Raw genomic sequence first — 72,089 nt, 5'->3', positions numbered from 1 at the left:
AAAATGTTAGTGAATTTACATTTTTCTAAAAAGTATTTTAATTTGGTACCTACAGATTGTTCCTAAAAATTGCCTTTTGTTCACTCTATTTCTTAGGTCTTCATGTTAGTTGGATTCCTAATTCCTGGAAGAAATAACTTTAAAAGGAGAATGAGCAATTCCACCCAGTTCTGCTAGACTGATACTTAATAGTAAACAGGATGAAACTTGATTCTTCTGATTGCATTAGTGTGAAGGTGGTGAGATTCACCTTTAGATTCTTTCCATCTCTGATTTCCCTTTTTTGATACAATAATCCAGATATACATTCCCTCTTTCCTCCAGGCTAGCTCAAAGTTGCCATTGTTGTCTCATCATTTAAAGTTTCTCCTTGGCATGGAAATACTAGGGTAACTAGTGTGATACTAGGGTCACAGAATTGAATTAGAAACCATCCCTAATCTGAAGCAGGGAAAACTAAAGCCATTCTGGGACAACAGAAAATAAGTGCTATAAGCAACGACAGGGTCTTATGCAAACTATCAGGAGAGAGTAGGAAAGGGCTGACTAATGGGCATGGGAACTAGGTTGGGGAAAGCGAATTGTGACTAAAGTGATGTACCCTCATTTACATTATAGATAAATGATTTTAAGATTCTCCTCTCCTTGAATTGTGAAAGTAAAAGTCACTCTGTCATGTCCAACTCTTTGCGAGCCCATGGAATGTATAGTCCACGGAATTCTCCAGGCCAGAATACTGGAGTGGGTGGCCATTCTCTTCTTCAAGGTATCTTTCCAGCCCAGGGATTGAACCCAGGTCTCCCACATTGCAGGTGGATTCTTTACCAGCTGAGCCACAAGGGAAGCCCAAGAATACTGGAATGGATAGCCTATCCCTTCTCCAGCAGATTTTCCTAACCCAGGAATCGGACCAGAGAGTCAAAAGAAGTCTGTAACTTGGAACAATGTGTACAAGTCAGGATTTTCTGGAGACCTTCAGAGCATTGCATTTAAATCTGTCTATACAGTCTCATATAGAGTGTTATCATGTGGGTTTAGAAAGTTTTTATCAGGAGTTTATGAAATTCCCTCTTTTTTCTCACCAGGCTCACTAACATAATATAACATTACATATTGTTTAGCTGTTGAACTCTTACCACTTTTTGGGAAATGTGCTCAAATATTTAGGGATTCATCTCATTTAATTCTTCACCCTTCTGTGAGATATGTTTTATTATCATCACATTACAAAGGAGGGGACTGATTTTCAAAATCATAACCATCTTCACAGTATTAGGCTAGTCCTATTCCTGTCTAATCCTAACCTAATGCTTTAGATTCAAATACTTTCTAGATTCCCTCTGGCCTTAATAAGGAATTCTATGATAATGTACAGACCTCATCAACATTTTATAAATATAAGCAAATTTCACTCGTGATACAATTAATAGTTCTGAAAACAGAACTGATACAGGGGAAGGACATTTGGAGTGGGGGCAGGGTGGCAAGGGAAAGGGTGCTTTAATCAAACTGTGAAGCTAGAAGTGAAAAGTGTTTTCATACTATTAGAAACCTACCTTTGTTTCTGTAGTGGTTCAAGTAGTGTTTTTGTTTCCAGTTATGAATTCTAGTCTCCAAATGCAGTTCCAATCCTCCTCAGCTGGCTCCTCCCAGAGTCCCTGTTAGTGAGCGGGGCTGGTTTCCAGAGGAGGGCGGAGGGGTGTCCCTTCCCAGGACTCCTCTCTTCGCTCTTCCTGGTTCTCTGCTTCCCCTTAAAAATGGTCCTGTCCAGTTGGAGTTTGCCAGGCATGACCTTCCCACCAGATACATAGAAAAAATTAAAAGATCTTCCAATTAGTTTTCTCTCGCTATTAACAGAATACATTAGGAGTGACACTAACAATTTGGGGATGAAGTGTATACATATCATGTCATATAATAGTAACCATACTCTGAAGAAAGAGGGTCAAGTTGGCTATCTTAGGAATTTACCTTTTCAAATGGACAAAGGTTTCAGCGGTATTATGTGTCTTTTCTGCAGCTTAATTGCTAGGGTTTAGATATAGATGAAACAAGTCAGATCCAAAGCTGTCAAATATATGCACAGCTGGGTCCTGTGTCACTACAGTGAGGTAGAAATGCATATCTTATTGGCTATATTATTTTCATATTTTCAGTCTCTCTCCCTAATCGTAAGGACAGTTTTGTAGCTGTCTGGCATCTTCTTTTTCCTTTCCATTGCAACTCTGACTCCTGCTTCCCACTGCTCATGGACTCCCATTTCGTTCTTAATTAGTATCATACTGCGACTCTTGTTATTGGTTTCCTGAGTTTGTCCTCTAAGTGCCAAATGCCTAAGGATTTAATAAAGATTCTAAAACAATTTCTATAGCCATATTCTCTTTTTTGAAAAAAAAAAAGTCATAACCACACACTCTTCACTTCTACTCAGTTCATCTTGTCTGGTACTTCAAGGCTTTGCCTGATGGAGTTGCTCACAGGATCAGAGAGATACTGGAAGTATAGGATGTCCTTAAGAGGAACGTCCTTATAAATATAACTTCCAGTGTTGTTGTTGTTTAATAGCTCAGTCGTGTCCGACTCTTTGTGATGCCATGGACTGTAACATGCTAGGCTTCTGTGTCCTTCACTATCTCTCAGAGTTTGCTCAAACTCATGTTCATTGAGTCAATGATGCCATCAAACCATGTCATCCTTTGTTGCCCCCTCCTCCTCCTGCCCTCAATCTTTCCCAGGATCAGAGTCTTTTCCAATGAATTGGCTCTTTGCATCAGGTGGCAGAGTATTGGAGCTTCAATTTCAGCATCAGTTTTCTCAATGAATATTCAGGGTTGATTTCCTGTAGTATTGACTGTTTTGATCACCTTATTGTTTAAGGGACTCTCAAGAGTCTTCTCCAGCAACACAGTTCAAAAGCATCAATTCTTTGGCACTTAGCCTTCTTTGTGGTCCAACTCTCATATCTGTACATGTTGAGTTGTAAGGACCTTCTACATGTTCTGGGCACTACATTCAATCAACTCTGCCTCTCTCTGCCTCTTTCTCTTAGAATACACTCATTCACTTATAAGTTTGAGGCAAAAAGAAAAATCTAACAAGCATATGATTGTGACAACGACTGAGCTCCTGTTAACTCTGCTTGTACCACACAATGTAGAACTCCAGGCTGTTCAGTTCCAAATGTCCCCTCTAAATACCACCTCCATTCTTCAGATTTTGTCATCTGATTCTTTCTCCTTTCTTCCTCTGAAACAGTTTTACATTTGAGTTTTACAAGTCACAGCCCCAAATCTCACTATCTTCAGGAAGTATTTTTTAGGTAGAGATTTCAAAGTGCTCCCTTAAAGAATTAAGAAATCCATGCATGGAAACAGAAAAATTGTTGAAATAGCCTTAAGGGGGTACAGCTAACTGGAACAACTGGTGATTCAGACATGAGTGTCCATGGGGAACCTGAGGAAAGATACATGGTTTATTTTTTTTCCTCAATAGATTTGGAATGATTATTTCTAGAAGTAGGATGAAATTTCTAAGAAAGAAGCAAGATTAATTTGTCTCTTTTTTCCACTCTCTGACCTTTATTTTCTCTGGAATATTTGTTCCTATGCATTCTTCAATGCATATGTCATTCAAGAAACATTGAAAAACCCACTAAGCCTTAAATATAAAGAAGCATTAATTTCTACTCTTGTTCTCTTTCAGACTTTGCCATCAGAAATTGCCAGTAAGAGCACTAGGGCTGAGAACCTGGAGCTAATGGTTACTGGTCCCAGCCAGGGGTAGGAAGAAGCAGGGAAAGTAGAATGTCCAAGTCTAAAGTGGATATGAAGCCACCCAAACTTTTCCCAAGCAGCAGGAGAGGCCACAGATAACACTATGGGAGCCCAGTTTCATGAAGTGTTAAGGTTGTTAGCATTCATGTAACTCCACAGGACTCAGACAAACCTGTAAGATATGTCTCTGAAATGTAGTTACAGACATTGTCAACAATATCCAGTGGCAGATACCTCTTTGATCTTTGGACATCATTTTCTTGTTTTGGCAGCTGTAGTTTTAGATATTATATAGATTGAACTGACATCTGATGGGCTACTTTCTGATACCCCCCTAACTCCCAATTGTGATCTCTGTTCTCACCTTCTGAAGTTATATAGAATAAATTTAACTCCTACCCCATGATTCCAGTACTTTTGCATGACTACTTTGTGCCCAGTGTCCATACTCCCAATTTTCACAAGTGGGGTCCAGATGATGTACGCAAGCTCCCCACCACCTGTTAATGTCCCATGGACAAACTTTACCTCCTCTGCATCTCTATCAACACCAAGGGAAAAAAAAATCATAGAAGAGAAGGGCGAAAGAGAGAACAAGGTCCCAGAGCAGAACTTTCACCTGCACCTACTCTCCTGACACAGGAAGCAGTGTCTACTACCTGTTTTCAGGTTACTTCAGCAGTACCACCCCAGGAATGGAAAGGAGCACAGACCTCCAATGAAGAGATAGGTCTTTACTATCTTCTGGTTAATGCTGGTATATCTTTCTTCACGCAGACTCACTGAAGATGTAAGCATGGGGTCGGACTCCATTGATATTGGAGCCTTGTATACTTCCCAAATACCTGGGGTAGGTATACCTCTTGGGCCCTCAGAGATTCTGCCCTCTGGGAACTCCTCCATAGCTGCTCTCTTTGGGTGTTGAGGTCATTCTGAGACAGGAAAGTCGGGAGATGGTAGAAGAAATTATTTGCTTTCTCTGTTGAAGAAAAGACCTCTGGGAATCTAGCCCCACATTGGCATGTGCTCTGTTGGCAGTTAGTCTGTCTCCTGCATATGGGTCTTACGTACATCCTTACCTGTTTATATGTGTTTGCATATTCACATTTGACATATTCCATTTGATCTTATAAACTCACTCAGAAATTCTCCTGGGAATCCTACACAGGCTTAATAGATAGGGAAATCCAAAATTATGCTTCTAAATGGATAGGTGTTACCTTATGGTGATGTTTATCATGTTATTTATACAATTGCAAGACAAATTTGAAGAACATATTACTGAGAAAATACCGTGTGTTTTTCAGAGGGTTAATATGACAGTAACATTTCCTCCTCAGTTCTGTAATAATCTAAATAGGAAGGAATTTGAAAAAGAATAGATTCATGTATATGTATCACTGAACCACTTTGCTGTACACATGAAACTAACAGAACATTGCCAATCAACTATGCGCCAATATAAAATTTAAAAAAGCTGCAGCTCTGTGTGAATTGACTTCATTATTTTTCACTGTGGTTCAATTTCCATTGTACTCATTATCCTTTTTGATGTAAATAAACAACACTCACATGACATGAAATTAATTTGCCAAATATCCTGCTACTATCGACATCCTGGACACCACTCTTTATGGACCTAGAAAGAATGTATAGGTAGGAATGTTTTTCACTTATGACATATAGACATATTTATTTTTAAATTTTTGTTCTTTCCAAGTATAGTTGATTTATAATTCTATGTAAGTTTCAGTTATACAATTAATGATTCACAAATTTTAGAAGTTATAGTCCACTTATAATAAAATATTGGCTATATTACCTGTGCTATAAAATATGTCCTTATAGCTTATTTATTTTGTACACAGAAGTTTGTATCTCTTAATTTGCTCCCATATTTCCCCTCCTCCTCCTTTCCCTCTCCTCACTGGTAACCACTAGTTTGTTCTCTATGTTGGTTGGTCTGTTTTCTTTTCGTTATAGTCAGCAGTTCCTTTTATTTCTTAGTTTTCATATATAAATGATATTATCCAGTGTTTTTCTTCTTTCTCTGACTTATTTCACCAAGCATAATACCCTCTAAGTCCATGTATGTTGTTGCAAATGATAAAATTTCATTCTTTTTTAATAGTGAGTAATATACATTGAAAGTGAAAGTGAAGTTGCTCAGTTGTGTCTGACTCTTTGCGACCCCATAGACTGTAGCCTACCAGGCTCCTCTGTCCATGAGATTTTCCAGGCAATAGCACATGAGAAATGGTACATTACATCATGAGAAACGCTGGGCTGGAAGAAGCACAAGCTGGAGTCAAGATTGCCAGGAGAAATATCAATAACCTCAGATATGCAGATGACACCACCCTTATGGCAGAAAGTAAAGAGGAACTAAAAAGCCTCTAGATGAAAGTGAAAGAGGAGAGTGAAAAAGTTGGCTTAAAGCTCAACATTCAGAAAACCAGATGGTATCTGGTCCCATCACTTCATGGGAAATAGATGGGGAAACAGTGTAAACAGTGTTAGACTTTATTTTTGGGGGGTCCAAAATCACTGCAGATAGAGACTGCAGCCATGAAATTAAAAGACGCTTACTCCTTGGAAGAAAAGTTATGACCAACCTAGATAGCATATTGAAAAGCAGAGACATTACTTTGCCGACTAAGGTCCGTCTAGTCAAGACTATGGTTTTTCCAGTGGTCACGTATGGATGTGAGAGTTGGACTGTGAAGAAGGCAGAGCACCAAAGAATTGATGCTTTTGAACTGTGGTGTTGTAGAAGACTCTTGAGAGTCCCTTGGACTGCAAGGAGATCCAACCAGTCCATTCTGAAGGAGATCAGCCCTGGGATTTCTTTGGAAGGAATGATGCTAAAGCTGAAACTCCAGTACTTTGGCCACCTTTTGCGAAGAGTTGGCTCATTGGAAAAGACTCTGATGCTGGGAGGGATTGGGGGCAGGAGGAGAAGGGGACGACAGAGGGTGAGATGGCTGGATGGCATCACGGACTCGATGGACGTGAGCCTGAGTGAACTCTAGGAGTTGGTGATGGACAGGGAGGCCTGGCGTGCTGCAGTCTGTAGGGTCACAAAGAGTGGGACACGACTGAGTGACTGAACTGAACTGAATATTACATTTGTATATACATCTTTATTTAATTAAGGTATCAATGATGTACAGTGCATTTCCCATAGGTATACAATATAGTGACTCTGACTATATTTTATGTGTTGTACAGTACATCCTCGTAGCTTATTTGTTTTCTATATAGTAGATTGTACCTTTTAATCCCCTACTCCTATCTTGTTCCTCCCCACTGGCAACCAGTAGTTAGTTCTCTATATCAGCGAGTTTGTTTCTTTGTGATATTCAATAGTTTGCTGTACTTTTTACATTCCATATAGAAGTGATATCATACACCATTTTTCTTTCTCTGACTTATCTCACTAAACATAATATCCTCCAAATGCACTCATGTTGCTTCAGATTAGACATTTTCATTCTTTTTTTTATAGCTGAGTAGTATACCAAGGTACATATAGATATAGATAGTGATATAGTGAAGGGCAGGGAGGCCTGGTGTGCTGCAGTCCATGGGGTCACAAAGAGTCAGACATGACTTAGTGAGTGAACAACTATATATATGTGTGTGTGTGTGTGTGTGTGTGTGTGTGTGTAGATAGATAGATAGATATAGGGCTTCCTTGGTAGCTCAGCTGGTAAAGTATCTGCAATGCAGGAGACCACTGTTTGATTCCTGGGTTGGGAAGGTCCCCCAGAGAAGGCATAGGCTACCCACTCGACACTCCAGTGTTCTTGGGCAACAGCTATATATATATTTATCACACACACACACACACACACACACACACGTGTATATCTTTCCAGGTCGCTCTAGCAGTAAAGATTCTGCCTGCAATGCAGGAGCTGCAAAAGACCTTGGCTTGATCCCTGGGTCAGGAAGATCCCGTGGAGGAAGACATGGCAGTGTACTCCAGTATTCTGGAGAATCCCATGGACAAAGGTGGGCTACTGTCCATGGGGTTGCAAAAAGTTGGACATGACTAAAGTGACTTAGCACAGCACAGCTCACACACACACACACACACACACACATACACACACACATTTTCTTTATGCATTTATCTGCTGAAGGACACTTGAGTGTCCATCATCTTCTTTATTCATTTTCTGTTGATGGACCCTTAGATTGTTTCCATATCTTAGCTATTGTGAATAATGCTGCTGTAAGTGTTGGGGTGCATGTATCTTTTTGAATTAGTGTTTTCCTTTTTTTTTTTTTTCCCCAGACATATACCTGGGGGTGGAATTGCTGGATCATATAGTAGTTCTGTTTTTTTAGTGTTTCAGACACCTCCATACTGTTTCCCACTGTGACCTCACACATTTACATTCCCTCCGACAGGGTACATGGATTCCTTTTCTCCACATCTTTGCCAACAATTGTAATTTGTGTTCTTTTTGGTGATAGTCATTTTCGGAGGTGTAAAGTGTTATTTCATCACTGTGGTTTATGATTTGCATTTCCCCTGTGATAGCCGTATGAAGCATATTTTCATGTTCTTGTTGACTATTTGCATTGACCATTTGCATTTCCTCTTTGGAAAATTGTCTACTCAGTTCTTCTGTCCATTTTTATTTTTTAATATAAACTTATTTATTTTAATTGGAGGTTAATTACTTTGCAATATTGTATTGGTTTTGCCATACATCAACATTAATCTGCCACAGGTATACACGTGTTCCCCTTCCTGAACCCCCCTCCCACCTCCCTCCCTGTATCATCCCTTTGGGTCATCTCTGTGCACAAGCCTCACGCATCCAGTATCATGCATTGAACCTGGACTGGCAATTCGTTTCATATATGATATTATACATGTTTCAATGCCATTCTCCCAAATCATCCCACCCTCTCCCTCTCCCAGAGTCCAAAAGACTGTTCTATGCATCTGTGTCTCTTTTGCTGTCTTGCATACAGGGTTATCGTTACCATCTTTCTAAATTCCATATATATGCATTAGTATATTGCATTGGTATTTTTCTTTCTGGCTTACTTCACTCTATATAAACGGCTTCAGTTTTATCCACCTCATTAGAACTGATTCAAATATATTCTTTTTAATGGCTGAGGAATACTCCATTGTGTATATTAAAATTAAGTGTTTTTTGATGTTGAGTTGTATGAGTTGTTTATATACATTAGATATTAATTACTTTTTTATCATATCATTTCAAATATTTTCTCCCATTCAGGGAGTTGTCTTTTAATTCCATTGATGATCTCTTTTGCTGTGCAAAAGCATATTTGTTTATCTTTGCTTTTACTTCTTTTACTTTAGGAGACAAATCTGAAAAACTATTGTGGTGATTTATGTGAGAGTGTTCTGACTATGTTTTCCCCTGGGAGTTCTATAGTACCCAGTCTTACATTTAGAAACTTTGTATTTCTAAGGTACACATTTAGTGCTGTGTATAGTGTGATGTATATCTCTCCAAGTATGATTTTAATGGCATTTCAAAGACTTTGATATGTTGTATTTTAATTTTTTTGGTTAAAAATCATCTCTTTTTTCCACTTTGATTTCTGCTTCTCATGAATTAAGAGTGTATTGTTTAGTTTTCATATATTTTGTTTTTTTTCAGATATTGTTTTGTTATTGGTATTAATTTAGTTTCATTGTGATCAGAGAACACACATTGTACAGCCTGAATTCTTTTAATTGTATCGGACTCATTTTATGGCCTAGAATAAGGTAACTGTCATAAATGTTCAGTGTACACTTGAAATGATGTGTATTCTATTGCTGTTTTTGGCTTTGATACTATATTTTCTGGGTATTAATATAACCATTCAATTTTTCTTTTGATTAGGGTTGATATAGAATATATTTCCATTTATTTACTTTTAGCCAATTTTTGTTTACATTTGAAGTGTATTTCATGTAAGCAGCATTTAATTGGGTGTTCCTTTTTGTAATCCAATCTGATAAACTCTGAATTTTAATTGGGTGTTTGATCTACTTATTTATGATTAATGTGACTATGGCTATGGTTGGGCTTTTTTGTTTGGTTGGGCTTAAATCTATCATTTTGAATTTGTTCTCTGCTCCTTCTTCCCGATTGAATATTCAAAGAATGTTTATTCTATCTTTTTTTGTGTCCAAGTGAGTTAAAACAATTTCATTTTGGAGGTTAGTTTAGAGATTATTCTACCCATTTCTAACTAATGGCAGTATACCTTCAGGTGATAGTATATCATTTTGAATATAACAGAAGACCCTTACAATAATATACTTTCATTTCTCCCTTTCTAATTTGCACTATTACTTGTATATATTTTACAAAACTCCATTGTTATTGTTTTTATTTAAAATCACAAATATTTAAAAATACATTTATATAATAAAAAATCTAATCTATTTACACATGTAGTAACAAATTTTGATGCTCTTTGTTCATTTGTGTAGATTCATGTTTACATTTGACATAATTTTCTTCTGACTAAAGAAACTTAAAAAAAAATTATTTATTTTAATTGGAGGCTAATTTCACAATTTGTATGGAAATACAAAAATACCTCAAATAGCCAAAGCAATCTTGAGAAAGAAGAATGGAACTGGAGAAATCAACCTGCCTGACTTCAGGCTCTACTACAAAGCCACAGTCATCAAGACAGTATGGTACTGGCACAAAGACAGAAATATAGATTAATAGAACAAAATAGAAAGCCCAGAGATAAATCCACGCACCTGTGGACACCTTATCTTTGACAAAGGAGGCAAGAATATACAATGGATTATGGGCAATCTCTTTAAAAAGTGGTGCTGGGAAAACTGGTCAACCACTTGTAAAAGAATGAAACTAGAGCACTTTTTAACACCATACACAAAAGTAAACTCAAAATGGATTAAAGATCTAAATGTAAGACCAGAAACTATAAAACTCCTAGAGGAGAACATAGGCAAAATGCTCTCCAACATAAATCACAGCAGGATCCTCTCTGACCCACCTCCCAGAATATTGGAAATAAAAGGAAAAATAAACAAATGGGACCTAATTAAACTTAAAAGCTCCTGCACAACAAAGGAAACTGTAAGCAAGGTGAAAAGACAGCCTTCAGAATGGGAGAAAATAATAGGAAATGAAGCAATTGACAAAGGACTAATCTCAAAAATATACAAGCAACTCCTGCAGCTCAATTCCAGAAAAATAAACCACCCAATAAAAAAATGGGCCAAAGAACTAAACAGACATTCCTCCAAAGAAGACATACAGATGGCTAACAAACACATGAAAAGATGTTCAACATCACTCATTATCAGAGAAATGCAAATCAAAACCACAATGAGGTACCATTTCATGCCAGGCAGAATGGCTGTGATTCAAAAGTCTACAAGCAATAAATGCTGGGGAGGGTGTGGAGAAAAGGGAACCCTCTTACACTGTTGGTGGGAATGCAAACTAGTACAGCCACTATGGAGAACAGTGTGGAGATTCCTTAAAAAACTGTTAACAGAACTGCCTTATGACCCAGCAATCCCACTGCTGGGCATACACACCAAGGAAACCAGAACTGAAAGAGACACGTGTACCCCAAATGTTCATCGCAGCACTGTTTATAATAGCCAGGACATGGAAGCAACCTAGATGTCCATCAGCAGACAAATGGATAAGAAAGCTGTGGTACATATACACAATGGAGTATTACTCAGCCATTAAAAAGAATATATTTGAATCAGTTCTAATGAGGTGGATGAAACTGGACCTGATTATACAGAGTGAAGTAAGTCAGAAAGAAAAACACCAATATGGTATACTAACACATATATATGGAATTTAGAATGATGGTAACGATAACCCTGTATGCGAGACAGCAAAAGAGACACAGATGTATAAAACAGTCTTTTGGATTCTGTGGGAGAGGGAGAGGGTGGGATGATTTGGGAGAATGGCATTGAAATATGTATAATATCATATATGAAATGAATCGCTAGTCCAGGTTTGATGCATGATACAGGATGCTTGGGGCTAGTGCACAGAGATGACCCAGAGGGATGGTGTAGGGAGGGAGGTGGGAGGGGGGTTCAGGATGGGGAACACGTGTATACCCGTGGTGGATTCATGTTTATGTATGGCAAAAGCAATACAATATTGTAAAGTAAAAAAAAAAAAAAATACAATAGCCACTGCGGCCAGATCAGAGTGACTTAAGGTGAATCAAGAACAAACATTAAGGGTTAGATAACACCAGACTTGGTACAATTTGTTTTTTTTTCTTAGTGGATACTATTTTAAACATTGTGGTCAAGGAAACTGAATGGACCTGAGGGAAAGACCTATGTGGACAGAGCAACAAAATGTAAGAAGTCCCAAAGGCAGGATGCAGTTTATGTTTTTGAGAAAGTGCCTGGGAGGCAATTTAGATGGTGTGGATTAAAAGAGGACATCACGGAGGTAAATGAATTCCACCTAGAGAAATAAATGTCTTTCTCTTCTGGGCTACCAAAGTGCCTTATTCATGTGTTTCAATAAAACTCTTGTGACATTGCAGTACAATTAATTTTACATATTTTTGTCTTTCTCAGTAGGTCATGTTCTTTCAAATAACAGGCCGAGATTTATTTAGTTAGTTTTCTATTTTCTAATACTACGTTGAATATAAAATAATTTGTACAAATATTTTTGAATGCCTAAAGAAAAATGTTAAAATGTAACAGCTATTTTAAACACTTTTAAGCAGTTGCTTTTTAATTTTATATTTACTCTTCCAAAGTCAAAGCACAGTCTTTAAGAGCTATTTTGCTTTGGCCACACATTTTTAAGTGAGCATAGATTTTTTTTCATCTCCACTAGTTCTACTTGGGAGATAATTAGAAGCAGACAATTAGGTCAAATTAGAGGTTAAATTCATGACCCCAGGTCTTGCTAGCATGATGAGAGATTATACATCTTTATCCTTTGTCTCTGCCAGGATACTATGGAATGATAAGAACTAGGATGTGACTGAGTAAGAGGAAACTGCACAGTTTATATCATTAGGCAAGAACAGGAAGAAGATTAGAACTTTATTTCTACATTCCAGTCCTTGCTTTTCAATTGTGATTTTCGGTATTCTTCATGGAGAGCAGCAAGAACATAATTACTTTCTGCTGTCGTTACCCTTCCTCAATAATTTCCAAATCCCCTGCTTAATTTCCTGAGTTCTAACACCATAGACAATGGGGTTGAGAGCTGCAGGAATGACATGGTGGAGGACATTAAGTAAGACAGGAACGTCAGGTGAAACCTTTTCCTTGGCCAAATGGGTAAAAACCAAAACCAGCAGGATGGTGCTGAAGAAGAGGATAAGGATAAAGTGAGAGCCACAGGTGCTCAGAGCTTTAGCGGCTGCCCCTTTTGTATTGAGTCTAAGGACAGCTCGGAGGATGAAGATATAGGAGAGGAAGATGAGGATGAGGTCAGAGCCCAGCAGAGTCCAGGCTAAAATTAACTGGTAGATTTTGTTAAGCATGATGTTACCACAAGAGAGCTTGGACACGGAGAGGTTGGCACAGATACAGTTCTCAATTATATTTCTTCCACAATAATGGAGCCGCGCAGAGAGGATGGGAATAGGTGCAGTAAGAAATGTGTTTCGGGCCAAGATGAAGACAAGAGCTCTTGCCACAAATTGGTCTGTGATGATGGATGGATAGTGCAGAGGCTTGCAGATGGCCACATAGCGATCATAGGCCATGACTAAGAAGGTGCATGATTCCATGGGCAGGAAGTTATTCATGATGAACATTTGGAGGAAGCAGGCAGAAAAGCTGATGGGCTTGAGATCAAACCAGAAGATGGCCAGGACCTTGGGGATGACAGTGAGGCAGAGAGCCATGTCCAGCAGGGAGAGCAGGCTGAGCAGGTAGTACATGGGCTCATGCAGAGAGGCCTCCAGCCAGATGGTGATCAGGAGGGTGGCGTTGGCTCCCATGGCCAGGAGGAAGAGGAGGCTAAGGGGCAGGGACAGCCAGAGCTGCCAGCTGGGGGACCTGACAAAACAGTTTAGGAGGAACTCAGAGACTTCAGTAGAGAGGGAGCTGTTACTATAAGGCAGCATTGGCAGTGACTTCAGGGAGGAAGATGCCTTTAGGCAGCTGAAGAAGAGAGAAGGTGTTAATTCTACCACAGACTCTCACGAGTGTGGATTTAGCTTATAAGATCCTGGAAGATATGGACACAAGCTACCTCTGCCTCTCTCATTCCTTGTGTCTAGAACATTTTTGACACACAGAAGTGGCTAACACATTTTCATTGAATATATAAATAAATGCTTCCATGTGTATAAATGCATTCTAAAGTGTAGATGGCATCCACAATCAAGTTTTTAAGGGAGCAAAAATTGAGAGTATGCAGAGGTATGATAGACTGTGTACATAGAGCAACTCCCTGATGAAAATTAATAGAAACATTTTTAATATTATGTCTAAGTCAAATCAATGCCCATCATCCATACCCACACCCATATCCTTACTTATACCTATACCCATAAATACTTGTGTTTATATGTGTCTTCAAATGCCTTGAATGGATCCTTGAACAGACAGAAAAGAAAGATTTATCAGATTAAGGACCGAGTGAAATTCAGACATTGAAATGAAATATCAATGTTGGCTTTCAACCTGAGGACACTGGTGGCATTTCATGAACATCAGCACCAGTTTTCTTACTTAATGGAGCTCAGGGACAGAAGATAAAATCCAGGATTCAAGCAGGGTGGGAATCTATTATCGTGATCTCCCATATGGTAGGACTTTACAACACTACATCCTGAATGGTGTTAGTACGCTAGGAATAAATCCCCACCTCATCTGCACTGGGAACTTCTAAGGAAATAAACTACCTCAAATCTCATTGCTTGGGAAAAATCTTCCCTGTAAATTCTGATGTACAAGCTGGTCCTATGTGACTTTGTATGCTGAGTTCACACCAGCTCTTTGGCTCAAAAGATATTTAAAGTTATTCTGGATTATGGGCAGTGGTATCAGAAAACAACAGGATCAAATCAAAATACTTTTTTGAGGAACAAATTTTTTCCTCAAAGAATTTCAATATAGACTTCTGAAGAAATTGCAGTAAAAAATTATTGAAAAGAAAAAAGATTAGGAGTAAAACCCTAGAAAACAATAGGTCATAGAATTCAACCTACAAAATCTTGAGATATTTGATATTAATATTGAACCATTTTTTCCAATGGCTTTTAAAAAAAGAAATGAGAGATAGTCTTGAAAATATAAGCAAAGATAATGTTTAAAATAAGAATCAGTTATATCTCCTAGAAATAAAAATATAATAATTAAAATAAAAAATTTAAGAGATAAGCTTAATAGCATATAAGCCACAATTTGAAACATAATTAGTGAACTAGAAGATCCCCTGCAGCAGAATGGCAATGGGACGCTTCCTGGTTCCCTTAGGTGCAGCCCACTCCAGGATTCTTACCTAGAAAATCCAGACAGAGGAACCTGGTGGCTACAGTCCATGGGTGGAAAATGCTGAAGAAAGGTAAGAGGAATTGAGGATAGAGTAAGAAGGTCTAACAAATAAAATCCAAGTTCCAGATTGAAGAAAAGAGAAAAAGGGATAGAGGCTTTGAGCCTTTCAGAAATGATGAAATATATCAATAAGCAGAACCAAGAGGTCCACTAAATCAAATGGGATTTAAAAAATACACCTAGATATATCAAGATGCAAATAAATGTAGACACCTAGATAACATGGTCTAACTTCCAACACCAGAGATGAAAAGATGATCATAATGGTGAGTGTGACTATTTTAACAAGAAGAATCCATGAGTGTCATACCGCTAGGACTGGAAGTCCATCTTCCGAGTTGCACATTAACTCGAAGCTTCTTAGCCTCTATTTTGAAGAGTATCTCTTCTCTACAGTGCCCTCATGCCTCTCCTCCTTAACTCTCTGTGTTCATATCATTCATCCCTGTTTTCCCCCTATTGTTAGGTTACATTGCATAGGTTAATAAGACTTCATTGTTCATTTTGTTGTTTCAACAAGCCTGTAGACAGCTTCCTTGGAGCAGCAACTAGTGATCTCTTAGGCCATTACACCAGGGACCCTTCTTAATGATTTGTCCTGTAAGATTATTGCTCTTGGTCTGCAGAGCCACACCTGTGCAGAGACTTTTATCAATATCATTTTGGGGTACTAAATTAAAGTATATAGAAGGTATAGGAATTTTCATTAATATTAAAAAAGTATTGAGTCTGTTGTCACATTTTTTCAAAGGGACCTGAGTGAAGCAAAGAAGAGGGATAAGGAGTAATAAATAATAATTATGAGAGTGAGAAGAGCATTGAGTGGAAATGGTACCCTAAGCTTGCTTCCCCTGGGGATCTATGTGGGTCTGGAGAAAGCTGCTGCATGGTGAAGTGACTCTAGTCCAAATGATTGGAAGAGAGAGAGAGTAGAAGTGGGGGAGAACAGAAACATATGTGCCCAAAAATATAGATGGTGGAGAGAAGATGCAAAAAGAGAATTCTGAAATTACAACAAAATAGATTGGATTGAGAAGAAAGAAGACAAAGGGAGTCAGAGAAATGAAGGAGAGACAGAAAGTGGGTCAGGTATTTTATGAAATGAGAAAGGCAGTAAAAGGCAAACTAGTGAAGATTCCTAAGTAATGATAGTCAAGGGAGTGTGATAGGAAATGCTTTTTCCCTTTCAAATCTGCATTCTCCCTCGTGTTCTCAGAAGAATTCAACCAAGGATTGTCAAGCTCTCGCCAACATGACACTCTGGTGCAAATTCATGAACTCCCACAAGGACCAAACCTCTCCCCAGCACACACAGACTCTGGGCTCAGCTTCGGCATGATCATCTTCATCTGGCTCCGTGCCACTTCTCTTTCTCATGTCCCTTCAAGGCCTGTCCTCAAATGCCTTTCCTAAAACCTACAGGTCTTCCAACTGCAAACCCAGTTTTATTACCAGTGCAGTCCCTGCTCTAGTGATCTCTGCCAGGGAGGGAGACTTTGTCTCTGTCTGGCTCTTCTACACTCTGGCTTTCAGAAAGAAGAGTTTGTACTTGAGTTTTTACTTCCCCAGGGAAAGACTGCCTTGCTGGCCCTTCAGAGAATCAAGAGCCCAGCATCTTCTTATCCCATTGGGAGAAAGATTTACTCTCAGTTCTTCAAGATCTGTTTTCCCTAAGCAGAGTCAATAATGCCCCCAAAGCATAGCAAGAGTCTCAGAGTTAATTTTACGGGACCAGTTAAATGTATAAAATGGGATACTTAGGAAATAAAGGCATGATTAATTTTAAACACAGAACTCTAGGGCTAGAAGGGTCAAGGCAAATAGCTTTGATATCAATGAGTATCAAGTTCTGATTTTTCAGAAATGTATTGATAAAAATATATTTTTCATCAAAAAAGTCTTTTTCTTTTTCAGAAATGTATATTCCAATCATACAAGAGAAGACTCACACATGGACATAACCAGATGGTCAGTACCAAGTCAGATTGATTATATTATTTGCAGCCAAAGATGGAGATATATTCTGTCTATAGAGTCAGCAAAAACAAGATGGGGAGCTGTCTGTAGTGCAGATCATGAACTCCTTATTGAAAAATTCAGACTTATATTGAAGAAAGTAGGGAAAAACAAAGAACATTCAAGTGTGACCTAAATCAAATCCCTTATGATTATGCAGTAGAAGTGACAAATAGATTCAAGGGATTAGATCTGATAGACAGAGTGCCTGAAGAACTATGGGTGAAGGTTCGTGACATTGTACAGGAGTCAGTGATCAAGACCATCTCCAAGAAAAAGAAATGCAAAAAGGCAAAATGGTTGTCTGAAGAGACCTCACAAATACCTGAGAAAAGAAGAGAAGTGAAAGGCAAAGGAGAAAAGGAAAGATATACCCATTTGAATGCAGAGTTCCAAAGAATAGCAAGGAGAGAAAAGAAAGCCTTCCTCAGTGATCAATGAAAAGAAATTGGAAAACGATAGAATGGGAAAGACTAGAGATCTCTTCAAGAAAGTTAGAGATACCAAGGGAACATTCCATGCAAAGATGGGCACAATTAAGGACAGAAATTGTATGGACCTAACAGAAGTAGAAGATATTAAGAAGAGGTGGCAAGAATACACGGAAAAACTATACAAAAAAGATCTTCACGACACAGATAACCATGATGGTGTGATCACTCACCTAGGGCCAGACATCCTGGAATGTGAAGTCAAGTGGGCCTTAGGAAGCATCGCTACAAACAAAGCTAGTGGAGGCAATAGAATTCCAATTTATGTATTTCAAATCCTAAAAGATGATGCTGTGAAAGTGCTGCACTCAATATGCCAGCAAATTAGGAAAACTCAGCAGTGGCCACAGGACTGGAAAAGGTCAGTTTTCATTCCAATCCCAAAGAAGGGCAATTCCAAAGAATGTTCAAACTACCACACAATTGTACTCATCTCACATGCTAGCAAAGTAATGTCTCAATTCTCCAAGCCAGGCTTCAACAGTAAGTGAATTGTAACTTCCAGATGTTTAAGTTGGCTTTAGAAAAAACAGAGGAACCAGAGATCAAGTTGCCAACACTTGTTGGATCATCAAAAATGCAAGAGAATTCCAGAAAAACATGTACTTCTGCTTTATTGACTATGCCAAAGCCTTTGACTGTGTGGATCACAACAAATTGTGGAAAATTCTTAAAGAGATGAGAATTCCAGACCACCTTACTTACCTCCTGGGAAATCTGTATGCAGGTGAGGAAGCAACAGTTAGAACCAAAAATGAAAAATGAACTGGTTCCGAATCGGGAAAGGAGTACATCAAGGCTGTATATTGTCACTCTGCTTTTTTAACTTATATGCAGAATACATCATGCGAAATGCCAGGCTGGATGAAGCACAAGTTGGAATAAAGATTGCCAAGAGAAATATCAATAACCTCATATATGTAGATGGCACTACCCTTATGGCCGAAAGCGAGGAAGAACTAAAGAGCCTCTTGATGAAAATGAAAGAGGAGAGTGAGAAGTTGGCTTAAAGCTCAACATTCAGAAAACTAAGATCATGGCATCCGGCCCCATCACTTAATGGCAAATAGATGGGGAAACTGTGGAAACAGTGGCCGATTTTATTTTGGGGGGCTCCAAAATCACTGCAGATGGTGATTGCAGCCATGAAATTAAAAGATGCTTGCTCCTTGGAAGAAAAACTATGACCAACCTAGATAGCATATTAAAAAGAAGAGACATTACTTTGCTGACAAAGGTCCATCTAGTCAAAGCTATGATTTTTCCAGTAGTCATGTATGGATGTGAGAGTTGGACTATAAAGAAAGCTGAGCACTGAAGAATTGATGCTTTTGAACTGTGGTGTTGGAGAAGACTCTTGAGGGTCCCTTGGACTGCAAGAAGATCCAACCAGTCAATCCTAAAGGAAATCAGTCCTGAATATTCGTTGGAAGGACTGATGCTGAAGCTGACACTCCAATACTTCAGCCACCTGATGTGAAGAACTGACTCATTTGAAAAGATCCTGATGCTGGGCAAGATTGAAGGCAAGAAGAGAAGGGGATGACAGAGGATGAGATGGTTGGATGGCATCACCGACTCTATGGACATGAGTTTGAGCAAGTTCCAGGAGTTGGTGAAGGACAGCAAAGCCTTGAATGCTGCCTTCCATGGGGTTGAAAAGAGTCAGACACAACTTAGCAACTGAACTGAGTTTTGATAAAAATATGCCTTGTGCTTAAATTTATTCCTGTGCGTTTCTATGTTGACAGTTTCTAGTGACTGTAAAACACTCAGATCCACTCCCTAATCTTTTCATGTGTGTGACCAATAGTTCTACTTGAGTGAAGTTTTCAAGAAGCCCTATGCTTGCGACACTTTTAACGTAAAAAAGATAATTTCTTTATCTGATTTTTTACTTAGCAATATACTGCAATTAGTGTGTGGCTGTTCAAAAGGATGGTTCATCTTCTGTTACTGAATTTTTCTAACTGGCTCCTGTTCCTGTGACCAAGTGTTCTGGGCTGAAGTTTAGATAGAAGAAAATTCATTTTCCAGCTCTTTCATGTGACAAGTTCCTTAAATTATCTGTCTCATATTCCTAATTTGCATACTTGTTGTGAGGAATAAATGTGAGCATGTTAGGAGCACTTGACTGTTATTACACTGTCATTGTTATTACTACTACTATAAAATTTGGCTCCCTAGTATCTTTCCTATTGGAAAGCCATTAGTCAACATAAAACTTGAAATAATCACTGCTTCTTACCTTGGAGCCTCTTCCACAGAATTGTCTATATCAGAATCAGTTTGATCTTAGATTTGTGCCTACCATTTGGAGCACTTTTACTTACACTTGTTGCTTTGTGCTTATTTTCTTTTCTGTAGTTTTATTTGCTCATAGCATCTTAGTAAACAGTGGTATCACCAGAAGTTACATGTGCTTCTGACTGTAAGGCAGGGTCATTGCTTCTGAATTACCACCTATCTCTTGGAGCTTACCTTCTCATGCACCACCTCTTCCAGTCAATTTTTACAAGTTATACAGGTAGCTTTTAAAGTTGGACATTCCCAAATCTGTTCACATCTTTTCATTTGATTGATAACCAAGATATACTTAATTTAATAATATTTAAGTGACATACGGCTCCTTTTTATCCAGTTAGATTGTTAGGAGTGAGAGCACTTTTCATGCCAATAACTCTCTATCAAAGTCAGTTCCAGGAAAACAAATGACCACTTGCATTTCCAAAACTATTTTGTAATCATCATGTCCTTCACTTAAGATTCTTTCTTACATTAATTGCAGTTTATGTGATTTTAAAACATTTATTATTGGCACTCATAAAAGTAAGGTTAATTCAGTAGTTTTTGAGAGTTTTTGGATATCATTTCTTGACATCTGGAAATTGCAAGATGTGAAACCAATCTTGCTAAGGACCAGTGAGTTAAAAAGCTAGCAGAGTGATTTCCCTTTAAAGAAATGCCTTGCATAATTGGCAAGCTGTTCCTTTTTAGACACTTTCCACTGGAGATTCTTACTTGCTATATAACATCAGAAAGACACTAAGAGGCTCAGTTTTATTATTTGTTAAGAAGGGGCAAAGAAGAGGTGGCATAAATAATGGCTCCTTCTACCATCATCGTTGTTCAGTTGCTAAGTCGTGTCCAACTGTGGGACAGCATGAACTGCAGCAGACCAGGCTTCTCTGTCCTTCACTGTCTCCTGGAGTTTGCTACCGACATTACTTGAACACTTTTTAAACTTAACTAGCATTTTTTTTCTCTTTTTTATCTTCATAAGAACACTATGAAACAGGTTATATGACCTGACCCATTAAATACTAATAGTCAAAGGGGCTAAGTAAATTGCTCAACATTGAAAAACCATAGCTGGAAAAGACAAGGTTAGAAAGCAGATCAATGAATTCAGACCAGAGCTCTCTCCAGATTAGATTCCAAACCAGAAGCAAGTCATCATGGAAAAAAATCCAAGAAAAGGCAGAGCTCCATTATCTGTAGGAACTTATACATAAACCACACAGGATAAATAGTAGTGGTTTTTGAATCTATTTTATTTAAAAATGTATACACGTTTGTATGCACACTTGTGTGCTAAGTCGCTTCAGCACTGTCCAACTTTTTGCGACCCTACTGACAGTAGCCCACCAGGTTCATGGGATTCTCCAGGCAAGAATACTGGAGTGGGTTGCCATGCCCTCCTCCAGAGGATCTTCCTGACCCAGGGATCAAACCTCTTTCTCTTATGTCTTCTGCTTTGGCAGGTGGATTCTTTACTATTAGTGCCACCTGGGAAGCCATATACATGTGTACATCCCCTTAAACATTTAGGAGATAATTGTTATAAAACTAAACACATAATATTAGAGTTATAGAGCTGGTACAATTTGAGAGTCACTCACCTAAGACTCAAATAACAGAATTTAGTAACAGTAAAATTTAGGTGGGCTTCCCAGGTGGTTCAGTGGGGATACCCAGGAGACGTGGGTTCCATCCCTGGGTTGGGAAAATACTCTGGAGGAGGAAATGGCAACCCACTCCAGTATTCTTGCCTGAAAAATCCCATGGACAGAGAAGCCTGGTGGGCTACTATTCATGGAATCACAAAGAGTCAGACATGATTGAGCATGCACCCAAGATTTAGCCTTCCTTGAGGTATATGTGAAAGTCATGCAGTCGTGTCTGACTCTTTGTGACCCCATGGACTACATAGTCCATGGAATTCGCCAGGCCAGAATACTGGAGTAGGTCGTCTTTCTCTTCTCTAGGGGATCTTCCCAACCCAGGGATCAAACCCAGGTCTCCCGCATTGCAGGTGGATTCTTTACCAGCTGAGCCACAGGGAAGCCCAAGAAGACTGGAGTGAGTAGCCTATCTCTTCTCCAGGGGATCTTCCAGACCCAGGAATCAAACCAGGGTCTTCTGCACTGTAGGTGAATTCTTTACCAACTGAGCTATCAGGGAAGCCCAAATAATACAAGTCACATGTGTGTTAGTCTTTCAGTCGTGTCTGACTCTTTGTGACCCCATGGACTGCAGCCCGCCAGGCTCCTCTGTCCATGGGATTTCCCAGGCAAGAATACTGGAGTGGGTTGCCATTCCCTTCTCAAGGGATCTTCCCAACCCAGGAATCAAACCTGGATCTCCTGCACTGCAGGCAGATTCTTTACCATTTGAGCCACCAAGGAAGCCCCCTTGAGGTATATGGAGGGCACAAATTACACTAGCTAAACCTTCTGCTGTGTGGCACTCCAAAGAGTTTTAATGTATGTTCTGATTTTCAAACAATTAACTTGACTATATTTTATTAGTTTTTGTTATACATTTATTATTTAATTAAAACTATTTGAATATAATATATGTATTAGGCAAAGTGCTGAGTATTGGTGATAAAGGAATAAATGCAAATTGGTGGTGAATCAATTTCTTGGATCAAGAAACAGAGGTACAGCTCCAAACTGATGCGATGAGTTTAATGATACAAGGGAACTGTAGAAACTGGTATCTATGCATGCACGTTTTAAGTAAGACATTATTCTTAGATTGAAATCTTTGAGTCAATGAGTTTTTTTGGAAGATATTCTTTAAGCAATAAAGAAAAAGATTAGCTATGATGTGAACATATTTGGATCTTAAAATTGATTTTACTTTTGAGAAATGTATTATTCTTGATTAAAATATTGAACATGCTTTTTGCTTTTACTTATTGCTTTTTATGTGAGTACATGCTTACTTTTCAAGTAGTCATTCATAGAAGGAATTAAGAATGCAAATACCAATTTATTGTTTCTCACTGTGTGGCGAAGAAGAAAAGGAAATGAATATAGCTTTGCAGAAAGCGTGCTTAAATAGGTCAAGGGATGTATTCCTGGTGCTTTCAGTGAAGACTGAAAGAACTAGACTTTGGGGATAGTTTTGAACTCTTTGGGGAGATTTTCTGTTCGTGGTCAGAACAATACATGTTGAAGTTTTCATTGAGCACACAAGTTTATATCTAGAAAGGGTCTTCTAAAACTGTTCACTGTTATGAGATAATAAAATACTGTTAAGCACAGTGACATCACCTCATTTGTTCCCCTGAAACTACTTTTTTTTTGTGGTTGTGCAAGGCTTACAACTCAGACCTTCTAACACCATCAGTGCTTTCCTTGGTTGCCCAGCATCTTAATACCCATAGAGGCACATTATTTCATTTCTCAGCCTCTTCATTTGAGAAGAATACATTCCTGGAATTAATATTTATATTCCTCCAAATCAAACTTTAAGCTCCTGAAAGCAATAATAAAATCCCATTTACTTTTGTAGCTTAATAGTTAACAGAATTCCCAGACACAGGAGATGTGTGCTCAGAAGATATCCAAATCATAGGAAACAATAATCATATAATCTGTTTTATATTTCAGTATTATTACTGAATCATACATTATAATGCTTACAAATCTTTAACTTATTAGCAAAGGTATATTTGCATACCTTACCCTGTAATACTCTGAATCACAAAGATAAGTGGTCAAGTGTAGATTCATAGGGATAAAAATGAGGCATCTCTTAATATAAGAAAGTGGTTTAGGCACTCAGTTGTGTCTGACTCTTTGCAATACCATGGACTGTAGTCTGCCAGGCTCCTCTGTCCATGGGATTCTCCAGGCAAGAATACTGGGGTGTATTGACGTTCCCGTCTCCAGAGGATCTTACTGACTCAGGAAATGAACCCTGGTCTCCTGCATTGCAGGCAGATTCTTTACCATTTGAACTACAGGGAAGTCCTAAAAGAAGTATAAGAAAACTCTGATCATTGTTACAAACATGAACAATAGAGGCATAAATCTTGTCCTTTCGTAATGTGGTTTGGTTTAGTCTCTTTGCAATCCCATGGACTGTGGTCTGCCAGGTGTCTCTGTCCATGGGATTCTCCAGGCAAGAATACCAGAGTAGATTGCCATTCCCTTCTCCAGAGAATCTTCCTGACTCAGGGAACGAACCCTGGTCTCCTGCATTGCAGGCAGATTCTTTATCATTTGAGCTACAGGGAAGTCCTTTTTGCAAGACACATTGCAAAGAAAATCTTGTCTGCTAGAAAGAAGAGACAGAATGACAAAGGAAGTCAGCAGTGGGCTTGCAGGTTGAGAGAGAACACTCAGTTACAGAAAAGCCAGTAATGAGATTGAAGATTCAGAGAAAATACCCAATTACAGACTAGCAATAACCTTCTAACATAAGGCCTGAAATTCATGTCTTTGTCTTCAATATGCTCACTTCTGTGGATATAAGAATAAGAAGGCAGTACACATTATATGTCACAGCCCACAAAGCATCCACAGTTTTATTCTCAAGAATATAAAATTTATGTCAAGTTAACAGTTATATATTTATGAACATAAATTTCTCATTAGAACCTGCCTAAGAAAACTCAACATTTTGGGCAAAATAAGATAAGTGTGGGACAAAAGGAGAAGGGCCAAGGAGATTTCTGATGAGGAGTGAGAGAAAGAGAAACTCTAAATGCAACTGCAGCTTTATTAAAGGGGACACAGTCAGTTCATCCAGTTTGAGAGTAAAACTTACAGATATGAACTTCAGTCCATTCATTTATTATTGACTTAAAAACCATCCTACCTGGTTGTCTTAATTACCATCTTTTCTTCAGTAATCTCTGGATTCCTTTCTTGATTTCCTGGGTTCATACCCCATAAACAATGGGGTTGAGTGCTGCAGGAATGACCTTCTTCTTTGCCACATGAGTGAGGACAAAGACCAGGAGGATGTGCTGAAGAAGAGGATAAGGATGAAGTAGGAGCTACATATGCTTACGGCCTTGGCCACAGCTCCTTGACTTGAGTCCCAGCACAGCCCGCAGTATGAGGGTATAGGAGAGGAAGATGAGGATGAGGTCAGATCCCAGCAGTGCCCAGCCAAATGCAAACTGATAGAGATGATTGATGGTAATATCATCACAAGAGAGCCTGGACACAGACATTTTGGCACAGATGCAGTTCTCAATGACATTTCTCCCACAATAATGGAATTGTCCTGAGAGAATAGCGATGGGCAGAATAGTAAGGGAATTTCTTGCCAAAATAAAAATGGCTGCCTTGATAACAGATTGGTCAGTGATGATGGGTGGGTACCTCAGTGGATGGCAGATGGCCACATAGCGGTCATAGGTCATGATCATGAATGTGCAGGACTCCATGGCAAGGAAGGAATTCATGTTTAACATCTGAAAGAAGCAGGCAAAGAAGCTGATAGACCAGGGGTCAAGCCAGAAAATGGCCAGGACCCTGGGTATGACAGTGAGGCAGAGTACCATGTCCAGCAGGGAGAGGAGGCTAAGCAGGTGGTACATGGGCTCATGTAGTGAGGCCTCCAGCCGGATAGTGTTCAAGAAGGTGGTGTAGACCCCTATGGCTAGTAAAAAGAGGAGGCTGAGGGATAGGGACAACCAGAGTTTCCAGCTTGGGGACCTAGCAAAACTACTGAGGAGGAAATATGAAGCCTCAGTGGAGATATTGCCATTTTGGTGTGCTGTCGTATTTTGTCATTTATTTCTATAGCTTTCTTTTAGTGAGTTGTAAAACTAAGATTAAAAATTAGCTATTGATTTGAGGTATATGAAAATAGAACTTGCTTTACCTAGTGATATGTGGGTCTTAGCAGGCTCTCTTGGAATCAGGAGAATTTATCTGTTATCCTTTTTGATGTTCTATTCGATTATTCCTATTACTTTGGAGAATGTAAGGGGATGAAGTTATATGACTTGTTTATACATGTTTCATTTGTTCAAGGTTATTTTTTAATTAATTAAGTCTTTACAGAAACTAAAAGACATAGAAAATTACTTAGAAAACTATTAAATTTTGTGACAAATTATTCTTCAAGTTTGTATCTGCAAGTTTCTTCCTGTTTTTAAAAAGACCATACAGAATGCGTTGCATCCACAGTTTAACTATAACAATGCATGCAAAAAAAGAAAAAAGAAAAAAGAAATAGCAGAGACTGTCACAAACTAAGGACTCACATAAAAAGCTGTAAACTTCCATCCACCCCCATCTGACCTTTCAGCCACATTTATTTTGAGCTATATATTTAAAAATATTATACTGCAAAAATAGAGTTGGTTAACTGGATTCTACCTTAAAAATAATTTTAACTTGTTTCCTATGGATTCTTCCTAAAATTGCTTTTTTTTTTTCTATTTCTTAACCTTTATATCAGTAGAATTCCTAACTTATTGAAGAAACAACCTTAACATGAAATTGAGTAATTCCTCCAAGCTATGCTGGACTGATTTTTGCTGTTGTTGTTTAATCTTCAAGCCATGTCCAAGTCTTTGCAAACCCAATGTCTGTAGCCTGCAAGGACCCTCTGTCCATGGGATTTACCAGGCAAGAATACTGGAGTGGTTTGCCATTCCTTTTTCTAGGAGATCTTCCAGATCCAGATATTCAACCTGAGTCCCTTCTATTGGCAGGTGGATTCTCTACTGCTGAGTCACCAGGGAAGCCCCAATGCTGGGCTGATGAAAAATGATTCTTCTGACTGCAAAAATGTGAGAGTGATGACATCCACCTTTAAAGCCTTCCATCTCCTTTGGATTTCCTCTTTCCATCTTCAATATAGTAATCCACATACAAGTCCCCATCCTCCCCGCCCCACCACCATACACTTCTAGGCACTTGTTCAATGTTGATATTGCTTTCTTGTCATTTAAACATTCCCTTATCATGCTATTAAGGACTAGTGTCACAAAACTTAATTAAGAAATGTCCTCAAGTTTGAAAGAGGGAAAACGTAAGCCATTCTAAGGACAATGGATAATACAAGAAAAAGTGCTATAAGCAATGGCAGAGTCTTGCATAAACTATTATGATTATATAGGGAAAGATTGACTAACATACACGGGAAATAGGCTGGAGAAAACAATTATGAAAAAAGTAATCTGGTATCCTCTTTTACATTAGTGATAAAGATTCTAAGATTCTCCTTCTCCTGAATTGTGACTGAGAGTGCAGAGAAGACTGTAGCTGGGCTAAATGTACAGGTCTGTTCTTTCAGATCATGTAGTCCATTGCACTTATTTTTTTTTAATTTTTAAAAATTTAATTTGCTTTATTCCAGGCTTTTTGAACACCAAAATGAGTTCAGCATGTAGAAAAGCAATATGTATGAATATGTTTCTTGAAGCATTGTTTATACCAGGAAACATTGGGAAATAATTTAAATGTCTCATAGGTGAATAGTTAAAAAAATTATGAGACTCAACTCAATGACCATTTGAAATAGTTTAGCTCATTGCCTTTAAATCTGTCAACATAGACAGATGTCTCTGTTAAAGTGTTATCTTGTGGGTTTGAAACTTTATATCAGTAATTTAAGAACATCCCTCTTCATTTCTCACTAGGCTCACTAACATAAAATCACATATTGTTTAGTTTTTGAACTCATACCACTACTGGGAACTGTGATCAAATATCTAGGGTTTCATCTCACTGAATCATTCACCCTCCTGTGAGATATACTTTATTATCACCACATTACAAACAGGAAACTGATTCTCAAAATCTTAACCATTCTCGCGGTATTAGGCTAATCCTTCTCCTGTCTAATCCTAGTCCAATGTGTTAGACTTTAATAATTTCTAAGTTACCTTTGATCCTAATGAATAATTCTGTGATAATGTATTTACCTCATCAATACTGTTGAAAAATTCACCCATGATAAAATTAATAGTTTTGAAACTAGAAATGATAGAGCAGAAACAGCTTTGGAGTAGGGGCAGGGTGGCAAGCAAACGGAACATTTAACCAAACTGTGAGCCTTATTTTCATACTGTGAACAATATTTTCATAAAGATAGAAACATACTTTGTGTTTTAGTGGTTCACATAGTGGTTTTGCTTCCAGCTTTGAATTCTAGTCTTCAAATGCAGTTCCAGTCCTCCTCAGCTGTCTCCTCCCAGATTCTTCTCATCAGAGAGTCCCTGTTAGTGACCAGAGCTGGCTCTCAGAGGGGGAAGGAGGAGCACCTTCTCCCAGGGTTCCTGTCTTCACTCCTCCTGGTCCTTTGCTTCCCCGGACAAAAGGTCCTGCCCAGCTAGTGTCTGCTAGGCATGGCCTTCCCACTTGATATGTAGATGAGATTAAATGATCTTCCAATTCTTCTCTTGCTGATAACAGAATACACTAGTAGTGACTCAGACAATTTTGGAATTAATTTAAAGCATATTATATCATTTACTAAATTAAAGTATATAAATGATGAATAGGAATTAGTATTAATCTTGGAAAAGTATTGGTCTATTGTCAATATTGTTCAACAAGATCTGGAGACAAGAAAGGGGGATAGGGAGAGATAAGTAATAATGATAGGAGTGAGAAAAGCATTGAGTGGACATGGTGCTCTAAGCTTGCTTTCCCTGGGGGTCTCTGTTGGTCTGGAGGAAGTTGCACATGGTGGAGTGACTTTTGGCCAAATGAATGGAAGACAAAGAGCAGAAGTGGGGAGAACACAAGCATATGTGCCCAGAAAATAGATGATGGAGAGAAGATGCAAAAAGAGAATTCTGAAATTACAACATAATAGATTGGATTGAGAAGAGAGAAGACAAAGGGAGTCAGAGAAATAAAGGAGAGAGCAGAAAGTGGATCAGATATTTTTATGAAATTGGAATGGCAATAAAGGGCAAACTAGTGAAGATTTCTAAGTAATGATAACCAAGGGAGTGTGATAAGGAATCTTCTTTCTTTTCTAAATCTGTGTTTTTCCTCATGTTCCCAGAAGAGTTCAATGAAAGGTGTTCAAGATCTCTTCAACATGATACTCTGGTGCAGATTCGTGAACTCCCACATGGACCAAACCTTTCCCCAGCACGCACAGAATCTGGACTCAACTTTGGCATGCTCATCTTCATCTGGCCTTATGCCACTTTTTGCTCTCACATCCCTTCAACTCCTATCCTCAAACTTCAACCCTGCAGCTCTTCCATCTGCAAGCACAGTTTTATTCCCAGTGCAGTCCCTGCTCTAGTGAGGGGTCCGCTATCGCAGTGGTGACTTGGTTTCTTCATTTTCTGCTGGAGACAGACTTACTTGATGCAGACAGTGATCTCTGCCAGGGAGGGAGAGTTCTGCCTCTGTCTGGCTCTTCTACACTCTGGCTTTCAGAACAGGGAGTTTAAGCTTGAGTTTCTACTTCCTCAGGGAAAGACTGCCTTGCTGGCCCTTCAGGGACCAGAGACTCAAGAGCCCAATATCTTCTTATCCCACTGGGAGAAAGACCTCCTATCAGTTCTTCAAAATCTGTTTTCCCTAAGCAGAGTCAATATTTCCCCAAAGGAGTCTCACAGTCAATTGTTGGACCAGTTAAATGGGTAAAATGCAATGTGTACTGTGCTTAGTCGTGTCTGACTGTTTGTGACCCTATGGACTGCAGTCTGCTGGGCTCCTCAGTCCATGGGGTTTCTCCAGAATACTGGAGTGGGTTGCCATGCCCTCCTTCAGGGTATCTTCCCAAACCTGTGATTGAACCCAAGTCTCCTGCATTGCAGGCAGATTCTTTACCAGCTGAGCTACCAGGGAAAATGCAATACTTAAGAAATAAAAACATGATTAAATCTAGGCTTCACTTTCACTTTTCACTTTCATGCATTGGAGAAGGAAATGGCAGCCCACTCCAGTGTTCCTGCCTGGAGAATCCCAGAGACAGGGGAGCCTGGTGGGCTGTCGTCTATGGGGTCGCACAGAGTCAGACATGACTGAAGTGACTTAGAAGCGACATCAGAGCAAGAAGGTTGAAGGCTAAAAGCTTTGATACCAGTGAGTATCAAGTTCTGATTTTCCTTGATAAAACATAGGCCTTTTGCATAAATCCAATCTTGTTTACTTTTATGCTGACTGCTTATAGTAACTGTAAAACACACAGATCCACTCCCTAATCTTTTCACATAGAGCCAGTAGTTCTACTTGAGTGAAGTTTTCAAGAAGCCCTACTCTTGTGATACTTTTGATGTAAAATTTCAAAATAACAGCTTATATCTAATTACTTACTTTGTAATATACTGCATTACTGGCTGGAAGGTCAAAATATGGTTGATCCTCTGTTATTCAATTTTTCTAATTATTTCCCATTCCTGTGACCAACTGTCCTAGGCTAAAGTTTAGATACTAACAGAACAAAATTCACCTCTTGGCTCTGCCACTTGACAAGATGCTTAAATTATGTCTTTTATTCCTAATTTGTATATTTGCTATGAGGAGTAAGTGTGAGCATGTTAGGAACATTTGATTGTTATTGCATGGTTGTTATTATTGCTATTATTAGTATTATAAAGTTTGGGTTCTTGGTAATTTTTTTTTTGAAAACCATTCACTAACACAAACATTGAAATAAGTGCTGGTTCTCACCCAGCATCTTAATAAACATGGTTGTCTCACTGGAAGTCATGTGCACCTGGACTGTTACTCAGGGCCCTCTCTGGTAGATTACTACCTATCTCCTGGAAATTACCCTCTCATGCACCACTTTCCCCAGTCAATTTTTACATGCCATATACTTAGCTTTTTAAGCCAGACATTCCAAAATTTGTTCAGATCTTTTCATTTGGCTCATAGTCATAACTTAATTTAACAACATTTAAGCCACATAGGCCTCCTTTTATCCTGTTGTATTGATTAATGTTGGTTGTTATGAGATAGAGTGCTTTTAGGCCAATAACACCCAGTAAAGGCCAAACTCAGATAAACAGTGACTACAGGCTTCCCTGGTGACTCAGAGGTTAAAGCGTCTGCCCGCAATGCTGGAGACCCAGGTTCCTGGGTTCAATCCGTCAATCCCTGGGTCGGGAAGATCCCCTGGAGAAGGAAATGGCAACCCACTCCAGTATTCTTGCCTGGAGAATCCCATGGACGGAGGAGCTTGGTAAACTACAGTCCACAGGGTTGCAAATAGTTGGACACGACTGAGCGACTTCACTTCACTTGCACTTAAATCGTTTTATAATCAGCATGTTCTTCATTTAATACTCTTTCTACATATTCAGTTGCATAGTTTATGTGATTTTAAAATATTTATCATTGATGCTCACTTTAAAGCAAGGTCAACTGAGTATTTTTTGAGAGTTTTTGAATGGAAAGAAAAGCACTACCTGGCATCTGGAAATTGCAAGATGTCAAGCCAATCTTGTTACAAACCAGTGAGTTAGAAAGATAGCAGAGGAATTCTCCTTATGAAATAACTCTTATAATCTGTAAACTCTTCCTTTTAGACCCTTTCCACTGTAGATTCTCATTTGCTTATAACATCAGAAAAACATTCAGAGGCTCAGTTTTATTATTTGTTAAGGAGGGGTAGAAGAGAGTTAACAAAAAGAATGATTCTTTCTACCAACATTTATTGAATAATTTTAATGTGACTTACATTTTTTTCTTTTAATTTTCATAAAACACTATGAAATAGGTTATATTACATGACCCATTTTACAGATTTGGATACTAATGCTCAAAGGAATTAAGCAAATTTTTAACGTCAAAAGGCTACAGTTGGAAAAGACAGGGTTAGAAAGCAGATTAATGAGATTCCAGAGCAGAGCTCTCTGCAGTAACATTATATCATCTTAGTATGAGTTTTGTTGTTGTTGTTGTTTAGTCACTAAGTTGTATCTGACTCTTGCAACCCCATGCACTGCAGGCGGTCAGGTTCCTCTGTCATGGGATTTCCCAGGTAAGAATACTGGAGTGGGTTGCTGTTTTCTTCACCAGGGAATCTTCCCAACTCAGGGATCAAACCCATGTCTCCTGATCATCTCCTGCATTACAGGCATGTTCTTCATGGCTTCATGGAGTTACCGGTGAAGCACAAATTGCTTGACATATGGTCCTTTGTAAATACTATTATCTGTCACTATTATTAAGGAGTCCTATTGTGTAAAGGAAATGGTAGGCACTAAATTCAGGTGTGGTTATTCTCAAAGAAAGGGACTTTGAGAGTTATAAAAGCCAGTAATTGTGGGGCTTAACTGTTAGTTAGTCTAATAGTTTTGAAGGTCAAGTAAAGGCAACTTAAGTAAACCTAGAGACTGAACAAGAAAGAGAAGTAGGAACCAGCTAAGCAAAGAGGATGAAAGAGTACCTCAGAAAGTGACAGCTGCACGTAGAGAGGCTGTGTGTCATGTTCTAGACATCCAGGAAAGGAAAATAAAGCTCAGTAAAAACTGAGATATAGTCCATTATTTAATTGAAATCATTTAAAATCTCAATTGGAACCCTCATCCATCAGAATAGAGATTTATTAAAATGTATTTTTCTTGATCAGAATATTGATATATGCTTTTACTTATTGTTTTTATGTGAGTACATGCTTACTTTTCATATAGTAGCTCACAGCGTTATGCAGGAGCAGAGAAATCAACGGTCAATTTATTGTTCTTCATTGTGAGATGAAGAAAAAAAAGTGCAGGACAGAAGGACAGAATTTTGCAGGGTGAAAGTTTAAGTAGATTATGGGATGTATTCTTGGTACTTTCAGTGAAGCCTGAAAGAACCAGACTTTGGGGGAAGCAGTGAACTTTTGGAAGATTTTCCGTCCATGGCCAAAACAACATAATACATGTATAAGTTGTCATTGAGGCACACAAGCTTACATCTAGAAAGGATCTCCTAAAACAAACTGTTCACTCATCTCAAGTAATGGAGTGACATGAAACACAGTGAGAATACCTCATTTGTTCCCAAGAATTTTTTTTTTTTTTTTTGGTGGTTGTGCAAGGCTCACAGCTCAGAACATCTAACTCTACCCAGTGCTTTCTTATGTTGCCAAGTACTTTAATGCCATTCAGTTCAGTTTAGTTCAGTCGCTCAGTCGTGTCTGACTCGTTGCGATCCCATGAATTACAGCACGCCAGGCCTCCCTGTCCATCACCAACTCCCGGAGTTCACTCAAACTCATGTCCATTGAGTCGGTGATGCCATCCAGCCATCTCATCCTCTGTCATCCCCTTCTCCTCCTGCGCCCAATGAGATCTCTAGTCTTTCCCATTCTGTTGTTTCCCTCTATTTCTTTGCATTGATTGCTGAGGAAGGCTTTCTTATCTCTTCTTGCTATTCTTTGGAACTCTGCATTCAGATGCTTATATCTTTCTCTTTACAGGTACATTATTCCATCCCTAACCCTCTTCATTTAAGAAGAATACATTCCTGGAATTAATACTTGTATTGTTTCTAATCAAACTTTAAGCTCTTGAAAGCAATAGTAATGTTCTGTTTCTTTTGTACCTTAATAGCCAACAGAAGATTCCCAGGACACCAAGTGTGCTTACAAATTGTCCAATCAATTGGAAGCAATGTCCAAATAGTCTATTTTGTATTTCACTCTTATTGTATTGTTGTTTAGTTGCTAAGTCGTGTCCAAATCTTTTGTGACCCCATGGATTGTAGCCCACCAGGCTCCACTGTTCATAGTATTTCCCAGGCAAGAATACTGGAGAGGGTTGCCATTTCCTTATTCAGATGATCTTCCCGACCCAGGGATTGAACCCACATCTACTGCTTGGCAGGTGGATTCATTACCAGGGAATGCCCACTGGAGTACTATTCACCCATGAAATGTGAACTACTGAAGCACACAGCTCTGTAGATGAAACTCCAAAACATTATATTAACAAAAGAAGCTGTTGACCTTAAAAATAAAAGAGTCAGAAACAAATTAATAAGCAGAACAAAATAGAGACAGACTTACAAATACAGAGAACAACTTTTGGTTCCTGAAGAGGAGGGGACTTAGGGCTTTGGAAGAAAGAGGTGAAGAGGATTAAGGGCGATAGCCTTCTAGTTATAAGAGAAATGTCAGTGGGAAGTAATGCACAGCATAGGGAGTAGAGACAATAATATTGTGATACCTTTGTATATTGTCAGATGATTACTAGACTTATTGTGATGATCAATTTCTAAAGTATATAAATGTCAGATAGCTCTATTGTATAGCTGAACCAATATAATATTGCATATAAAGGCCAGTCAGTTTACTTTACCGGCAAAATATGGGTTTATTTAGATATAGCGGAGAAACTGCAATTCATGACAAGCAAGCCATATACAGCAAAAACCACAGGCAAGACCAACAAACAAAAGTTATTTTGGAGAAACAGAAGAAAATTAGGAAGGATTGTTTTGAATGAAAGTCAATTGGAGAAAAGTGAAAGTTCAGGGCAATGACGGTTTCTCACTGGTTGAGTTGCTGGGGGTAGTGGATTTCTTGTAGGAGATGCAATGTACATCTTTCACTGTTGAGCCTACGTTGTTGTTCAGTCACTTCAGTCGTGTCTGGCTCTTTGCAACCCCATGGACTGTTGCACACCAGGCTTCCCTGTCTTTTACCATCTCCTGAAGTTTGCTCAAACTCATGTCCACTGAGTCAGTGTTGCCATCCATTCTGTCATCCCCTTCTCCTCCTGCCTTCAATCTTTCCCCAAATCAGGGTCTTTTCCAATGAGTCAGCTATTTGCATCAGGTGGCCAAAGTATTGGAGCTTCAGATTCAGCATCAGTCCTTCCAATGAATATTCATTGGTTGATTTTCAATCAATCATTGGTTGATTCAAAGGTTGATTTCCTTTAGGATTGACTGGTTTGATCTCCTTGCAGACTCTCAAGAGCCTTCTCCAGTACCACAGTTTGAAGGCATCAGTTCCTTGGCACTCAGTCTTTTTTATTGTATGGATCTCACATCCGTGCATGATGTTTTTCCAGTAGTCGTGTCGATGCCCATAGTTGATGGATATTTCCTATTGATGTCTCTTCTGTTGGGGTCTACAATAGAATATTCTTCCTGTAAATTGACTTCCAGTAGTACTGTATGAGAGTTCCTCCTTCTGGCATCTAGACTCCATTTCAGTGAGTTCTCCTTTTGATAACTGTCACAAAGCCAAGCACAGAATACATCTTGCCTGATTCTATTATATGAAACTGCAAAATATGGAAAGCTAATGCAGAGATGCGTTAAATAACCACTGCTTGACTAAAGCCAGGGGTAGAGGAAAAGTTCAACTGCAAGTAGACTGAGGCAACTTTTCTTCAGTGTTGGAAATAGTCTTTTTCTTGATTTTGGTGGTTGTTACAATGATGCACACTGTATAAAAACTCTTTATTTCAGATGCATCTTTTAATGTATAAACACTATCTTAATAAAAAAGATAGAAAAAATACAAACTCAAAAAAACCAATGAGGAAATAAGGATGTCAGTTTATATTTAATCAAGTTTAAACATTAAAATATTACAATGTGCTATAATTAGTTGTGCCTGTGGGAGGAGATGAGCTCAGGGTCCTCCTACTCTGCCATCTTGCCCACTTCTCCAGTGCTGTTCACTGAAGGCCTCTCAGGTTTTGTAGTTAAAATAAACTTATTGTAGATAGTGTGTGAGATGAGCCTCATTTTGTGCTTTTCCAATCTCATCTGTCTGTTTTTGCCTTTCATTTGGATTATTTAGACGAGAGTTTCTCAAGTAGCATTGGCATTTTTGTCAGACAACTCTTGGATGTGTGGATCCAGTGTGTACACTGCATTCCTGGCCTCCTCTCGCTATTTGTTATTAGTGTCACTCCTTTCTTCACTTCTGGTCCCCACAATTGTAACATACAAAAATATTTCTGGACAACAAATGTTGTCAAATTTGTTCTGGGTGTCAAAATGGACATCTCTTCCTTCATCAATAATACTGATTTTAAACAACACACATTTACCCTATGGATATGATCAATCTATCTACACCCATACTTGGTTTCTTTTATTATACATGGAAGAGTATTTGGATCAGAGACCACATGCCTTTAAAACCTTGATCAATGTTCAAATAATAGTACGTTACTTCACATGCAAAATAAAAAATCATAAACATCTATTTCTATTTTACCTCTCCATATATTTCTTCTATTTTACCATACAGTTTATTTTAAAATATTTTATAAATCCCTGTATATTGTCACTATGTTTTTCTTCCCTATTTCCTTTTTTTTTCTATTTTAATACCATTTTATATAACTCATAAAACAGTGCTTGTATAGAAATTCACACAAAATTGCCAGAGAGCATATAATTATCTCCAAATGACAGTAAGAGCCTCTCCATTCCCCACCTTCCTGGTTCCCACTCCTTTCTTGGGAGGGTGCACAGCATGTGGGATCTTGGTTCCGTGACCAAGGATCAAACCCATGCACCTGCAGTGGAAGCACAGAGTCTTAACCACTGGACCACCAGGGAATTGCCTCTACTTCATATCATCTATCTACTCAGCACAAGCTGGAATCAAGATCACTGGGAGAAATATCAAGAACATCAGATATGCAGATGACACCACCCTTATGGCAGAACAGTAAGAGGAACTAAAGAGCCTCTTGATGAATGTGAAAGAGAAGAGTGAAAAAGCTGATTTAAAACTCAACATTCAAAGCACAAAGATCATAGCAACTGGTCCCATCACTTCATGGCAAATAGATGGGAAAAAATGGACAATGGAAACAGTGAAGACTTTATTTTCTTGGGCTCCAAAATCACTGCAGATGGTGACTGCAGCCATGAAATTAGAAGATGTTTGCTCCTTGGAAGAAAAGCTGTGACAAACCTAGGCAGCATATTAAAAGACAGACATTACTCTGCTGACAAAGGTCTGTCTAGTCAAAACTATGGTTTTTCCAGTAGTCATGTATGGATGTGAGAGTTGGACCATGAAGAAAGCTGAGTGCCAAAGAATTGATGCTTTTGAACTGTGGTGTTGGAGAAAACTCTTGGGAGTCCCTTGGATTGCAAGGAGATCTGAAGATCTGATGCTGAAGCTGAAACTCCAATACTTTGGTCACCTGATGTGAAGAACTTACTCATTGGAAAAGACTCTGATGCTGGAAAAGATTGAGGGAAGAAGGAGAAGGGGACAACAGAGGATGAGATGTTTGGATGACATCACCGACTCAATGGACATGAGTTTGGGTAAACTCCGGGAGTTGGTGATGGACAGGAAGGCCTGGCGTGCTACGACTCATGGGTTTGCAAGGATTCAGATATGACTGAGTGACTGAACTGAACTGAAATGAGCTGATCTACTCAGTGAGGCAGAATAAGAACTCAATGATCTCCAATTCGGGGTCTTGAGGTCCTCTGCTTCAATCAGGCAAGAAATAACCATGTGGGGGCAAAGTGGAAACTGAAGCCATCTCTGCAGGAACCGGAGTGGCCATGTGGTGGTATGGTCAGAACAGTGACTCAGCATTTAAACAGCTAGTCCATTTACCACTAAGTAGATACCACTGGTGGGGCTTCCCTGGTGGCTCAGCAGGTAAAGAATCGGCCTGCAATACAGGAAACTCAGGTCCAGTCCCTGGGTTAGGAAGATCTTCTGAAGAAGGGAATGCTTCCCACTCAGTATTCTTGCCTGAAGAATTCCATGGACAGAAGAGCCTGGTGGGCCCCAGTCCATGGGGTTGGACATGACTAACACTTTCACTTTTTTCAGATCCCATTGGTTGGTTGATGATTGCTGTTGATGTGGTGCTTCCTCCCCTTAAATATAAAAAAGAAAGAAAGCTTTGGGGCCAACCCTGAAAAGGGAGAGACACAATAACATCCATGACACTGGACACAGCTTTGTTCCTTGTCAGCCATGTGTTGTCATGTAGACATAGATGAAGTGGACCGAAGCAGGTGTTGAACACTTAGTACATTAGTGACTATCTTCATACATTCCTTTAAAACTGTGTTGTTATTTAGTCGCTCAGTCATGTTTGATTCTTTTGCCACTTCATGGACTGTAGCCCACCAGACGCCTCTGTCCATGGATTTCCCAGGCAAGAATACTGGAGTGGGTTGTCATTTCCTTCTCCAAGGAGTCTTCCCAATCCAGAGATCAAATCCATGTTTCCTGCATTGTTAGGTGGATTCTTTAGCACTGAGCCAGCAGGAAAGCCCTCTTTTAAAACTCACTAACAGAGGAAAATGAGGGACACTACCACCTATTGTGACTTGCTATTTTACTCAGCATCAGAATGTGTCTGTGCTGCTTCTTCAGTCCTCTGGATATGAGAGGGGAAATAATCCCAAAAAACCCACGAACAAGTAAAAATTAAATAATTAGATGGGGAGGGAGAAGAGGTTTTGCCATCAGATTTTATGGAAAATATTAAATTTTGAAAAAAAATGTACTTTGTATTTCTATTACTTCATGTAAAAAAACCCAAAAAACAAAACTGTCCCTGGAGCCCACTCTATGGCAGGAGCTCTGAGGACACCACCCAGACAGATATAGGACTTGCAGGTTGTTCTTATAAATCAGTCCAGAGAGACAAGAAACAGCTCACAGAGTGCATCCACCTTTCTTCACTGGACCTTTTGTCCATTTTTTTGTCTATACCTTCAGTTACCAAGTTTAGAACATGAATACCAGAATACAAGACTGGTTAATATTGTCTCATATTTTTTTCTCTGTACATTTTGTCTCTATATCTCTTCTGCATTATTTCTTTCATTCTTTAATTTAAATAAGCTGCATTTCTGTATCTTTATCTACATAAGTTTTTTTTTTCCTGCAATGTCAAATCTGCTATAAATCCATTCAGTGACTTTTAATTTTTGTTCAGATAGTATTTATTTTTACTCTAGAAATTCTATTAATTTCTTTTTTAACTTTCCTTTTCTTTGCTTTTTCTCTCTCCTTTAACATATTTATAATATTGTTTTAATATTTTTAGCTTTATAATTGCATCATTTCCATAAATTTCCGAGTCTGCTTGCGCTAACTAGCTTTTCTCCTGGTTATGGGTCACATTTTCTAGCATCTTAGTATGGGTATTGGTTTTTTGTTAGATGCTGAGAATCTTACAGTATTAGAAATCTAGCTTTTTGTTGGAGAAGGAAATGGCAATGCACTCCAGTGTTCTTGCCTGGAGAATCCCAGGGACGGGGGAGCCTGGTGAGCTGCTGTCCATGGGGTCACACAGAGTCAGACACTACTGAAGCAACTTAGCAGCAGCAGCAACAGCCTTTTGATAGTTGTTTTGGTTTAAAGAGTCTTTTAGTTCATTTGGGCTGCTGAAACAAAATATTACAGGCTGAGTATCTTGTAAACAATGGAAATTTCTTTCTCATAATTCTGGAGACTGAAAGTCCAAGATCAAGGCACCAGCAGAGTTGCTTTCTGGAGTGGCCCTTCTTCTTTGTTCATTACTGGTGACTTCTAGCTCTGACCTGACATAATGGAAAGGTGAGAGGCGCTTGTGGGGTCTCTTTTATAAGAACAGTAAACCTGTTCATGAGGCCTCTACTCTCATTTGACCTTAGCACCTCCCAAAGGTCCTACTTCCTAAAAACATCATCAGTAGGGTTTGGATTTCAACAGATCAGTGAGGGAGGGCACAGAAGTTCACACCAAAGAAAGGAGTATGTGAGTTTGTTTTGGCAAGCCAGTAAGGTATGTTTTGATCAGGCTGTCCCTCTCAGGATTTGTTTTTAGTTTCTTAAGGTAGATCTTGAGTAACCTTATCTCCAGGGCTACTTTAGTATCACTAATTATATATGGCTACCCTGGAGATTCTCCTGACTACCAGAAATTGAATATAGTCTCTCCACTCTGGCTGGCTATGACAGTGTTAGTCACTCAATTGTGTTCTACTCTGTGTGATCTCATTGACTGTAGCCTGCCAGGCTCCTATGTCCATGGGATTTTTCATGCAAGTATAATGGAGTGAGTTGCCATTTCCTCCTCCAGGGGATCTTCCTAACCCAGGAACTGAACATATCTCCTGCATTGGCAGTCAGATTTTTTATCACTGAGCTACCTGGGAAGCCCCTGTTTCGACTACATGAGCTTTCAAGCCCACATTTACCCGTGGGTTTACCTGTCTCTCTTACTGTGCTGTGAGCTCTTTTTGACCAGGGACAGTGTGTAATTCATCTGTTTTCTTGGAATTATGGTATAGGGCCTGGCACATAGGAAAGAAAAACAAAAATTAAATTTTTTTTTTTTAATTTCCAGTAACCAACATCTAGGTTATGGAGTTCTATTATAAAAGTAAGTACAACTTTGACAACAATAAAAAATACACTAAAGTAATACATCACAAGTAATCTTATCTTCATATACACAAAATAGGGCATACAACCATACATAAGATTTACAATTATGCAAAAAGAAAAATATAAATAAGTATTTCATTAGTCACTAGTATTAGAAAGTCCTCATTGACAAAAGACAATGTGTCCCTGGTCTTAGAATTAGATTCTCACTCTTGTTTTAGGTTCTACTGTAAGCAGCTAGGTGTGTGGATTTTCTGCTACTTTTCTTAGCTTTAACCCACACAGCACTTCATCTAGAAGGGTTGGAATAAAAATATAAATATTGATTTACTGTTTTGGAGAACAGGGGTCTTACTGTTGAGCTATTATCTGCTAGATTACTAGACTGTGGTGTGTTTTCTCTGGTTTGTGCCTGATTCTGATAATGGGCCTCCTTTTTCAGTTTTGATTTCTTCTGTATGTTTACAGTTTAGAGGATTATGTTTATGTTTTGTCTCAAACTCAAGTTGAGCTTAGACCAAACTCAAGTTCTGCTTAGACCTTCAAATCCTAACTTAGATTTAGGTCTGGACTTTCTGCCAAGTGGCCATGGCCTTGAACCCCTACCTTAGGTTCTTCTTGGCTATATCCTTCCTATCTATTGATGTTTCCCACTGCTTCTTTTTTTTTTTTTTTAATTTTTTCCCACTGCTTCTTGAACTACTGCTTCTTCCAGGTTCAGAGACTTTGCACTTACACACATGGACCTTGCCTATTTACTCATTTTTGCAACCTTAGCACCATATCAAGGGTTTGTTTACATTAAGGATAATGCATATTTGATAGATGATTGTTGTTAAATGTTGGCCCTGAATGTGCTCTACATTGTTCTCCCAGCTCAATATCCTATGTCTGCTGGGTGTGCTCTCAAATATGTCTCATTCTTTTTGGATGGAGGAGGAAGGATGTAACTATGGGTAATGTGTGACCAAACTGCAAGGTCTCACCAACAAAATCTGAGCTTTAACATTTTATTAATAATGGCTATCAGGTTTGAAGAGACAGGTTTCCTGCTCATATGGTAGTAAATTTTAATAATCTCACTATTAAATGTTTCATAGAAAATATATTCTATTAAAATAATTCAGTTAATTTAAAATACATACACTTGTGTGTAAATAGTGTAAAAAGAAACTTAAAGAATTATAAATTATGATTATTATCATCTACCTTCTGGTAAACCTTTGATAATAACACTTATTTACTCTAGCTCTAAGCACTAATATTCCCTGCTTATGATGAGTAAAACTTTTATTACATTTTTCCTTAGGCTCTATAACTTCGAAGATTTATACAGGGCTCATTTTCAACTTTGTCATTGCAAGATTTTGAAGACTATATGTTGTAAAAAGCCAGTATATAAGCCATCTTTTATTTTAATCTTTACATATTGAAAGAGAAATTGCTCAATCCTGTTCGACTCTTTGCGACCCCATGGACTGTAGCTTACCAGTCTCCTCAGTCTATGGAATTTTCCAAGCAAGAATACTCAAGTGGGTTGCCATTTCCTTCTCCAAGGGATCTTCCTGACCCAGGAATCGAACCCGGGTCTCCCACATTGTGGGCAGATGCTTTACCGTCTGAGCCACCAGGGAAGCCCCCTTTACATATTTGTTCCTAGGAATTAGCATTCTTAATATGCACCTTTTAATACAAGAAATCATCATTTAATGTCTAAAATCCTGGCTTCCTTTTCTCCATGTGGCAAAGCAAAGAAAAAGAAAAATTACAACAAAGAAGAAAGAAGATAGCTGTACCTTTTTTCCAAAAAAGATTCATTTATCCCCAATTCATTTGGTCTCCTCCCCATTTGGAGTCTAGAGCTGCATTAATTAATACAGTAGCCACAAATCACATGTTTCTATTGAGCACTTGAAATGTAAATAGTTCCAACTGAAAAATGCTTTAAATATAAAATACACACTGGGTTTCCAAGTTGTTGTTGTTGCTTAGTCACTCAGCTGTATTCAACTTTTTTGTGACCCTGTGGACTGTAGCCGGCTAGACTCCTCTGTGCAGGTGATCTCCCAGGCAAGAATATTGGATCAGGTTGCCATTTCCTCCTCCAGGGGATCTTTCTGACCCAGAGATCGAACTTGGGTTTCCTGTGTCTCTTGCGTTGCAGGCAGATTCTTTACTGTTGAGACACCACGGATTTCAAAGACGTAGCACATAAGAAGAATGTACACCATTTCACTATTAAATTGTTTTATATTCATTATGTACTGTGTTTAGATTATATTGGAGTAAATAAAATACACTATTATAATTAACATTTTAATTTTTGATTTGGCTACCAAAAACCCAAAATTAAATATGTGGTTCAAATGGAGAGAAATATTCTAGAAGACAGCTTCCTTTGTATCATCCATTTTATTTTATTTTATTTTTTTTGTATCATCCATTTTAGAGAAATAAAACCATTGCTAACTCTGTTTGCCTTGCTTATCAAATAAGTCTGTCAATACTGCTTTGATATGGGCCACAAATGTATAAATGTATATAAACAAAACAATATAAAGCTTTCAGACATATATTTTAAAAATGTGAACCTTGTACTGGTCTATTTTGGGACACAAAGTTGTGTAAAATTTCCTTAGTCTTGGGAAAGTATGTGCTGTAAATCTCACAATGTAGCTCATTGAAAAAATTTTTTTACATTCAAGTTTTTCTACTGGAGAGATCTGAGCTTGATATACAAACACTGTTACCCTAATACAGATCTGTCCATAAAGTTTTAAGTTAGTATATTAATGTAATATTGTTAAAACTTGAAGACTTTAATATTTTCTAAGAGTGGCTTAAATTTATTTTTTATTTTTTTTTTTTTTTTTTTTTTTTTTAATTTTAAAATCTTTAATTCTTACATGTGTTCCAAACATGAACCCCCTCCCCTCCTCCCCAACATCTCTCTGGTCATCCCATGCACCAACCCAAGCAAGCTGCACCCTACGTCAGACATGGACTGCGATTCAATTCTTACATGACAGTATACATGTTAGAATTCCCATTCTCCAATCATCCCCCTCTCACTCTCCTCTGAGTCAAAGTCGTATACACATCTGTTCTTTTTTCTGTCTTGTACATCGTCATTGCATCTTTCTATTCTATATATGTGTTGTATACTGTATTTTTTTTTTTCTTTACTTCACTCTGTTATTGCTCAGTTTCATCCATCTCATCAATGATTCATGATTCTTTTTTGTATACTTTTGTTTTACAGTTTTTTATTCTTTGATTTTTTTTCATGTCTTTTATACAGTGTGTGAATTTATGTTTTTTCATTCTGTTTTCTGTGTTAGTATTGCTTCATATATTTATTTATTTTTTAAGGAATCTCACACTGTTCTCCATATGCTATATCTGTATTCGTAAGACCTTCCCATTGGTATCCAGGTATGCACATTTTAGACTAGATAAGTTTTTTGTTATGCTAAAATCTTTGGGAAAATGAAATTTTGGGGAGATCTTTCATTTGAGAATTATTCCTGGAATTAATGTTTGTATTCCTCCAAACAAAACTTTGAGCCACTGAAAACAGCAATAATGTTTTAATATCTTTGTACTTTAATAGCTAACAGAATTCCCAGAGATACAAGAAACTCTGGGAATGAAACTGTCCAAAGAAAAGAAAACACTGTCCATCTAGTCTGTTTTATATTTCAGAATTATTACTAGATCGTATTTATAATGCTGACAGTTCTTTAACTCATTAGCAGAGCTCTATTTGCATACCAGATACGGTGACACTCTGGATTCCAATGACAGGTGGTCATGAGAATTTAGAAGTCTCTTAAATCTAATAAAACTCATTGATAACTCATGAGCAATTCAGAAGAACACCTTGCTTTTTTGCAATGTACATTGCCAGAAATCACCTTGCTTTCTAGAAGAGAAGATAGAGATAAAGGCCCAGACAAGAACAGAGCAGGGACCAGAGACAGAATCACTGGCAAAGAAAGACAATCACATGGTTCAAGGATGAGAGAAAAAGACCCGATTAAAGACTGGTAGCAATTCTCCACCATTCAGGACTGAAATGTCAACTCTTATTTTTATTCTCCAGTATATTCCTTACAGTGGAAATAATAAAACATTACACATTATACAACACAATCCACCAAATATCCACAGTTGTATACTTCACATTATAAATTTTATGTCATATTAACAGTTGGCTATTCAGGAAAGTAAATCTCTTAGAGCCTTCCCTAAGGAAGCATAGTATTTTATACAAAATAGGATAATAGGTGTGGGGAAAAAAGGAGAAAGGGCCAAGAAAATTCCTGATTGAGGAGTGAGAGAAGGAGAAACTCTAAATGAAACTTCAGCGTTATTAAAGGGAGACACATAGTTCATCCAGTTTGAGAGTAAAACTTATGAACTTCAGTCCACTCATCCATTATTGATTCAAAAATCATCCTATTTTAGGATGCAGAAATCTAAGTTGTCTTAATTACCAACCTTTTTTCAGTAACCTCTGGATTCCTTGCTTGATTTCCTGGGTTCGCACCCCATAGACAATGGGGTTGAGGGCTGCAGGAATGACATGGTGGAGGACATTGAGCAAGACTGGCACATCAGGGGACACCTTCTTCTTCGCCACATGAGTGAGGACAAAGACCAGGAGGATGGTGCTGAAGAAGAGGATAAGGATGAAATGGGAGCCACATGTGCTTAGGGCCTTGGCCACAGCTCCTTCTGCCTTGAGTCTCAGAACAGCCCGCAGTATGAGGGTGTAGGAGAGGAAGATGAGGATGAGATCAGATCCCAGCAGAGTCCAGCCTCCAGCAAACTGGTAGACACTATTGATGGTGACATCATCACAGGAGAGCCTGGACACCGACATATTGGCACAGATGCAGTTCTCAATGACATTTCTCCCACAATAATGGAGTCGTACAGAGAGGATGGGGATGGGCACTGTGAAAAGGACATTTCTGGCTACAATAAAGATGGTTGCCTTTGCAACAAATTGGTCCGTGATGATGGATGGGTACCTCAATGGTTGGCAGATGGCCACGTAGCGGTCATAGGCCATGACCATGAATGTGCAGGACTCCATGGCAAGGAAGCAATTCATGATGTACATCTGAAGGAAACAGTTAAAGAAGCTGATCGATCTGAGATCAAACCAAAAGATGGCCAGGACCTTGGGGATGACAGTGAGACAGAGCGCCATGTCCAGCATGGAGAGCAGGCTGAGCAGGTAGTACATGGGCTCTTGCAGAGAGGCCTCCAGCCGGATGGTGATGAGGAGGGTGGCGTTGGCCCCCATGGCCAGGAGGAAGAGGAGACTGAGGGGCAGGGACAGCCAGTGCTGCCATCTGGGGGACCTGACAAAACAGTTCAGGAGGAAGTCTGAAATTTCAGTGGAGATGCTGCCATTTTGGTGTGCTGTCATATTTTGTCATATATTTCTTTTAGTGATCTGTAAAATTAGGATAAAATTTAGCTACTGATTCAAGGTGCATGAAGATATTGTAGAATAAGTTGCTTTAATTAAGTGAAACTGTTGTATCCTAGCAGATTTTCCAGAGCCAAAGAAATTTATTTGTATATCCTTTGTGCCATACTACTGGTATATTCCTTTTATGTTAAAAAAAATAGAACTGGAGTGATATGATTTGTCTATATATGCTGGATTTATTCAAGATTTATTAGAGCTTTTAAATCTTTATAGAAACTAAAAGAAAGAAAAAATAACTTAGAAAACTACTTTGTGAAAGGTGAATCTCCAAATTTGTACTCCTAAGTTTCTTCCTCTTTTTTGCTTTTATGGGCTACATAGACTACCGTACATATGATTGAACTATAGCAGAGACATTACTTTGCCAACAAAGGTTCGTCTAGTCAAGGCTATGGTTTTCCAGTGGTCATGTATGGATGTGAGAGTTGGACTGTGAAGAAGGCTGAGCACCGAAGAATTGATGCTTTTGAACTGTGGTGTTGGAGAAGACTCTTGAGAATCCCTTGGACTGCAAGGAGATCCAACCAGGCCATTTTGAAGGAGATCAGCCCTGGGATTTCTTTGGAAGGAATGATGCTAAAGCTGAAACTTCAGTACTTTGGCTACCTCATGTGAAGAGTTGACTCATTGGAAAAGACTCTGATGCTGGGAGAGATTGGGGGCAGGAGCAGAAGGGGACGACAGAGGATGAGATGGCTGGATGGCATCACCTACTCAATGGACATGAGTCTGAGTGAACTCCGGGAGTTGGTGATGGACAGGGAGGCCTGGTGCGCTGTGATTCATGGGATCGCAAAGACTCAGACACGGCTGAGCAACTGAACTGAACTGATAGCAGTACAACCAAGTAAGCAGCAGATCCTGGCACAAACTAGGGCAAAAGAAAATGACTCTATCTCCTCAGCTACCCCAAGCTGACAATTCACTTATACTTATTTTTCTTTAATTAGGTAATTTAAAAACTATACACTGAAAATAAAGTTAGTTAATCTGCTTTTTGCCTAAAAATTCATTTTAATTTGATAGGTACAGATCCTGAAAAGAATTGCTTTTTTTCTCTTTGTCAGATTTTCATATTAGTAGGATTCCTAATCTTTGGAAGAAACAACCTTAAAAGGAGAGTGAGAAAAATCTCACAGCTATGCGGGAGCAGTACCTGTCATTAAAGATGAAAAGCTGATTCTTCTGATTACAATAGTGTGAGGGTGTTGAAGTCCGCCTCTAGAGTCCTTCCATCTCCAATCTGCTTCCCTTTTCCGTCTTACAAACTATAACCCCAAATCTCACCATCTCCAGGATACTTTTCTTATCTGAGGATTTTAAAGTAATTCTCGAAAGAATTCATAATTCCCTGCATAGAAGCAGGGAAAATCTTGAAATGACCTTCAGAGGGTCCTGGAATAATTAGCAATTCAGACAAGAATATCCATGGGGAAGCCTAGTGGAAGAAGTGTGATTTTCATCTCCTAAAGTGCTTTGGGATAATTATTTCTAGTAATAAGATGACATTTCTGAGAACAATGCAAAAAGATTATTTTGTCTCTTTTCCTACTAATTGACCATTCTTTTCTCCTCTTTATTTCTGGAAGGTTTGTTCCTACATGTTCTTCAATCCATGTCATTCAAAGAGCACTGAAAAACCTGTTCAACCTTAGAAGTAAAGAAGCATCAATTTCTCACCCTCTCCTTTTCCATCTTTGCTTGCATTCAAAACTTGCCAATTAAGCACTAGGGCTGAGGACCTGGGGCTAATGGATACTGGTTCTAGCCAGGAGTAGGAAAAAGCCAGGAAAGTTGAAGGTTCAAGACTAAAGTGGAGACATAGGCACCCAAGCTCTCTCCTAAGCTGCAGGTTAAACCACAGCATAGCACTATGGAAGCCCTGTTTCACGAAGTGGAAAGGTTGTTAGGGATCACCTAACTCCACAAAGGGCTTTCCTGGTGGCTCAGTGGTAAAGAATCCACCTGTCAGTGCAGAAGAAATGGGTTGGATCCCTGGGTTGAGAAAATCCCCTGGAGAAGGAAATGGCAACCCACTCCAGTATCTTTGCCTGGGAAATCCTATGGACAGAGGAGCCTGGCAGGCTACAGTTCATCAGGTCGTGAAAAGTCAGACACGACTTACTGACTGAACAACAAAACTGCACAAAACTCGGATAGACCTGTAAGGCATCTCTCCAAAATTATAGACATTATTGAGGGGTATCCAGTGCCAGATACTTCACTGATCTTTGAGCATTATTTTCTCGTTTTGGCAGCCACAGCTTTTTGAAACTCTTTAATCTGAAAATCAATCTGATTTGAAAACTGAGGAACTATTTTCAGATCCCCACTGACCCCTAGTTGTGGTCTCTGTCCTCAGTCTGTGAAGTTATATAGACTAGGTTAAATTCCTGCTCCATGACTGAAGGGTTTGTGAGTGGAAGGTTTGCCTTAGGGCACCTAAATGACCATATTTATAGTTGTAAATACCCCCATTTTTACAAACGGGCTCTAGATGATGCATTTTCCAACTCTTCCACTATTTATTAATCTCCTATGGGCAAACTCCAGCTTCTCTGCATCTCTATTGCCACCAAGAAATGCCACCAAAGAAGAGAAGGACAAAGGAGGAAAGGAGGTCCCAGAGCAGAGGATCTCACCTGTGCTTACTCACCTGAGACAGGAGGCAGCATCTACCACCTGGTTTTCTGACTACTTCAACAGTAGTGACTCAGGAATAGTGAGGAACACAGATCACCAATGAAGATATAGGTCTTTCTTGTCTTCTGGTTAATCTTGGTACAGCTGCCTCTCAGGCACCCTTCACCAAGACTTGCTTGCCAAAGATGTGAAGATGGGGGTCTGGCTCCATGGATACTGGAGCCTTAGATAGTTCCTGAAGTACCTGGGGTAGTTATACCTCTGGAGTCTAAGGGACTCTGCCCCTTGGGAACTTCTCCATTGTTGCTCCCTTTGGAGCAAAAAGCCGTTCTGAAATAGGAAGGCAGGCAGATGGGAGAAAAATTATCTTTTTGCTTTTCAAAAGAAAGTACTTCTAATGATGGAGTCATATATACACAGGGTGCTCTGTAGGCAATTAGTTCATTTCCTGGGTTTGCGTATCTTACATACATCCCTACATGTTCATACTAATTTGTACATGCACACTTGGTACTTCCATAGATCCAGTAACTTCACTCAGAAGTTCTCTTGGATTTCCTGCACCTGCTGTTAGATAGGTACATCCTGAATCATGCTATTGAATAGATCAATGTTATCTTATCATGAATTTATCATGACATTATAATGATAAAATTGTAAGAGAAAACTGAACAAAATATTGAGAAAATGCAATGTGTTTTTCAGAAAGAAAATTCTACATTAATTTTTGCTTTAAAAGATTCTTAAATGGGATTTGATTACAATTGATTTTTAGGAAACAATATTTGTTGTTTATTTTTTATTTTTGTTAATAACTTTATAGGAATTAATCATTTATCTCAAGTTATGGGGACAGGTTTTTTCAGTTTCTCTAAGGCCCTTTGCTTTATTTTTATTTCTCTTCTGCATGCTTCAACATTCCTCCTTGTTGTCTCCCTTTTGGAAAAGTAAAAACTCAAGTGCACTTAAAATGTCTTTCTAATTAGTCACTAGTATGCTTATTTAGTTCTATGCTCATTTATGGGAGGATAGTTTGGTGTTGAATTTATACAAAGGTCATAGGGTTGTAAGTCTGCTGCTACTTAATTTTCCATCAACCCTAAATATTAAAAATATATATTCATGCTCCAATATGTTCATATATGTGATTTCATTATTTTAAATTTCTGTTATGTGTGTTTGCCCTTTTCCATATTAGTAGCCAATACCTATGTGACCTATAATTAATTGTTCAGTTCAGTTCATTTCAGTTCAGTCGCTCAGTCGTGTCTGACTCTTTGTGACCCCATGAATCACAGTCCTCCAGGCCTCCCTGCCCATCACCATCTCCCGAAGTTCACTCAAACTCACATCCATCGAGTCGGTGATGCCATCCAGCCATCTCATCCTCTGTCGTCCCCTTCTCCTCCTGCCCCCAATCCCTCCCAGCATCAGTCCTTTCCAATGAGTCAACTCTTCCCATGAGGTGGCCAAAATCCTGGAGTTTCAGCTTTAGCATCATTCTTTCCAAAGAACACCCAGGACTGATCTACTTTAGGATGGACTGGTTGGATCTCCTTGCAGTCCAAGGGACTCTCATGAGTCTTCTGTAACACCACAGTTTAAAAGCATCAATTCTTTGGCACTCAGCTTTCTTCACAGTCTAACTCTCACATCCATACATGACCAAAGGAAAAACCATAGCCTTGACTAGATGGACCTTTGTTGGCAAAGTAATGTCTCTGCTTTTTAATATGCTATCTAGGTTGGTCATAACTTTTCTTCCAAGGAGTTAGTGTCCTTTAATTTCATGGCTGCAGTCACCATCTGCAGTGATTTTGCAGGCCAAATAAAAAAGTCTGACAATGTTTCCACTGTTTCCCCATCTATTTCCCATGAAATGGTGGGGCCAGATACCATGATCTTTGTTTTCTGAATGTTGAGCTTTAAGCCAACTTTTTCACTCTCCTCTTTCACTTTCATCAAGAGGATTTTTAGTTCCTCTTCACTTTCTGCCATAAGGGTAGTGTCATCTGCATATCTGAGGTTATTGATATTTCTCCCGGCAATCTTGATTCTAATTTGTGCTTCTTCCAGCCTAGCATTTCTCATGATGTACTCTGCATAGAAGTTAAATAAGCAGGGTGACAACATACAGCCTTGATGTACTCCTTTTCCTATTTGGACCAGTCTGTTGTTCCATGTCCAGTTCTAACTGTTGCTTCTTGACCTGCATACAGATTTCTCAAGAGGCAGGTCAGGTGGTCTGGTATTCCCATCTTTTTCAGAGTTTTCCACAGTTTATTGTGATCCACACAGTCAAAGGCTTTGGCATAGTCAATAAAGCAGAAATAGATGTTTTTTTTCTGGAACTCTCTTGCTTTTTCAATGATCCAGCAGATGTTGGCAACTTGATCTCTGGTTCCTCTGCTTTTTCTAAACCCAGCTTGAACATCTGGAATTTCATGGTTCACATATTGCTGAAGCCTGACTTGGAGAATTTTGAGCATTACTTTACTAGCACGTGAGATGAGTGCAATTGTTTGGTAGTTTGAGCATCCTTTGGCATTGCCTTTCTTTGGGATTGGAATGAAAACTGACCTTTTCCAGTCCTGTGGCCACTGCTGAGTTTTCCACATTTGCTGGCATATTGAGCGCAGCACTTTCACACCATCATCTTCCAGGGTTTGAAATAGCTGAACTGGAATTCCATCACCTCCACTAGCTTTGTTCACAGTGATGCTTTCGAAGGCCCACTTAACTTCACATTCCAGGATGTCTGGCTCTAGGTGAGTGATCACACCATCATGATTATCTTGGTCGTGAAGATTTTTTTTGTACAGTTCTTCTGTGTATTCTTGCCACCTCTTCCTAATATCTTCTGCTTCTGTCTGTTCATAGCAAACACCCTCTTCCAACAACACAAGAGAGGACTCTACACTTGGACATCACCAGATGGTCAATACCAAAATCAGATTGATTATATTTTTTGCAGCCAAAGATGGAGAAGCTCTATGCAGTCAGCAAAAGCAAGACTGGGAGCTGACTGTGGCTCAGATTATGAACTCCTTGTTGCCAAATTCAGACTTAAATTGAAGAAACTAGGGAAAACCACTAGACCATTCAGGTATGACCTAAATCAAATCCCTTATGATTATACAGTGGAAGTGAGAAATAGATTTAAGGGACTAGATCTGATAGATAGAATGCCTGATGAACTATGGATGAGGTTTGTGACATTGTACAGGAGATAGAGATCAAGACCATCCCCATGGAAAAGAAATGGAAAAAGGAACAATGGCTGTCTGAGGAGGCCTTACAAATAGCTGTGAAAGAAGAGAAGTGAAAAGCAAAGGAGAAAAAGAAAGATATAAGCATCTGAATACAGAGTTCCAAAGAATAGCAAGAAGAGATAAGAAAGCCTTCCTCAGTGATCAATGCAAAGAAATAGAGGAAAACAACAGAATGGGAAAGACTAGAGATCTCTTCAAGAAAATTAGAGATACCAAGGGAACATTTCATGCAAAGATGGGCTCAATAAAGGACAGAAGTAATTAATTGTTAGCATAAATTAATTACCTCTACTGTCAATATCATTGTATAACTCTCTTTATGGACTTAGTAACTGTATATATGATTTTTTCAGCTATAAAAATATAAACATATTTAAATATAAATATCAGGTTTTCCTGATGGCTCAGACAGTAAAAAATCTTCAGGTAATGCTGGAGACTCAGGTTTGATCCCTGAGTCATGAAGATCTCCTGGAGAAAGGAATGGCTACGCACTCCATTATTCTTGCCTGGAGAATTCCATGGACAGAGGAGCTAATTTGACTAGGAATTACCAAATTTATCTCCAAAATATTTACAAACTCCCAGAAGAAATTCCTGACATTTTTTTATTTTTCACATTCTTTACACCATTTGATGCTTTTTTTGAAAACTCAATGGATATAAAATAGTATCTATTTTAAATTTATTTTCTTCCAATAATTGAGCTTTCTTTATGTATATTTATCCATTTGTGAGTTTTATAATATGAATTACATATTCACATCCTATGCCTTCTGTTTCTATTAATTGCTGTTTTCCTTGCATATTAAACATTTTTTCTTGTGTAATTATATATTAAAGCCCCTGTTGACTAGATGTTAATATCCTCTCTGGTCTGTCATACGCCTGTCAATTTTAGTGCATGCTGTCCATTGCTTAATGAAAATCTTTAAATTTGATCAAATCAAGCTATTTTTCTATTAATAGATTTTCTTTGAGGATTGTATTTCCAGAACATTCCACAAAATCACAAAGTTTTGTTTAATTTTTTGGTTTGTCTTAATGTTTAATTTAAACATGGCATCTTATGTTTCTTACTGATATATTGACATCTACTTGTGGTTTATATTGTCAAGAGTTAGAAATATTATTTTGTATGCACTGCTATAGTCATATGAGGTGTGAAAATACAAATAATACTGCTTGTTATTTTTATAACTGTTTTCTACTGTGAGCCAATCTCAACCATGGCCCCTTTTTGGTATCTAGACCTCCCCATGATCCATCAAGTAGTGGGTTAATGCCTCAAGAGCAGGGTCTACCAGTGCCTAGCTTTAGAGCAAGGCCTAAGTATCTTCTGTTTTGTTGATGGAAGTGCTTTACTAGTTACTAAGTATTTTTTGAATACCACTCCTGTTTATAGTGTTAGATATGACGCTACCTTTATTATTCTCCACATAGGGACAATTGATCCTGTTTCCACTGATTTAAGTTCAGTTCAGTTGCTCAGTCGTGTCCTACTCTGCCACCCCATGAACTGCATCATGCCAGGCCTCCCCATCACCAACTGCCAGAGTCTACCCAAGCCCATGTCCATTGAGTCTGTGATGCCATCCAACCATCTCACCCTCTGTCGTCCCCTTCTCTTCAGCTTTATTACATACCAGGTTCTAATTCATACAGGTCTCTGTTTCTGTTCCATCACTGGTGTGTCCGACTTTACTTAAAAGCAGTGACACAATATTTTTATTACTAATGCTTGGTAAGTCATACTATTATATAGCAAAGTGAGTTCCTATTAGAATTCTATCTAAAAAATTTTAGGGATTTTTTATTTATTATTATTATTATTTTTAATTTAAATTTATTTAATTGGAGGCTAATTAATTTACAATACTGTATTGGTTTTGCCATATATCAACATGAATCCACCACAGGTGTCCACCTGTTCCCAACCCTGAACCCCCCTCCTACCTCCCTCCCTGTACCATCCCTCTGGGTCATCCCAGTGCACCAGCCCCAAGCATCCTGTATCCTGCATTGAACCTAGACTGGCGATCCGTTTCTTATATGATAATATGCATATTTCAATGCCATTCTCCCAAATCATCCCACCCTCTCCCTCTCTCACAGAGTCCAAAAGACTGTTCTATACATCTGTGTCTCTTTTGCTGTCTTGCATACAGGGTTATCATTACCATCTTTCTAAATTTCATATATATGCGTTAGTATACAGTATTGGTGTAGGGATTTTTAGATTTTTATTCTCTACACATCTTTTCTAATCAGCATCACTTCTGCCATATTCTATTGATTATGAGTGAATCACTAAAGCCAACCCAGATTCACAAGGAGGGACAGTAAACAACTTCATGGAGAAGTATAAAACAATTTGTGGTCATCTATAAAACTTTCACAGGTAATGTTAATTTTTCTGCTTGGTGATTTTCTTTCTTTATTACTAAAATTGCTACTTTGATTTACTTATGTTTCTCTGTCCTTTTATCTTTAATGTCAACTCTCCCAAATGCCAACAAATATCAGAATCCCCGAGCTTGTTTAGGAATCTATCTAATCACATGCAGCCTTAAGAGTTTATTCTTTTCCTCTGATATCACCGTTAGGGTTCACAAGGGTCTCATGGCATATAGTTAAAATATGGCCTATTGTGGTGACCTGACAAAAAAGGGATGAAGTCACAGTGGCCACATCCTGTTTTTCCCTAAGGTGATATCCTATTTTTCCCTGCTGGTGCTAGTTTTTCAAGCCTACATGACCACCCGACCCATGAGATCCCTTCAACTACTTGACCACAAGATCCCAGCTGCAGACCAAAGATAAACTGAGGCCCCCTCCCTCCAGGGCATAATTTCCCATTGATAGGGTATAAGAAGGGTTGGCTGTAAAAAGAGAGCACTAGTTTTACTCTAAAGCCAGTCACTTTCATTCTTTCTATAATAAATCTTTCTCTGCTTGAATGTCTGGCTTGCTCTCTTTTTCTCCACGCTTGCCTTACAATCACCATAGTATATGTAGGAGCTTTCTTTATTAGGATCTAATTTGTCTCTCTACAACACCTTTCAGTCTTACATTTTAAAAATAAATGAGCAATTCTTCATTTCTATTCAGGTGCTTCTCTTCCATTCATGTATTTCCTTATGTAATTTTTTATTAGACCAAATTTACATTTTGGCTTCTTTGCACAGTCTTTTAATCATTCTCTCTTCCTTATTTCTGCATCTTCTGACCATTATATACTATGACTGGGAAGTTTTTTTTTTTTGGTTACAGACAGTTCATTAATTCAGCTCTCAGCTCTTCAACTCATCCACTGGATGCCTCATATCAACTATTTTGTTCCTGAATTTATATTTCCAATATCTTCCATTAAGTCTCTGAGGGCATCAATGCTTTTGCTTACCAAATAATTGCTTATTTTGTACTTACATGCTAAATATAGCCAACTTGTCTGCAATAGTTATTTTTTCTAACTAGTCATTAATTCTGATGCCTACAATGTGTGTTGTTTAGTTCATTGCCTTTATTTCATAGTGTTTGTTATTTTCTTATTTTTTTAAATCTTGTTCTCATATTTCCTTAAGATATGAATACTTTGTTTAGTCAAGCGCATCTAGGGGTAGAGGGAATCAGGGATAAAAGAGCAAGTTCCAGGCTGTGAATCCTCCAGGTGAGCTTTGCGATTGTCAGAGAAATGCTTCCTTGCCTCCTGGGCATTAATATTTCTTGTTTTCTACAACTGAGGCAAACAGGCCTCTTAGTTAATCACCAATTATATCTGCCCCAGCACTGCTCTTTTCAGGGTCTACTATTAAGTAAGACTATACACACCTCAGTTGAAACTACAGAGGTCCTGTTCTGTGCTTACATGTAGCACAGCCATGACAAACACTCCGCAGCTTTCTTCCCTCTCAACAACTTCAGAAATGGCACCACAATCTCATGTGAATGCATGGGCGAAGTGAAGATTGCCGTAAAGTTTATCTCTTTCACCTAGTTTCCTCTAAGGCTGATCCTCTCCTCTTTCAAGTGCTAGGGATGAAAGTGACTTCAAAATGTTCACAGGTTTTATATTGTATTCTGTGATTCAAAACTTCTCTGATATCATTAGCATATTAAAGATCTGGGGTAAGAGATAGGTTGCATTTTGTTAGACGTTTTTCTGTATGTACTGAGGTGATTATAGGGGCTTTTGTTTGTTAATATAGTGAAATATTTTAATTGATGTTTGAATGTTAAATCAACTCTGTATTCCTGGAATTATCCAAACTGGATCTTACCTAGTTCCGTTTGCTCAGTTGTGTCTGACTCTTTGCGACCCCATGAATTGCAGCACGCCAGGCCTCCCTGTCCATCACCAACTTCCAGAGTCTCCCCAAACCCATGTCCACTGAGTAGGTGATGCCATCCAAACATCTGATCCTTTGTCTTCCCCTTCTACTTCTGCTTTCAATCTTTCCCAGCATCAGGGTTTTTTCAAAAGGGTCAGCTCTTCGCATCAGCTGGCCAAAGTATTGGAGTTTCAGCTTCAGCATCAGTCCTTCCAATGAACACCCAGAACTGATCTCCTTTAGAATGGACTGGTTGGATCTCCTTGCAGTCCAAGGGACTCTCAAGAGTCTTCTCCAACACCACAGTTCAAAAGCATCAATTCTTCGGTGCTCAGCTTTCTTCACAGTCCAACCCTCACATCCATACATGACCACTGGAAAAACCATAGCCTTGACTAGACGGACCTTGGTTGGCAAAGTAATGTCTCTGCTGTTCAATATGTTATCTAGGTTGGTCATAACTTTCCTTCCAAGGAATAAGCATCTTTTAAATTCATTGCTGCGATCACCATCTGCAGTGATTTTGGAGCCCTGAAAAATAAAGTCAGCTACTGTTTCCACTGTTTCCCCCTCTATTTCCCATGAAGTGATGTGACTGGATGCCACGATCTTCGTTTTCTGAATGTTGAGCTTTAAGCCAACTTTTTCACTCTCTTCTTTCACTTTCATCAAGAGGATTTTTAGTTCTTCTTCACTTTCTGCCATAAGGGTGGTGTCATCTGCATATCTGAGGTTATTGATATTTCTCCCAGCAATTTTGATTCTAGCCTGTGCTACCTACAGCCCATCTGATATTCCCATCTCTTTCAGAATCTTCCACAGTTTATTGTGACCCACACAGTCAAAGGCTTTGGCATAGTCAATAAAGCAGAAATAGATGTGTTTCTGGAACTCTCTTGCTTTTTTAATGATCCAGCAGATGTTGGCAATTTGATCTCTGGTTCCTCTGCCTTTTCTAAAACCAGCTTGAACATCTGGAAGTTCACGGTTCACTTATTGCTGAAGCCTGGCTTGGAGAATTTTGAGCATTACTTTACCAGTGTGTGAGATGAGTGCAATGGTGCGGTAGTATGAGCATTCTTTGGCATTGCCTTTCTTTGGGATTGGAATGAAAACTGACCTTTTCCAGTCCTGTGGCCACTGCTGAGTTTTCCAAATTTGCTGGCATATTGAGTGCAGCACTTTCACAGCATCATCTTTTAGGATTTGAAATAGCTCAACTGGGATTTCATCACCTCCACTAGCTTTATACATAGTGATACTTCCTAAGGCCCACCTGACTTCACATTCCAGGATGTCTGGCTCTAAGTGAGTGATCACACCATTGTGATTATCTGGGTCATGAAGCTCAGCTCTTTTTTGTACAGTTCTGTGTATTCTTGCCACCTCTTCTTAATATTTTCTGCTTCTATTAGGTCCCTATCATTTCTGTCCTTTCTTGAGCCCATCTTTGCATAAAGCTCAAGATTCAGAAAACTAAGATCATGGTATCTCGTCCCATCACTTCATGGCAGGTAGATGGGGAAATAGTGGAAACAGTGTCAGACTTTATTTTTTGGGCTCCAAAATCACTGCAGATGGTGACTGCAGCTATGAAATTAAAAGATGCTTACTCCTTGGAAGGAAAGTTAAGACCAACCTAGATAACATATTGAAAAGCAGAGATATTACATTGCCAGCAAAGTTCTGTCTAGTCAAGGCTATGGTTTTTTCAATGGTCATGTATGGATGTGAGAGTTGGACCATGAAGAAAGCTGAGTGCCAAAGAATTGATGCTTTTGAAGTGTGGTGTTGGAGAAGACTCTTGAGAGTCCCTTGGACTGCAAGGAGATCCAACTAGTCCATCCTAAAGGAGATCAGTCCTGGGTTCATTGGAAGGACTGATGCTGAAGCTGAAACTCCAAACTTTGGCCACCTGATGAGAAGAGTTGACTCTTGGAAAAGACTCTGATGCTGGGTGGATTGGAGGCAGGAGGAGAAGGGGATGACAGAGGATGAGATGGCTGGATGGCATCACTGACTCGATGGATGTGAGTCTGAGTGAACTCCGGGAGCTGGTGATGGACAGGGAGGCCTGGCGTGCTGCGATTCATGGGGTCACAAAGAGTCGGACACAACCGCGTGACTGAACAGAACTGAACTTGCATGAAATGTTCCCTTGGTAGGCATAGCAGTAGCCAATTCCAACAGGATTGTATTTTGGGAATTTCCTAGGTCAGGGGTCTCCGAACTTCGGGATCTAACACCTGATAATATGAGGTGGAGTTGATGTAATAATAATAGAAATAAAATGCTCAATAAAGTTAATGCACTTGAATATTCCTGAAACCATCCTCACCCTCAGTCTGTGGAAAAAATTATCTTCCACAAAACTAGTTGGGGACCACTGGTTAAAGCAAACATAGGGGCATAAATTATACAGTCGGTTGTCCCAGACCTTATTTTGCCTACCTCATTTAAATGGCTGTCTTTCCTTCTCTTCACGTCAATGGCCTTAAGGAGGTTCCAGGCCTAGTAATGAATATTACTATGTTGTGCAAGCTAAAATGTTGTCACATTACAGCATTAAGTCATGAGTGAACTACAAAGATGGAGGCAGAGCTTTAAGCTGTGCATGTGGTCATCAACTTGATGTACAGGGAGAATTAGCAAGACTTGACAATCAGAGGCAAAGAGGTTTTGGGGAAGAAGCATGTGAATACTCCCATGGGCTTTGGCAAAAAACATGCAAATCTAATGGTTCATATTAATGACCACCAAGGAGCTTGTATCAGGGAAGAGGAGGTGAGGAACAATGGGGCAGCTAGAGGTTTAACAACATAACCAAGGCTGCTTAATCGAGACCTCAGTTCAGTCACTCAGTCATATCCTACTCTTTGCAACCCCATGGACTGCAGCATGCCAGGCTTCCCTTTCCGTCATCACTTCCTGGAGCTTGCTCAAGCTCATGCCCATTGAGTCAGTGATGCCATCAAACCATATCATCCTCGGTCATCCCTTTCTCCTCCTGCTTTCAATCTTTCCCAGTATCAGGGTCTTTTCAAATGAGTCAGCTCTTTGCACACTCACTGATTGAGTGTGAGCAGAATCTAGAATGAACGGTAAAGGAGGAGGTGAAGAATGAAGGGACCAGCTGCAGTGGCAGTAATATACCTCCCTGTCTTGAATCCTTCCTTAGAAAAATTGTGAGAGGCCACTGTATGAAGAAGTAGTGACAGGTCAGCACGAATGAACACAGAGACAGGACAGGACAGGACAGGACAGGAATGGCTGTAGCGGAAGCTCTCAGTGCCCTGTCCCTGCTGCTCCTGCATTTTAACACCCACACAAGGGCACCCTTCTCATGATATATGGCTTGTGGGAAACTGTTGCATAGTTCAGGGAGCTCAGCTCCCTGCTCTCTGATGACCTAGAAGGGCTGGATGAGGGCTGGGATGGAGGCTTAAAAGGGAGGGAATATATGGATACATATGGCTGATTCAGTTTGTTCTGCATCAGAAACTAACAACATTGTAAAGCATTTTCATTCCAACTGAAACAAACATCCACGCAGTTCTATTGCAAACTCCTGGGACTCTGCCTAGGAATGCCCTCTAACTGTGGAAGTGTGATACACTCATGGTTGGGACCCTGCTGAAGTGAGGTGTCAGGGGGATTAAAGCCTTGTGAGGCATTTCTCAGGTTGTGGTGGACAGAATTTTGACAAGATCTTTCCAGTTCTTTTGATCATCACTTGGGACTGTTCACTACCATAGGCATATCCTGATTTATTCTGGTGGCCGTCATTTTAGTTTCTGTGCCAGAAGCAAACTATGTTATGTAAGATCCCTGCTTATGTGCTGGAGATACCTGATGTTACTGGGATCTCATTGCGTCCAAAATTTACCTCTACGGTTATTGTGGTATGAGGATAACTAGAGAGAACTCAAGGAAAGTCAGAGGCCAGAGATAAGACAATATTATTTAAGACTTTACTTGCTTAAGATATGAGATTATCTTTACAGTTATTTTCTTTTAGAAAGTTGCACAGGACCCTTTATGTTGCCTCAATGCATTTTTTTTTTTTAGTATAAACAGTACATAACTTATGAAAAGTCTTCTGGCATCAAAGTTTCCATTTATCTTTTTAGCTTTCTTGGTGAACTGAATTTAGATTTCAAATTCCAAAATGATCGATAGAAATTTAACAACATAACCAAGGCTGCTTAATCGAGACCTCAGTTCATATCCTACTCTTTGCAACCACATGGACTGCAGCATGCCAGGCTTCCCTTTCCGTCACCACTTCCTGGAGCTTGCTCAAGCTCATGCCCATTGAGTCAGTGATGCCATCCAACCATATCATCCTCTGTCATCCCTTTCTCCTCCTGCTTTCAATCTTTCCCAGTATCAGGGTCTTTTCAAATGAATCAGCTCTTTGCATCATGTGGCCAAAGTGTTGGAGTTTCAGCTTCAACGTCAGTCCTTCCGATGAAATTATTGCCTGTTAGCAATTTCTGTTCCCAATTTTTTGGCCTGTCACATTTTACCTCTTATAACCTCCTGAGCAGTTTTTGGATTCCCTGCTTGATCTCCTTGGTTCTCACACCATAAACAATGGGGTTCAGAGCTGGGGGGATGAGGTGGTGCAGGATGTTGAGCAGGATGGGGACATCTGGGGGAATCCTCTTCCTGGCCAGGTTAGTGATGACCAGGACCAGCAGGACTGTGCTGAAGAAGAGGATGAGGATGAAGTGAGAACCACAGGTGCTCAGGGCCTTGGCAGCAGCTCCCTCAACTTTGATCTTTAGCACAGCTTTCAGGATAAAAGAGTAGGAGAGAATGATAAGGATGAGGTCAGAGCCCAGTAGGGTCCAGCCTGCCACAAACTGGTAGAGCCGATTGAAGGTGATGTCATCACAGGAGAGTTTGGACACAGAGAGGTTAGTGCAGATGCAGTTCTTGATGATGTTCTCCGCACAGTATCTGAGTCTGGCGGAAAGGACTGGAACTGGGAGTGACGCAAGGGCATTCCGGGCCACTACAAAGATGGTGGCTCTGGTCACAAATTGGTTAGTGATGATAGACGGGTAATGCAGAGGGTGGCAGATGGCCACATAGCGGTCATAGGCCATGACCATGAATGTGCAGGACTCCATGGTCAGGAAACTGTTCATGATGAACATCTGGAGGAAGCAGGGAAAAAACCCAATAGACCTGAGGTCAAACCAGAAGATGGCTAGAACCTTGGGGATGACGGTGAGGCAGAGCACCATGTCCAGAAGGGAGAGGAGGCTGAGCAGGTAGTACATGGGCTCGTGCAGAGAGGCCTCCAGCTGGATGGTGATCAGGAGGGTGGCGTTGGCCCCCATGGCCAGGAGGAAGAGGAGACTGAGGGGCAGGGACAGCCAGTGCTGCCATCTCTGGTAGTTAGGGAAGCAGATGAGGAGGAATTCGGAGACTGGGGGAGAGGAGTAGTTGCTGAGTGATCCCATGCAGCGTATCCTGATCACACTGGAAATCCAGAGTCCTTAAAATGTAGAACAGAATGTAGCACCATGGGAAGTGTATGTTATAATTGTAGTAAAACTTGGGTTTTCTCTAGAGCTCTGAAACTGCCTCAGTGATGATTTCAAGTCACCATCATCATCGTTAATCATTGCTGACATTTAACTAAAAACTTGCCATGCATGTGGTATCATGCCAAATACTTTATATGCATTATATCACTTCCTCTTTTAAAAACACGAAAAAATAACTAATATTATTATTTTCATAGATAATGAAGGGAACAAGAAAAGGGATGCTGAGCACTTTGATCAAAATTGGAAAGCTAGAACATAAGCCACATTCCCTGGTGGCTCAGATGGTAAAGAATCTGCCTGTAATTCAGGAGACTTGGAGTCAATCCCTGAAGAAAAGAATGGCAACCCACTCCAGCATTCTTGCCTGGAGAACTCCATGGACAGAGGAGCCTTGTGGGCTACAGTTCATGGTGTCACAGAGTCAGACATGACTCAGTGACTAACACACACACAGACACACACGTGGCAAAACCAAACTGAAAACCAGGGAATCTGATTCTAGAGCCTGTGCTTTCAGCCCCTGTATAAGATTTAGCCTCATTCAGCACAATTACTTAACTCAGCTTTTCCTTTCCTCAGAGTTTACAAGGAAGAGAGCTCTGTTCAGCTGATTCTAAAGGAGCCAAGCCCTTTGCTCCATACAACTGGACAGGGATTGACTTCAGGATTCTTTATTTTTAGTATTCAGGAAATATTGGATTAGAGGTGGAGCAGCCCTTTGCACCATCCCAGGACAACAATTTCGTCCAGCTCCAAAGAGGATTTCACTTCAAGGTATAATGTTTATCATTCTTTTACTGGATTAACTGCTATTGCTTCTCTTTGTGACATTTCAAGAGTGCTTTATTAGATTTGAGTCCTTTAGAAAAGATTGTGAATTTCCTATTCTCGTGACAGAAACAGTATCGCCAGGTACACCAGGAGGTTACCAAAGGTGAAATAGAAGTTTTCAATAGTTAGTGAGTAAGTTTTCAGCATATAAACTCAAATAGGGCTTACTTACCTGGTGAGCAAAATTATCCATGAATCCTTGGGACCAGGATCCAATTATTTCAGCATATGGAATCTGTGTTCTGAAAATTTACCTGCTGTGATTCTAGTTGGGATTTTTTTTCTTGGTGTTGGGTTCTGGCTTAACTCCTTCACTGCTATACAAAAATCAGACTGACCAACACTAAGAAGAGTGGCGACAATGACTCCAGCACCTGAAGACCAGGAAAGAGCCAGGGAGTCATGCGGGGATGGGAGAAGCAGCCCAGGAGACATACACTCAGTAGACTTGGGGCTACTGATGCTGCTCATGTATCCCACCTGAGCCGCCGCCTCCAGGAGAGTGACGTGTGTATGAGAAGGTATCAGATGCTGGCTGCCAGAGAAGGAAATGAAGGGTTTTTCTTGATCCAAAGAATTTCACTTTCAATATCCTAGACTTTCCAAATACAGACTATGCAATAAACAAACACAACTTTCTACTCAGTGTAGGGCTTTAGGAAACCAAAGATTCAGGGGCTCAAGGGTCAAATCTGGGGTAGGGACAGCTATGTATTAGCTCAGTTCTGTATTTCCATTTGTTTTATTTTTTAATTTTACTTTATTTTACTTTACAATACTGTATTGGTTTTGCCATACATCAACATGAATCCACCACGGGTGTACATGAGTTCCCAATCCTGAACCCCCCTCGCATCTCCCTCCCTATACCATCTCTCTGGGTCATCCCAGTGCACCAGCCCCAAGCATCTGGTATCCTGCATTGAACCTAGACTGGCGATTCGTTTCTTACATGATATTATACATGTTTCAATGCCATTCTCCCAAATCATCCCACCCTCTCCCTCTCCCACAGAGTCCAAAAATCTGTTCTATACATCTGTGTCTCTTTTTGTATTTCCATTTGTGATTAGAGAATTTATTCTCAGTATGAAAGATAGAAAACATACCTATATCTTCTAAAAAGTCTTCTCCTTCTCATTAATCAAGTTCTAGATTCTCAGAGTGACTCAAACTATTTGAAAAGTCAAGAAAATTATCAGTGCCTTTTCAGATCTGATCTTGTTTGGCATACAGATGTATAACGTGGATTAAGAAAAAATGATTATTTTCAGGGAAATTAACTAATAGAGAAAACTTGACTTATAAACATATATAACACATCTTATAATTGTGGTTATAGTAAAAATGATCTTACAAGCAGTGGGAAAGAGACAAAAGTACAGGTGAATGAAGCAATGTTCTGCAGTTGAAAATCTGAGTTCCAACTCCGGCTCTCATACTCATTACATGACCCTGAAGGCTATTTAAACACTTTGGTGCCTGATTTTCTCATATGTGAAACAGATAAATGATACTTAGCTTTGCTGTTGTTGTGGGGACAGAAAAGATTATTTCCTGAGACCCTATTAGCCCAGGGACATAACAAGCTTAAAGCATCTGAGAAGGACACATAAAGTGGTTATATTCATCTGGGGAGAGGGGAGGGTTACTCTTGTAGGCAATGGCAAGAGAAGAAAGGTCTGCCTAGTTGGATGTTCAGTAATGATTAATGATGAGGTATTAGGGGCCAGTAGGTCTTAAGGTCTTTGTGGGGGAGGAGGTAGGTGAGCAGAGTATCAGGAGACAAGGTTTAAATGTGAGCAGGAGCATATGCAGCCATTCACAGCCCACCTGGCAGTAGGCATTGTCAGGTACATCCTAAGGAATCAACAGATAATTTGACACAGGGAAGTGCCATGCTACAGATGGGACAAAGGAGAATCACACACCAGCCTTTTAGAGAATCCTGAAGAGTCCAGAGGAAAAGTGATCAATATCTGAACACAGGCAGGTAGCTGGAGAAGGAAGGATATATTAATATTTGAGAGGTGAGAAGGACACCTGGATTTAGTGTAAGGAAGACTGAAGGCACAGAGAAACTGGAGTCAAGAACATCATCAAAAGTCTTTTAACAGACACAGGGAAGAAATGTCCTTTTCAGACCTCATATAACACTGATATAGTACAGCAATATACTTTTAGTCCCATCTTAGAATCCTTTTAAATTCCTCAATAGCTGGGAACATTTTTTCTCTATATACATATTCTCCTCAATGAAACTCAAGCCTCTTAATATGAGAAATGAGGACTTGTTGGCCATCTGTGGCATTGCTTTGATCTTCAATACTCCAATTTCATTAATTACTCCACTAATTCTATTAGTTACACTCACAGACTGATATTTACAAAGGAGTGGTCATAATAGTTCCTTATTCCAAGTGCTAAAGAACAGGACATGATCCCTGACCATGAAATGTTGAGAGTCTGGAAAGGACAGATAAGTCTTAAATAAGCCAAATGATAACAGAAAGTCTGAACCTAGCTATGATTGACTAGAAACAGAGTGATCACTTTGGCTCACAGATGGGTTTAAGACAAGAGAAGAAAGGAAGGTCCTGACCCAGCCAGGCACACCACCTCGGTCTTCTAGCTGTGATATGGATGGGAGCTTTGAGTCTACAGTTGTTTGGGGTCAACAACTTTGTATGGCCACAGGATCTAAGTGTGTTGACAGAGTCGACATCTATATCAGGCCCTATTGAAAGATTTCATCTCCTTTTCATTCCAGGCTCCTGGACTCACCTTTCTTCATTGTCTCCTTCCTCACAATTTTCCTGGCCTCAACTAGGACTTACCAGCTTCCAAAGTTTGCACTGCCTCTATTTCTGGTTGTTGGAAAAAGCACCTGAACTGGCCTCTTCAAAGGCTCTAGAGGCTGATTTTATGGCCTCTGGCTCCTCTGTGCTCCTTCCATCTCCATTACTTTCAATGGTTGGTGCCCTTGTTAGACACCTGGACCCCGAGGCCCTATGGTCTATTTCCCAGGAGAGTGTATTGTCAAAGACTTAATTCAACACTGTGTACAGAGTGAGAGAGATCAAAGGCTCTTGGGGAGTCTGAATAAAGGAAAAACACCCCAAGCAAAGAAGGGTAAGAAAGCTGAGTGATGAGAATCTTTTTGGGAAATATTTCTATGGTTGCACCAGTGGGGAAGGAACTGAATAAATTACCCTTGGAAGGAGATGACAAAGTTACATCCTTGGTAATCAAAGGAGCAGGGGGCCTCCAAGCAGCTTGGACTGTGGGCAACTTTGGGGGCCAGGAAGTCAGACATGTTCTTTACAGGGAGGAAGGACTCATTTCCTCTTATAATGGTGTGAAATAATCATCGGTGAGCAACACGAGGAAATGACACTGAGTAGCAAATGTTAGCTTTATTCATGTAATCATTTTCTCTCCTTCTGGATCTAGCTGGGCAGGTAATTAAGCTGGTTACCTGTACTTTATCTACCTGAGTTCAAAACATGTACTAGATTATCCGAAGTAATTGATTGATCTTGAAAGTATGTTTTAATGGTGACCCACTCTGGAGGAAGAAAGTATGAAAAAACCAAGATAGTCTTGGGGTCACAATCAAGAGCAGAATAATTTACCTGAGATTCTTATGAAACAAAGGAGGAGAGAATAAAGAAGAAAATGGGTGAAACAGAGAGGAAGGGAGCTACGGAAAATAACAAAAAAAGAGAAGAAAAAGACAGGGAGGGAGGGGAAGGAAGACAGTTTATAAGAAAGAAAAAAGCACAAAGATAGTGAATTAATGTTTTTACATGCATATATAATTGAATGAAAAAAGTCAGTAAAATAATTACTCTTTTCAGTGTTTTAGACAATGAAAGGGCTTCCCTGGTGGCTCAGACGGTAAAGCGTCTGCCTGCAATGTGGGAGACCGGGGTTCGATTCCTGGGTCGGGAAGATCCCCTGGAGAAGGAAATGGCAATCCACTCCAGCACTCTTGCCTGGAAAATGCTATGGACGGAGGAGCCTGATAGGCTACAGTCCATGGGGTCACAAAGAGTCAGACACGACTGGGCGACTTCACTTTCAGACAATGAAACAGAAATATGGGGAGTTTAAATTAATTGCTTATTTTGTGTAGCTGTCAATAGCCTAGCTAATCCAGAATATTAAACCTGGCTTTCACACTTAAAATCCAGGGTTTTTTTACACTGAAAGTGAATGTCAGGAAGTTATTTCTTAAGAGTATATGGCATACTGACCAATCTGTCACTTATAGAGCATAGGAAGAATCAGCCATGGTGATCAATATAACATGTGTATTATTTGGTGAACTAAGCAGTCCTGTTCTCTAAGAAAAGAAAATTGGTGCCAAGGAATATGAAGTGATGACACTAAGCAAGGCAGTATTATATCCCACAACAGGAAAAAAAAAATCTCAGAAATATCTTCTCACTGATATTAGTTGCCTGGATAAATGTACAATAACTTCTCAGACATCTCTTAAGTCAGCAGAGTACCTAAAGTCAGGCAGCCTGCTCTCACCTCAGCTGTGAGGAAACAAGATACTCAGACCCATAAATAACATCCCCTCCCCCCACCTTTTGGCTCAATCTACAGACAAATCAATATTTACTTTTACGGGAGTTAGCTCACGTCTTGGGAAACTCTCAGCCTAATTCTCAAATAGGACACAATTCTTAATTCTATTATAAGCATCCAAGCAAATGTAAATTCAATTATTTTGTTGAGGAAATCCATCAAGTTCTATCTTCCTTAGATATTAAGTCCTCTAGAGCCCCTTCCCAATTATATCCCAACAATCGTGTCTGACAGACAACAAACTGTGTAAACCCAAAGAGAATCCTCATTTGTTTGAATTAAATGTTGAACTCCTGATGTCCCCCTGGCAAAATGGCAAAGCAGGTCTCCAGAGAATATTTAGATGGTCCTGGGCTGGGGGTTGGGTCTGCGGAGGAATTCAAAGTCCGGTGCCCAGTCTGTTGAACTTCCGCCTCTGACACGCAGTTTACCCCTACTCCACCCAGCGCCTCCTCTTCCTTCCTACCACAGGTGAGGGGGTTGATGGGAAAACACGGAAGGGATCTAAATGTGTCCCTCTGCTTCTCTCTCTTTTGTCTAAAATAAACATGGGGGATTATTTAATGAAGCATCTGGAGAAAGTAATCAAGAAGTAGATCAGGCTGTAGGACAGACAGTGTCTCAGTGAGACCAGAAGAGCCATAGGCGTATTGGAGGTTCTCCTACCTCTTCTATTTTCACGCCGTGGTTGGATTTTAGCTTGGCAATCAGTGTATACAAATGACAGAGACAAGGCTAGCTTTTCCAAGCAGAGTTCTTTTTCCTCCTAAATACAAGTAAACTTACATTTTCCAGGCATACTTGCCGTTGCACATGTGCTCAATTGCATCTGACTCTTTGCAACTCTATGGACTCTAGCCCACCAAGCTCCTCTGTCCACGGGATACTCCAGGCAAGAATAGGGCAGTAGGTTGCCATGCCCTCCTCCAGGGGATCTCCCCTACCCAGGAATCGAACCCCTGGGTCCTGTGTCTCCTGCATTATAGGAAGATTCTTTACCCACTGAGCAAACTGGGAAGCTCATACTTGCAGTTGTGTGGGGCTTTATGACCAAGTCTGGCCAAGGGAATGACCTGCACCTCTTCCAGGAATGGCTTTTACAACCTCCTTGATGTCCTCAGCATTCTATCTCTTCCTCCTCTTCTGGCTCATTGCAGATAATTCACTGGAAGACACAAACCCATAGAAAGTAGTGGAACCACACAGTGAACAAGGCTAGGACCCTGAATGGTTGGAAGGAATCATTTTCACCTTTTGCATACACTGAATTCGATGTCATTAAAAAGTATAAAATTGCATTGTGCTAATTCACTGGTAAATTGGAATTGTTTGTTTTGACAACTGTCAAATTATGGTGCAGTGGTAAAGAATCTGCTGGTCAGTACAGGGGAGGTGGAAAAGACGTGGATTTGATCCCTGGGTTGGGACGATATCCTGGAGAAAGAACTGGCAACCCACTCCAGTATCCTTGCCTGGAAAATACCGTAGACAGAGAAGCTTGTTGGGCCACAGTCCATGGGGTACAAAGAGTTGAACATGCCTGAGTGACATGCCTAACTGAACACACATCCACACCCACACACACACACACCCACACACACACACACACAAGTTGGTAATTCTAGGGGAAAGGTTTAAAGAATTCAAAATAATAGTGTGTGTTTGCAGTTGTTGATTTAATTTGGTAAGTTGTTATGAGTAATAATTGAGCTTAACAGAAAGTTAGCTGATTTCCAAGAAGACCACGATAGATAAAGTTTGTAAATATAAAGTCTTGAAGAATGTTCCTAGTACTTGGGAAGTCAAAGGTTAAGAGAAAGATTTAGAATGTCTTTGAGTAGCAAAGACTCATAGAAAATGATCCTGAGAAAAGACTGGATTATGTGAATTGCTGTCCTCTCAAGTCTGATAGCCTTAGATAGACACCATTATGTATAAAAGCAGTTGCTTGGGGAAAGCAAAAATACATAAAAAAGGAAAGAAAGTTTACCTAAGAAAAATCTTGTTAAATTTTTAAGGGGATTCATTGCTAAAGGAACATGATCTAGGCTTTTAAAAAGTTTTTGATTAAAGACCAAAACACAATGAAGTATTATTCAGCCATCAAAAAGAACACATTTGAATCAGTTCTAATGAGGTGGATGAAACTGGAGCCTATTATACAGAGTGAAGTAAGCCAGAAAGAAAAACACCAATACAGTATACTAACACACATATATAGAATTTAGAAAGATGGTAACGATAACCCTGTATGCGAGACAGCAAAAGAGAAGCAGATGTATAGAACAGACTTTTTGACTCTGTGGGAGAGGGAGAGGGTGGGATGATTTGGGAGAATGGCATTGAAACATGTATAATATCATATAAGAAACGAATCGCCAGTCTAGGTTCAATGCAGGATACAGGATGCTTGGGGCTGGTGCACTGGGATAACCTAGAGGAATGGTATGGGGAGGGAGGTGGGAGGGGGGTTCAGGATTGGGAACTTATGTACACCCATGGCAGATTCATGTTGATGTATGGCAAAACCAATACAGTATTGTAAAGTAAAAAAAAAAAATTAAAACAATCATTAATTTTAATACTTGACAGACACAAAGCAGTCTCCAAATGCAGTATCTGCAAAATAAGTCACATTTTCCACTGCCTGCTTCATATAAGGCAGTGGGGGAACATTAAAGAAGACACAACCCCACAGATGCAGAAAAAGGACATGGAAAGCAATGGCCAGGAGAGTTTCTCCCAGAATCATATAAAGTGGGAGGTCAAGAGAACTTACCCAACTGTTAGGAGATAAAAGTATTGCAGTGCCTGCCCCAAAGCACTTCAGAATTACCACTGACAAGTTCCTGCTAAATGTATTGCATGCTTCAGTTCAACTGGGAATCTTTTTGGTTTATGTTCCACTATTAGATGTATGGTAGGAGGAGGAAGATGACTCATCCAAGAAGGACTACATCAGGACCTGATGGAGATGACCACACACCCCTGGAGACCTTGGACTCTTTGAGGATACAGTGCCTAGGTGAGGGTTCTGGTAGTCTCATTTGGGAAGAGGTTATATATGCTTTACATGTGAGGGTCTCTCATATCACTTTTCTTATTGTTATTCAGTCGCTAACTAACTCTTTGTGACTAAATAACATCTAACTCTTTGGAATCCCATGGAGTGCAGCACACTAGGCTTTCTTGTCCTCCACCATCTCCCAGAGTCCACTCAAATCCCTATCCATTGAATCAGTAATCCCATCCAACCATCTCATGCTCTGCTGCCCCATTCTCCTCTCACCCGCAAGCTTTCCCAGCCTCACACTCTTTTCCAATGAGGCTGCTCTTTGAAACAGGTGACTAAAATATTGGAACTTCAGCATCAGTCCTTCCAATGAATATTCAGGGTTGATTTCTTTTAGGAGTGACTAGTTTGACCTTATTTCTCTTAAGAAATAAATATTTAATCACCAGCCCTCTCCAGCTAGATTTATGTAAAGATTCTGGCCAAGGGAATGACAGAAAAAATGGTGTAAATCTCTCTTAAATTGAATCCCTAAAATATCTTACAAAATCCTGCTCACTCTCCCCGTTTATTTGCCTGACATATTTAGAAGCACCAGTGGCAGTCTGTAAGGGATTAGAACATGAAGGAGTCAACTAATCAAAGAAGCGTGGGTCTCTAAATGCTGACGTGAAACAAAGGCCACACGTATTGGAATGGTAAGTGGATGAGAATAAACTGTAATTGTTAAGTGTGTTAAGTTACTGTGATATCTTTGATGGAGAAATCAACTGTACTTACACTGAGCAATTCACTATATGTTGGGTTATACAGTGGTCTGCCTTTGCTATTTATAATATGGACCATGAAAAAGTCCACAAAACTGCAAAACTATCCAGCTGAAGTCTAACAATTCAACTCACTCTTCAAAAATGTAATAGGAAAAGCAGATTTATTTATGTAGCAGATGTGCTTAACTCGCTCTTGACTCTGGCCACTATTAATTAAATGATCATTAGGAATTTATCATTTTGCTTAATTGCCTAATTGGCAAGGTTGGAAATAATGATAAGTCATGGGCTGTTTTGAACATAAGCTTTCTTAAAGTAGCTTTTTTCTTGGTAACTGTCTGTGCTAACCAGTATTTTGTGAATCATACATATGGCACACTTGATAAATATTTTTTTAGTTGAAAAATGAATAAATGTTATTTTTATGTATAGCCTCTAGTCAAATATTGCTAATGTAACATCTTATAAAATGCTGAGATATATTCTATTTATGAATACTTGACTCATGTCATTGATTTGATATTGACTTTTCAATGTCAGAGTATAAATTGTCATATATATCTTTTATGTTTTAAATGAATCATTAAAATTCCCATTGGCTTATGATCATGAAGTACAGTATTTTCCTCTTTAAGCTATCCACAGTCCTTCCCCTACTGTTGGAGATCCCAGAAATTTTAATTTCAAAGTTGTCAGTCTCCTTTCAAACACCAAGCAGACTTAAGTGGATAATCACTCCAGTGTTGCTATTCTGGTTAATAGCCACAAGGAGACACTGTTGAGTTGCCAGCAATGAAGCCTTTGATGGGTCCTTTTGGAGAGTTCTGACAAAACGTGGTCCACTGGAAAAGGGAATGGCAAAACACTTCAGCATTCTTGCCTTGAAAACCCCATGAACAGTATGAAAAGACAAAAAGATCTGACACTGAAAGACGAACTCCTCTGGTTGGTAGGTGCCCAATATGCTGCTGGAGAAGAGTGGAGAAATAGCTCCAGAAGGAATGAAGAAGCTGAGCCAAAGTGTGAGTGTGTCTGGTGGTAAAAGTAGTCTGATGCTATAAAGGACAATGTTGCTTAGGAACCTGGAGTGTTAGGTCCATGAATCAGAGTAAATTGGAAGTGGTCAAACAGGAGATGGCAAGAGTGAACATCGACATTTTAGGAATCAGTGAACTAAAA

The 72,089-nt window shown here is 39.4% G+C and overlaps 3 protein-coding genes and 1 pseudogene across 3 annotated transcripts; all 4 read right to left on the bottom strand.

Moving 5' to 3' along the window:
* LOC108637612 (olfactory receptor 56A3-like) lies at positions 12,927-13,886 on the bottom strand. Its single transcript, XM_018058913.1, has one exon. The coding sequence runs from the start codon at positions 13,884-13,886 to the stop codon at positions 12,927-12,929; it is 960 nt and encodes a 319-aa protein (XP_017914402.1).
* LOC108637611 lies at positions 24,958-30,770 on the bottom strand (annotated as a pseudogene).
* On the bottom strand, positions 44,874-45,821 carry LOC102182709 (olfactory receptor 56A3). The gene has a single exon (XM_005689778.1). The coding sequence runs from the start codon at positions 45,819-45,821 to the stop codon at positions 44,874-44,876; it is 948 nt and encodes a 315-aa protein (XP_005689835.1).
* On the bottom strand, positions 60,666-61,631 carry LOC102190713 (olfactory receptor 56A4-like). The gene has a single exon (XM_005689795.2). It carries the CDS (start codon positions 61,605-61,607, stop codon positions 60,666-60,668), a length of 942 nt encoding a protein of 313 aa, XP_005689852.2. The 5' UTR covers positions 61,608-61,631.

This window comes from Capra hircus, chromosome 15 (assembly GCF_001704415.2).
Source record: "Capra hircus breed San Clemente chromosome 15, ASM170441v1, whole genome shotgun sequence".
NCBI lineage: Eukaryota > Metazoa > Chordata > Mammalia > Artiodactyla > Bovidae > Capra > Capra hircus.
Note: the sequence above shows the minus strand (reverse complement) of the source record. Positions and strands in the feature narration are given on the sequence as shown.

Bases quoted from the DNA above. Each gene is read 5' to 3' on its own strand.
- LOC108637612 (XM_018058913.1), bottom strand. From the start codon at position 13,886: ATGCTGCCTTATAGTAACAGCTCCCTCTCTACTGAAGTCTCTGAGTTC.
- LOC102182709 (XM_005689778.1), bottom strand. From the start codon at position 45,821: ATGACAGCACACCAAAATGGCAGCATCTCCACTGAAATTTCAGACTTC.
- LOC102190713 (XM_005689795.2), bottom strand. From the start codon at position 61,607: ATGGGATCACTCAGCAACTACTCCTCTCCCCCAGTCTCCGAATTCCTC.